Genomic DNA, 60948 nt, shown 5'->3' with positions numbered 1-60948 from the left:
GTTTTCTTTAATTAGCAGTAATCTTTTGATGTTCTGACTACCTCTTTGTTTATGTTTGTTTTTTTGCAAAAACTCCTCTATATCCTGGCACCTCCCTTACCTCTTTGCAACAGTCCCTCAGAGTTATCTGAGAGGCTGTATCCTGGACTTAAGTCCTCAGTAGGCCCACCAAATAAAACATGATTTTCAACTTTTAGGTTGTGTATTTTTTTTTCAGTCAACTTGTCTTTCCTTAGATTTGGGGATAATTGGTTGCCCTGCAACCTCAGGTCACTGATGGGTTAAAGAAAATTGTAAATTTTCAGATTATCTGAATTTTAAAAATTGTTGTTATGAAGATGGGAGCAAGACTTTTCCAGCTTTCTACATCCTAAATGGAAGATAGAAGTTTTATTCTGCTTTTTTCCCCTAAATTTTTCTTTCTGTGCTGTTCAGATATTTTCTGTTGACCACTCTTTGAGTTCACTCACCCTGTCTTCTGTTTTATCCAGTTCGTTAAACCATTTTAGTTAGTTCTTTTTATTTTATTTTATTTTTTATTTTTGGCTGTGTTTGGTCTTCATTGCTGCACGTGGCCTTTCTTTAGTTGCAGCGAGCGGGGGCTACTCTTCGTTGCGGTGCCCGGGCTTCTCATTGCAGTGGCTTCTCTTGTTGTGGAGCACGGGCTCTAGGCACGCGGGCTTCAGTAGTTGTGGCATGCAGGCTCAGTAGTTGTGGCTCACGGGCTCTAGAGCACAGGCTCAGTAGTTGTGGCGCACAGGCTTAGTTGCTCCGCGGCATGTGGGATCTTCCCAGACCAGGGCTCGAACCCTTGTCTCCTTCATTGGCAGGTGGATTCTTAACCACTGTGCCACCAGGGAAGCCCAGTTAGTTCTTAATTTTAATCCCTAGAATGTGCATTTATTTTTTACAAATTTTAATTGTCTTTTCTAAATCTCTATCTTTTCATCTATTTCTCCACCTTTCCCCTTATTTTCTTGAAAAGATTAATCATAGTTAGTTAAAGTCCCTGTTTGATATTTCTAATATCTGAGTCATTTACGGATTTGTTTCTATTATCTGCTGTTTTTTTTTTTTTTAAGAATGTCTTTTTCTTTTAAATTAGATGCTGGACATTGTAATTGAACATTTGTAGAAGCTCTGGATGATATGTTATATATGCTTAAAGAAGGTTAGCGTTTCTTTTGTCAGGAAGATAGGGTAGAAATAGACTGACTTACTTCTGTTGAGTCTTTGTTTTATGTTTGTTATTTCGGTTTTGTCTTTCCCCTAGGGCACAGTGTTTATTCTTAAAGCATGTTTCTTATTACTAGGCTATGGCCCCTTTAGGGTCTCAATAGAAAGCCTGATGTGTTTATCAAGGTCCAAAACACACATTTGTCTCTCCAGTACCACATGGTTGCTGAAATCTCTGCTCAGGTCTTTTTTTTTTAGTATATTTATTTTATTTATTTATCTTTGGCTGTGTTTGGTCTTCGTTGCTGTGCGTGGGCTTTCTCTAGTTGCAGCGAGCGGGGACTACTCTTTGTTGCGGTGCCCGGGCTTCTCATTGAGCTGGCTTCTGTTTGTTGGGGAGCATGGGCTCTAAGCTCACGGGCTTCAGTAGTTGTGGCACGTGGGCTCAGTAGTTGTGGCTTGTGGGCTTTAGAGCACAGGCTCAGTAGTGGTGGCGCATGGGCTTAGTTGCTCCACGGCATATGAGATCTTTCCTGACCAGGGCTCAAACTCGTGTCCCCTGCATTGGCAGGTGGATTCTTAACCACTGTGCCACCAGGGAAGTCCGTCTGCTCAGGTCTTTAAGCACTCCAAATACTGTTTTTCACTGAGTTTCTTGGTGGCTTGTTTTGAGCATCTAAAATTTTTGAGTTGGCCAATGACTTTGAAATTTGGTTGCAGGTTTTTAGGCTCCTTCTTCATTATTCTTTTCTTTTTATGATTTTTTTCCTTCAAAAAGACTACTTGAGCATTATTTCTCTGCATTGTGATTTGAAAAATAAAATGCCTTCAGGAAAAGAGCTAGGATGAATGTGGAACTCAACTGGTATGCTTCCCTTCTCTCAAGAATCAAAAACCTTCAGGTCCTGCTTCCATTGATTGCTCTGCAGTGCTTTCACCTGTTGATTTATATATTTGTCTAGCCTTTTTAGTTGTTCTCAGCAGGAGAGTCAGTTAAGTGTAAGTTACTTCATTAAGACCAAAACTGGAAATTTCTATATGCTCTCTAGTTCCCCTTGCTTGTACTAGTAATCAAGGAGAGGTCAAAGCAGGAAGGATAAAATCATTTATTGTTTATACCCTACTTATTTCCCAGATGGGTTTGTGGCAGGCCACCTGGTTTTCCAGGAGCAACCCCTAGACTTTAGGAGAGCTCTGAGGCCAAGCTTCCATGGAAATGACCATAGCTAGCCTCCAGTCCTGACTCTGCCCTAACCAGCTGTATGACTTTAGACAAATTGCTCATTTTCTTTGAATATAATTTTCTCTGTACCTAAAATAGGATTAGTAGTTGACTTGCTTACAGAAATATTATGAGGATGAGCAGTGAAAGTACAGGAAAATCTTTTGAAAAACTGTAAAAGGCTGCAGAGACAGAGCATCTCTTATGTTTCACCCTACAGCCCAGAAATAGCACAGAACCAGGAGTGAGGATCCCAGGATATTGGTTTGGCTTAGCCACTAACTAGCTGTTGACTCTGGGTAAATCATTTCATTCTTCCTGATCTTTACTTTGAGAGTTTATCAAACTGTAAATGATAAGAGAAAAAGAAAACATTTAAACAATGAAGCCCAAGCCTGTGAGCCAGCAGTTACTCAAGGGGAGATATCAGCCGGATTAATTCTCTTCCTCTCCGCAGTTGGGTGTTATCAATTGTACCTGCATTTAAAGGAAACTTGGATCTGCTGGACAAGTGAGATGAGTGCTGTAGCCTGCATTTAGAAGATGAACATGGATTTTTCACGCCTTCTAGAGGAAAAAGAAAGAGGGAAGAGGAAGGGCAAGAGAAGACAGATGTGATCACTGGCATCATTTCACCTGGACTGAACGCTAGGCTCTGTGCCTATAACTATACCTGGGCTTGACCCCAGAACTGGCAATTTTCTAAGGTAAAAATGAAAACAGAGATAAAGTGTGTGCTAGGATGAGTCAGAGACTTCACAGTCATACTGAGATTGTAATCAGATGTCAGCTTGAAAATATCTTTAATTTTCCTGAGTTTGTATAAGAATGTACAATAGTAGACTACAACTGCAAGTTTACCTACTGTTTTTCAAATTCTTTTTCTGTATTAAATTACTTAATTTTCCTAATCAGATGGCATTGGGCAATTAGGCGGGGCAGGAATAACAGAAGGGGCCCAGAGAGGCAAAATGAGTTGCTCTAGGCTGCAGAATATAACACACATTTACTCTGGTGGGGCTTTTATGTTTGTGTGTACGTGTGTGTGTGTGTGTGTGTGTGTGCACGCGTGCGTGTGCATGGAGCTAGGGAAGTAGAGATATGTTTTCCTATTTTGGTGATTGTTATCATCATCTACATACCCAATAATCTAAGCCAGAAATCTGTGTTTGTTTGTTTCACTTATTTTACAGATCTTTATTGATTGCCTAATATTGTGGCAGGCCTTGAGCCTGGGGATACAGTGGTGAACAAGATAAAGAGCCTGTGCTTGATGAGATCATGGTCTACTGGGAGACAAGTAAACATTTAGAGCGCTAAATGCTCTGTAGTCTTCTGCAAGAGCATGTTGCAGTAAGGGTGTGGGGAAAGGGGTCTTAAGTCTCATCTGCAGGGAATCATGGAAAGCTTCATTGAAGAGAGTAGCCTTGCAACAGAGACTTGAAGGTGGTGTGGGAATTTTCCAGGTAAGTAAATGGGAGCAGAGTGTTGGAGGCAGAAGGAACAGCATCCACAAACAGTCGCACAGGCACAAGGGAACATCAAGTGTTTAGGGAACAACATACAGCTCAGTATTACTGGCAGATAGGAGCAGGAAGAAAATAGATCATTTTGAACACTTTTGAAGAATTAACTTCCCCCTTTCATTTACTCCCTTATGCCCAATTAGTCACCACATCCTGTAGATTTGTTTCCTTCTCTCCATCTACTGCTTTGGTTAGAGCTTCACCATGTCTGACCTGGACTATTGCTTTTGTCTCCTGACTGGTCTCCCTGTCCCCAGTGTGCATCCTTCCAATCCATTCTCCTCTTGTCTCCGCAGCTGGTTCCAAATAAGCCCAAACTTCTAGCCTGGCTTACAGAGCCCATCTCCATCTGGCACTTGACTACATCTCCAGACTTATTTCTGGATAAACTACCACCGTCTCATTCCCATTTTCCCCCTCCATTCCTTAACTAATTTCTTACTTTATTTTGTCCCTCCTTCATTAGTTTCTCAAAAATTTGCCTCTGTTCTTTAGCTATTTTTTTAAACATCTTTATTGGAGTATAATTGCTTTACAATGGTGTGTTAGTTTCTGCCTTATAACAAAGTGAATCAGTTATACATATACATATATCCCCATATCTCCTCCCTCTTGCATCTCCCTCCCTCCCACCCTCCCTATCCCACCCCTCTAGGTGGTCACAAAGCACCAAGCTGATCTCCCTGTGCTATGCCGCTGCTTTCCACTAGCTATCTGTTTTACATTTGGTAGTGTATACATGTCCATGCCACTCTCTCACTTTGTCCCAGCTTACCCTTCCCCCTCCCCGTGTCCTCAAGTCCATTCTCTAGTAGGTCTGCGTCTCTAGCTATTTTTTACAGCCTCCTTAATGTGTCAGGGAAGTCTTCACCTCTGTGCCTTTGTTTCAGTTTCTCCCTGTGGTGGTATATCTTTCCCCTTCTCCATCAGTGATTCCCTACTTACCTTTCAAAACTTTCCAGACTCAGGGCCAATGTTACCAACTCGGTAAAGCCTTTCTTGACACATGTCTTTCCTCACTGATTTGTAATTCCTTCATGGCAGAGGCAATATCCCATTCATCTTTGTGTCCTCAGCACCCAAAACTGTGCCTGGGTGATGGTGAATACTTAACAAATATTTGTTAAATGGATTAGTAAAAGACTTCCTAGCAGTCATTTAGAATTGAATCATGTACAGTCCTTCATTCTGTTGTTTTCTAGCAACTGTCTTTCCCGTACAAAATGATGCTAAGTTTTCTGAGTACAGAGATCCTTCTCTTATTTTTCTTCTCCATACTACCCCGTGCCTAGTTCTGTGCTGGGCAGCGCTCCTGCTGATGTGCCTGTTAGGAATTCCTGCAGAATTCTTAGACCTGACCCTGCAAAATAGTCTTTAGAACATATAAATATTTAACTTGAGAGTTGCACTCCTCCTCTACAGAGAAGGGCAGGAACAGCAAAGGAGGGCCCAGGGCAAAATGGGCCAATCAGGAAATCCTTCTCTCTCATTTCCAGCCCATCCCTTCAGAGTCAAGGTCTCCTGGAGCTGAGTTTTTCTTTCTATCCTTCACTGAGGCACCAGAAGGAATCCTGCAAACTGGAGTAAGTAATGGTCTTGGAGGAGGGCAGAAACCTGATTTGCCAGATTTCTTAATTGATCATATTTAGACCAAATTCAAGTAGTTCTGTGCCTATACAGGAAAGCCCTGATTTAAAAAACAAAAGTTGTTTATGTATGTTGAATAAAATTATATTTAAATGGTTGAAGAGATCACAGTAAAAAACAAAAACAAAAAACAATTCCATAAAATTGAAGGAAAATTTCTACAAAGTAAAAAAAATATCAGATGAACCTATATTATAACTTTGAATGTTTATCTATTAAGGTTGCTTATAGTGAGGCTCAAGTATTTGTTTCTTTATTCTCTCATTTTGTTTTAAAACTTTCTTTACTGGGGATAATTAACATTCATACTGATTATTCTACGTGTAGGTTTCTTTTATTTATCTCATGAGGTACTCTCTTAGATGCTCCAAAAACAATTCTCATGCTACATTATAGTCAGGAACTGGAAAGTCTGTTAATCTTGGTTTCTCAGTAATATATTGGGGGCTGTGGTCTTCCCAGCCCTCTGCCTCCTTGTTTTCTTCTTACTCAGCACAGCTCAGTGGGGCCACCTGGAGGCTAACAGGAGTAGTTGCCCTCTAACCCTTCCTTAAGGGGACTGAAGAGGGTCCTTTTTAGTCCGGGTCCTGGAGCCCTGGGTGAGCCACTGATTCATTTCAGTTCCCTTGCCCTTCATTTCTCTTTTCCTATCTTATTTCCCTTTCCTTTGCTATTCACAATAGGAAGTAGAAGTCTATATTTCATTGTTTATTATTTTAGAATTATGTTTCCAATTTTCTCAATTCTTAAAGAAATCAACTAAATCTCTAAATATTTTTAGTTTTGTTTTCCTGTGGGTAACTGGCCCTAAAAGTTCTATCCGGCCCCATATTATAGAACAACTAATCTTTCAGCCTTGGCTCTGGATTTGTTTTTCAGGAGAGCAGGAGATGGAGAAAACAAATGGAAGAGAGGGCATTGCTCTGTCCACAGTGGAGACTGGCATGGAGAACCCAGGGCTGGAGCTCACGGTAACTCACCAGTTTAGTTCCTGCACATCTCTGTGGGCTGATGCATGGCCTCATGTAGGGTCTTTGATTGCTCGCAATCCCTATCACCCCTGGAAGGGCCTTATGACTGACCTCAACTCTACCTGTGCTTACAGGAAGAAGGAATAAATCCTGAGGGAACCAGGAAGACTGAAGAGCGAGGACACAACCTTGGGGATGGATTGGACCCCCCAACTCAACAGAGGTACAGGTGTTCTGGCATTGATTCAGTTAAGGGTTGGCTAGTATGGTTGGTGGACTCAGAAGAGGTCAAACTTGCCCTCTTCTCAGGAGCTTATGATCTTGTTGTCGAAATAAGACTCACAGCCACCTGCTGTTACCAAGTGCACATATACATTTTTATGTAATTAATTGTTACATAAACCTGTGCCATAAGTAATGAGTTCAGCGATATCAGTGTTGGTTGGACCGGCAACAAAAAGAACAGAAGTGAGAATAACAACAACTAACATTTATTGAGTACTTACTGTTGTGCAGAATGCTTTATGAAACTAATTTAATTTTCATGCCAACAGGTGGGTACTAATTTTAGTCCCCTTTTTCAATTAGAAAATTGAGGCTTCGATATTAACTTACCCATATAATTTTTTAAAAAGAGCTCTTTTGGAGTACTCAGATTTGGGGATGAGGAGAAAGAGAAATCAGAAATTTAAAAAGATGGAGAAGGACCCACCAAAAGAGATAATAGAGAAAGGTAAAAAGTACAGTCTTGAAAGTCAAAAGGGAAGAAAGTGTCAAGAATGAAGGTACAATCAATCCACAATGTTCTGTGTATCAGGAGACAAGGAAGGAGAAAAACCTCTGAATTTGGTCATGGTCATAATCGCAGAAGTAATGTCTATAGAAGTTGTTGGGGTAAAATAGGTCAGATGGAAGCCGTGTTCCACGGTGTGGAAAAGAGTCTGGGTATTTATAAAATAGTGCAGGGCTTTCCTGGTGGCGCAGTGGTTGAGGGTCCGCCTAACGATGCAGGGGATGCGGGTTTGTGCCCCGATCCGGGAGGATCCCACATGGCGCGGAGCGGCTGGGCCCGTGAGCCATGGCCGCTGAGCCTGCGCGTCCGGAGCCTGTGCTCCGCAACGGAGAGGCCGCAGCAGTGAGGGGCCCGCGTACCGCAAAAAAAAAAAAAAAAAAAAAAGTGCAGAAGTCATACGTTAAGAAGCTTAGAAGAGGATATTGGATAGTTTCTAAAGGGAATATATGGATATGTGTTTTTTCTTTTTCTTTTTTGGCTGTGTGGTGTCTTCATTGCTACACGTGGGCTTTCTCTAGTTGCAGCGAGTGGGGGCTACTCTTCACTGTGGTGCGCAGGCTTCCCATTGTGGTGGCTTCTCTTGTTGTGGAGCATGGGCTCTAGGTGCGTGGGCCTCAGTGGTTGTGGCATGTGGGCTTCAGTAGTTGTGGCACACGGGCTTAGTCGCTTCGCGGCATGTGGGATGTTCCCGGACCAGGGCTCAAACCTGTGTCCCCTGCATGGGTAGGCAGATTCTTAACCACTGTGCCACCAGGGAAGTCCTGGATATGTCTTTTCTTCTCTTTATTTTTAGGAATTAACTAAGTGACTTCATAGAGAAAACAAGCTTAACTTTTTTTTTTTTTTTTTTTTTGGAGGCGGGGTACGTGAGCCTCTTACTGTTGTGGCCTCTCCCGTTGCGGAACACAGGCTCTGGACGCGCAGGCTCAGAGGCCATGGCTCAAGGGCCTAGCCGCTCCGTGGCATGTGGGATCTTCCCAGACCGGGGCACAAACCCGTGTCCCCTGCATCGGCAGGCGGACTCTCAACAACTGTGCCACCAGGGAAGCCCAAGCTTAACTTTTTAAATTCTATTTTCTTCTCCAGAATTTCACATCTAGATACAAATTGATATATATCAATGTGGACATTACCACTTTGTATTTTTGTTTTTCCACTTATTTTATACATCACATTTCTATGAATTGACAGTAAGCTTTCTATAAATTTTCATGCTTACATAATATTTCATACTCTGTTTAGCAATATAGTGGTTAATGTGAATTCTAGAATCAGACTGCTTAGGTCTATATATGAACTCTACCCAGTGATGTGCTGGTATATGTTTAAGAAATGGCTCTCCAAGAGTAGTTTTTTTTTTGCGGTACGCGGGCCTCTCACTGTTGTGGCCTCTCCCGTTGTGGAACACAGGCTCCAGATGCACAGGCTCAGCGGCCATGGCTCACGGGCCCAGCCGCTCCGCGGCATGTGGGATCTTCCCGGACCGGGGCACGAACCCATGTCCCCTGCATTGGCAGGCGGACTCTCAACCACTGCGCCACCAGGGAAGCCCTCCAAGAGTAGTTTTGCCATGAATATTGGTTCATATTTTTGCTCGCCTTAGTGAGTAAGACCCTGGATTGGCAAACATTTTCTGTAAAGGGCCTGATAGTAAATATTTTAGGCTTTTCAGGCCATAGGGTCTCTGCCACAGCTACTCAACTGTACCATTTTAGTGGGAAAGCAGCCACAGATGTTACTAAACAAACGGGCATGGCTGTGTTCTTAAAACTTTATTTATAAAAACAAGGATGGACTGGCCCACAGACCATAGTTTGCCGCTTCTTGATCTAGACAAAATAATAAATCAACCTTTGATTTGTAGCATTTGCCTGTAGTATAAATACTCTCAACATGGCTTATTTCAACCTACCAATGGGATGTCATTGAATGAGGAGTTGGGAAGAGATGGACAATGGCATATCATTACATAAGATTTCCACCATACACACAGAAGAGAGAACCTTAAGAGTTTAGGTAACAGTAAAATGTAGCAAAATAATTAGGAGGTGTCCTGAGATTTATGACCTGTCTTGTTAAAAACCAGAAGCTTGGTGTCATAGTTATGGCATATTAGTCAGCCTCTGCCTCTTCCGGTAGCGTCAGGGCCTCCTGCTTTGCACCTGCCATGCTGTGGCTCAGCTTCCAGTGATGTGTCCTAGTGTGCCCAGTGGTTGTTGAGACAGTGGTCAAGCTACCTATAGATTAAAGCCTATTTAAACACAGGGCTGTGTCTTTCTCTATTAAACCTTCTAACTTCTGTGGAGCCTTTAGAAGATTGTTTGATAATTGGTTTATATTTAGCCCAGTGACTGTGCTGGGCATAGAAAAGACAGAGTATAGATCCACCTTAAAGTGCCCTGCCCAAGTTAGGGAGTAGGTTCCATGAAGCTGTTGATCAGCTCTTGACTCTTCTAATACTGGGCTTAACTTTTTTTAAAATTTCATTTTAAAAAATTGAAGTGTAGTTGATTTACAATGTTGGGCTTGAATTCTTATTCTATTTTATTTTTTTCTGGCTGCATTGCACAGCATGCTGGATCTTAGTTCCCCAACCAGGGATGGAAGCCGTGTCCCCTGTAGTGGAAGGGTGGAGTCTTAACCACTGGACCACTAGGGAAGTCTCTGCACCTGCCTACATTTTGTCAGATTGCTGTTGGTGTCTTAAACTGCTCTGATGTATAATTGTGTCCAGTTCCCTCAAATCTCATCAACTTTATATTTTCTCAGATGAAAAATTTGTTACACAGATGTTAAATCATGCTTTAAAGTTATAACTTGCATTTCTTTGAATCCTAGTAAAGCTATACATTTTCCCCATTTAGTTTTTCTTTCTGTATTTCTGTGGGTGGTTTGCTTTCCTTCTTTTACCACCTATAGTAGAATCCGGATTTTGAAACTCATTTCATTTCTGCTGAACTATTCAAATAGCACCCATACAGATTCTTGTTTCCAGTCCTTCCCACTTGCTACACACCTATCTTATATAGATTCTACCAGAACTGCCTAAAGCATGACTCTGAACTGCCTTGTTCAAAAACCTCTATCATTCCCCACTGGTTGGCATTCCCCACTGGTTGGCATTCAAGTCTTCCCCACTCCTCCTGCTCTCCAGCCATGATTTGTACCTAACTTGACTTTCCAAAATTAACTCTTACAATTCCCTTTCTAATGCTACTCTATGCATTAGAATTAACCCTCAATTGTTCCTTAAATATAACTTTTCATTTCCTGCCTCTGTGTCATGTTTTCCATCATTCCCTCTGCGTGAAATGTCTTTTCATTTTACATCTTTCTGCCCAGATACAACATATCTTTTAAGGCCCAACTCAAGAGCAATCATGTCCATGATATTATCACAAATGGTCTTCCTCCTCCTCAACCTCACTGGCCGCAGTCCAAAGAGGCCCCTTCTTCCTCAAAACTCCCATAACATTTTTATTTGATCTTCTGTAATAACACTTAAAAGTTTTGACACTGTGTTACAGATTTATATGTATATTGCATCCCCTAAACTGGACTGTAAATACATTGAGGGCAGGATCCATGTCTACTTCATCCTTTTATCTCCTATAGCACCTGGTACAATGCTTTACCCATAGTATATACTCAAAAATTCAAAAATATTCAGAGTTCAATAGATACACTTTTGAAGTAGAATTGACAAGATTTGATGACTGATTAAGGCCAGCCATTCTCAGGACACATACTCAGACCCCTGTCTTTATCCTTTCTTCTGTTCTTGGTTCCTCAGGATATCCTTAATCTGATCCTTCAGTGCAAACTATTTTAACTTCTCTTTCTTTTCATTACTCTTTCTGAATTTAGACATTTCTATAAAGCAATTTAGCAAAACATAAACATTTTAAAGAGGGTTCTTTCTGTTGTTGTTAGAATTCAAAAATGTTTGGTGGTGGTGAGGGGTGTTTGTTTTAAAGAACTAGTGAACTTGAGCACATCTGATGGCTGAAAGAAGGAGCCAGAAGAGTCAAAGAAAGAAAAGGAATGGACAATAGAAGAGGATGGAGATAGTGAGATAAATAATTGTCAGATAAGCCCTTAGGAGTTGCGAGGAGGTGGAATTGAGATCAAGAGTTGGAGGATTTGCTTTGGTAAGTGGGAAGGCCAGTTTTCCCTAAGATTTTAGAAAGGAGGCTCAGAAGCTATTGGGTCAGAGACGTGCTAAAGGATCTAGGTCAAGAGAGGCTGAATTTCTGTAAAACAGAGGGTATACCTGCTGAAAGCAAAGGAAACTAGGCTTCATAAGAGCATCCCTCTTGCCCTCAGTCCCACAGACCCTCAGCCATATGCCCTTATGACCCCCCACCACCCCCACAGTGATGCTAGGGTCTTGGGGCTGGCTTAGCAGGGAAGCATCCTGTCCTAAGTTTAGGTCTGGTTGACGGAAGGGCCAGTAGACCTGAGAAGGGCTCTCATGCCCTAGAGGAAAAGAGTCATGTACTTTTTCCTAGCTTATCTTCTAAATACCAGCTCTTCTGGTTCTTGATTCCAGAAATGAAGAGTTGGATCATTAAAATTTTCTTTTACATGTATGGTTTTTCATTCAAGTCAATTACCAGGAAAAAAAGGATAATGATCATGTACCAAATTAATATTGCTTTAAATCTTGCTGAATTTCAGCTATAAATTCTGTTCAGACACGCCTAGTCTTCACGTGGAGCCCAGTAAAGTCATTACAACTTAAAACAATTAAGTGGAACTTTGGCACCAAACTGGACTGCCTGAGCCATCTTCAGTGGTTTGGCACTTCACTTTGTTACATGTGGACTCACCTGCTTATTTACCTTTAGTAGTTGTTTTAAAACTTCCATCCTGGGCTTCCCTGGTGGCGCAGTGGTTGAGAGTCCGCCTGCCGATGCAGGGAACACGGGTTCGTGCCCCGGTCTGGGAGGATCCCACATGCCGCGGAGCGGCTGGGCCCGTGAGCCATGGCCGCTGAGCCTGCGCGTCCGGAGCCTGTCCTCCGCAACGGGAGAGGCCACAACAGTGAGAGGCCCGCGTAACGCATAAAAAAAAAAAAAAAAAAAAAGTAACGCATAAAAAAAAAAAAAAAAAAAAAAACTTCCATCCTTTTCAAATTCTCAACCCCATTTTTTCTTACCCATCCCCATCTCCACTGCTATATAATAGCTATACAATCTCCACTGTATATAATCCAATATCATTCCTTTCTAAGAAGACTAAGTATTTTTGTTACTAAGACCCCATTCATTACTTATAATTTTCTTTGTCTTTGTCCTCTTTTTTTTTCCATTCTCTCAGAAAAAGAGCAGTCTCCCTCTTGCTTTTTTTTTTTTTTTTTTTTTTGTGGTATGTGGGCCTTTCACTGTTGTGGCCTCTCCCGTTGTGGAGCACAGGCTCCGGACATGCAGGCTCAGCAGCCATGGCTCATGAACCTAGGCGCTCCGCGGCATGTGGGATCTTACCGGACTGGGGTACGAACCCGCATCCCCTGCATCAGCAGGCGGACTCTCAACCACTGTGCCACCAGGGAAGCCCCTCCCTCTTGCTTTTTAAAGCTAACCTGCCAGTCTCTGCTTTTTAATTGGCATTTTTAGGCCATTTACATTTAATGATTTAAATCTACCATCTTGCTATTTATGTGTGTGTGTGTGTGTGTGTGTGTGTGTGTGTGTGTGTGTGTGTGTGTTTGCTTTGTTTTGTTTTGCTGCACCGTGTGGCATGTAGATCTTAGTTCCCTGACCAGGGATTGAACCCATGCCCCCTACAGTGGAAGCATGGAGTCTTAACCGCTGGACTGCCAGGGACATCCCAGCTATTTATTTGTTTTTATTTGGCTCCACTGCTCTTTTCTTTTCTCAACATATCAAATTTATTTCTTCCACTGTTAATTTTCCCAGTCATCCACTAAGAATAGATTGTCTTTTCACTAGTTACCCAATATTACAGGTTGTCTTTTCACTAGTTACCCAGTATTGCATTCCTCTCATCAATTAAAGTCACCCCATGCCACTGATTTTATGAAAGTTTTCTTAATGATAAAATTTAGGATTTGGAAAGCATTTATAATTTCATTTGTCATTCTTGGCTCCACAAAACAAAACTAGACAAAATAAAAAGTAAAGGCCCAATTCACAATCAATGAGAATTTAGCTCAGCTGTTTACCCAGATCCTTCCTCTCATCTCTGGATTGCAACTAAATGTAATTTTAAAAATTGAAATATGTTTGACATATAACATTGTGCAAAGATAAGGTGTACAACATGTTAATTTGATATACTTATATTGGTAATATGATTGCCACTGTAGCAATAGCTAGCACCTTTATCATGTTACATAATGATCATTTCTTTTTAGTAGTTGGAATCAAGTTCTAGTCTCTTAGCAAGTTTGATGATTATAATACAATACTGTTATCTATATTCACTATACTGTGTGTCAGTTCTCTAGGGCTTATTTACTACTTGTTGAAAATTTGTACCCTTAACACCATCTGTCCTATCCCCTCACCACCCCATTCCTTGGTAACAACCATTTACTTTCTGTTTTTTAATGTTTGGCTTTTTAATTTTTAATTTATTTTATTATTTTATTTTTTTTGGCCATGCCACAAGGCTTGCAGGATCTTAGTTCCCCAACCAGGGATTGAACCAGAGCCCCGGCAGTGAAAGTGCTGAATCCTAACCACTGGACCACCAGGGAATTCCTGAGTTTGGCTTTTTTATAGATTCCACATATAAGTGAGATCATACAGTACTTGTCTTTCTTTCTCTGACTTACCTCATTTAGCATGATATTCTCAAGGTCCATCCATGTTGTCAAAAATAGCAGGATGTGGGCTTCCCTGGTGGCGCAGTGGTTGAGAGTCGGCCTGCCAATGCAGGGGACGTGGGTTCGTGCCCCGGTCCAGGAAGATCCCACATGCCGCAGAGCGGCTGGGCCCGTGAGCCATGGCCGCTGAGCCTGCGCATCCGGAGCCTGTGCTCCGTAACGGGAGAGGCCACAACAGTGAGAGGCCCGCGTACCGCAGAAAAAAAAAAAAAAAAAAAAAATAGCAGGATGTCCTTTTTTCTCATGGCTGAATAATATTCCATTGCATATATATATATACCACATCTTCTTTACATATTTATCCATTGATGGGCACTTAGATTGTTTCCATATCTTGGCTATTGTGAATAATGCAGTAAACATGGGAGTGCATATATCTCTTTGATACCCTGTTTTCTTTTCCTTTTGGCATATACCAGAAGTGGAAATACTGGGTCATATGGTAGATCTATTTTTAATTTTTTGAGGAAACACCATATTGTTTTCTATAGTGGTTGAACCAATTTATATTCCCACCAACAGTATATAAGTGTTTCCTTTTCGCCATATCCTGGCCTACACTTGTTATCTCTTGTCTCTTGATGATAGCTATTCAAACAGATGTGAGTTGATATCTCATTGTGGTTTTGGTTTTTATTTCCCTAATGATTAGTGATGTTGAGCATCTTTTCATGTACTCATTAGCCATTTGGATATCTTCTTTGGAAAAAATGTCTTTTCAGTTCCTCTGTCCATTTTTATTTTATTTAATTTTATCTATTTATTATTATTATTTTTTTGTGGTACATGGGCCTCTCACTATTGTGGCCTCTCCCGTTGCAGAGCACAGGCTCCAGACGTGCAGGCTCAGCAGCCATGGCTCATGGGCCCAGCTGCTCCGCAGCATGTGGGATCTTCCCGGACCGGGGCACGAACCCGTGTCCCCTGCATCAGCAGGCGGACTCTCAACCACTGCGCCACCAGGGAAGCCCCCTCTGTCCATTTTTAAATTGTATCTTTTGTTGTCATTGTTGTTATTAAGTTTTATGAGTTCTTTATATATTATGGATATTAACTCCTTATCCAGTATATGGTTTGCAAAAATTTTCTACCATTACATAGGTTGCCTTTTATTTCATTAATTGTTTCTTTTGTTGTACAGAAGCTTTTAAGTTTTTTAAAATAATTAATTAATTAATTATTTTATTTTTGGCTGCACTGTGTCTCTGTTGCTGTGCGCGGGCTAGTTGTGGTGAGCGGGGGCTACTCTTCGTTGGGGTACGCGGGCTTCTCATTGCAGTGGCTTCTCTTGTTGCGGAGCACAGGCTCTAGGTGCACAGGCTTCAGTAGTTGTGGCATGTGGGCTCACTAGTTGTGGCTCGCGGGCTCTAGAGCGCAGGCTCAGTAGTTGTGGCGCACAGGCTTAGTTGCTCTGTGGCATGTGGGATTTTCCCAGACCAGGGCTGGAACCCATGTCCCCTGCATTGACAGGCAGATTCTTAACCACTGCGCCACCAGGAAAGTCCCGCTTTTAGGTTTGATGTAGTCTCACTTGTTGACTTTTGCTTTTGTTGTTTCTTCTTTCAGTTTCCTAGCCATAAGAGTATTGCCAAGACCAATGTCAAGGAGCTTCCTCCCTGTGTTTTCTTCTAGGAGTTTTATGGTATCAGGTCTTATGTTTAAGTTTTTGATTCATTTTGAGTTAATTTTTGTGATTGGTATAAAATAGGGGTCCAGTTTCATTGTTCTTTATGTGTTTATCCAGTTTTCCCAACACCATTTGTTTAAAGAGACTATCTTTTCCCCACTGGGTGTTCTTGGCTCCCTTGTCAAATATTACCTGACTGTATATGTGGGACTTTAAGTCTGGGCTGTCTATTCTATTCCATTGGTCTATGTGTCTTTTTATGCCTGTACCATACTGTTTTTATTACTATAGCTTTGTAGTATAGTTTGAAATCAGGACATTTGATACCTCTGGATTTGTTCTTTTTCTTCAGGATTGCTTCAGCTATTTGAGGTCTTTTGTGATTCCATACAAATTTTTGGATTGTTTTTTTCTATTTCTGCGAAGAATGCCATTGGAGCTTTGCTGGGGATTGTATTGAATCTATAGATGGCTTTGGGTTGTATGGACATTTTAACAATATTAATTTTTCTGATGCATAAACACAGGTGTCTTCCTTTTTTTTAAAAAATGCCTTTCCTCTTTAATACCCTTTCCTCTTTTTATGCCTTCTTTCAGATTAATTGAAAAAAAATTTTTTTTGGCTGTGCCGCACAGCTTGCAGGATCTCAGTTCCCCAACCAGGAATTGAACCCGGGCTCTTGGCAGTAAAAGCATGGAGTCCTAACCACTGGACCACCAGGGAACTCCCTGAATATTTTTAAATGATTCCATTTTACCTCCTTTATTGGCTTATTAGGTATAACCCTTTGTTTTGCTATATTAGTGGTTGGTTTAGAGTTTTTAGTATATATTTTCTTTCTCTCTCTCTCTCTCTCTCTTTCCTTCCTTCCTTCCTTCTTTCTTTCTTTCCTATGTGGTATGTGGGATCTTAGTTCCCTCACCAGGGATGGAACTGGTGCCCCATGCAGTGGAAACATGGAGTCTTAACCACTGGAGCACCAGGCAAGTCCCCTGTAGTGTATATTTTCAACTTATCAAGTCTACCTTCAAGTGATATTATACCCCTTGGCATATAGTATAAGAAACTTATAATAGTATACTTCTGTATGTCCTCTTCCAGCCTTTATATTACTCTTGTTTATGTTTATATATTTTAGTTTCACATATGTTATAAACCCCATACTACAATATTATTATTTTTGTTTAAACATTAAGTTATCTTCCCATATGTTCCAACTTAAATATACCTGCACCTGCATGAATCCTTATCTTTTCCCCTCCTTATCAGAAGGCCTACTCTCCCTGAGTTTGAAGCCAACCTCTTTATCCATCTTCTTAATGCCACCCTTCTCTATCCCCTTCAACAGGGCCTCTTTCCCCTACCTCTTCAATTATTCCTTCCCTCAATCTATAAATATACTCAAGTTTCTTTCCTCAAAAATCAACCTTATCTCAAACTTGTGATATCCTTTTCCTTCATGGCCAAGTTTCTTGGAAACGTGGGATTTCCTTGCTATTTCCATTTTTCTCACCTCCCCATTCAATTTTCAGCCCAGTACAATCTAGTTTTCACCATCACTGCTCTGCTGAAAATCTTTTACTCAAGTGAGCAATGAAAACGTACATACCAAGTCCAATGTACACACACTTTCACTGGGCATCTGCAGCATGACTTCTGACCCTTTCTTTCTGGAAACTCATTTATTGATTTTAATGGCGCTATCCCCTCCTCATTCTTCTACCTCTCTGGATGTTCTTTCTTGTCTGTTGTTTTCCAGAGCCTGTCATTTGTCTTCTGTTCTCACTCCTACACTTAATGTCTTGATTCCTAAAGCCACATCTGAAGCCTGAATCTTTGTTCTAAGCTTCTGACCTATATACCTAACCACTTACCAAACACCTTCATCTAGGTGTTTCATATACACTTCAAATTAAACATTAAAACCAAGTTTCTGTCAGCATAGGTTTGATACTTTTCTACTCAGTCAGGCCCTAGTCAGGCTGGGCTCTCGGCACACAAAGATAAACTCACATTTCCTCCTCAGGTCTGTTCCTCCTCCTGTCTTTTGTATTTTGGTTTATGTTATCACCCTGACTGAGTCACTTAGGGAAGGAACCTCATTTGTCATCCCAGTTTCCCTCCCGTTGATGTTGATCCTCTTTCTCAAACACCTATGCCTTTGTTACAAAGTTTTAAAAGAAGAGATTTTTTAAATCTTTTAAAGTGGAAATGGAAAATAATTTAAAATAATTCAATGCCTTAATGAAAAGCTGATTAATGAATTAAAGTGGCCTAATGGAGATCATTCTGGAAAACAATTTATTGAGGAAAATTCAGCAAGGTTCATATAATTCTGAATAAAATGTTTATAATAAAAACATGAATTTCCTAATGAATTAAGAGATCCTGGCAGGGCTTCCCTAGTGGCGCAGTGGTTGAGAGTCTGCCTGCCGATGCAGGGGACACGGGTTCATGCCCTGGTCTGGGAAGATCCCACATGCCGCGGAGCGGCTGGGCCCGTGAGCCATGGCCGCTGAGCCTGCGCATCCGGAGCCTGTGCTCCACAACGGGAGAGGCCACAACAGTGAGAGGCCCGCATGCCGCAAAAAAAAAAAAAAAAAAAAAAAAAAGAGATCCTGGCAACAGTCGTCAATGCTAACATCTCAAAAATAGAGACAGCCTGTGCCTCCTGATAAAAGCACGCAACGTCTCTGACACAGTCCTGCACACCTGCCTCCCCTGCTGAAAATGGAATCTGATCAGGTCTCTAACTCTGCCTACAATTTATAGGAAATACAGGGGGAAGGAGTAACAGGTTCAATTGTACTGCAGGGATGCAATCATCAAAATGCAGCCTGGGGGAACCTACAGAACAAACAACCTACTTTTCTCAACAAAAAAAAGATGGCAGGACATTCAGATGGAAAGACACTTGAAAGAAGCTTCGTCCAACTGCAACATATGGACCTTAAAAAGATCCAGATTCAAAACCCAAACTGTAAGAACAAAACTAACAAAGGACACTTATGAGAAAATCAGGGAACTCTGAACTCTGACTAGATAACTGATATTAAGGAATTAGTGTCATACTGTGATTAAATTGAAAATTAACAAACAAACAAACAAACACCTATGCCATTCACCTCCTATGAGTCCTCCCCTGCACCTTCAGTTACTTCCATACTGGCCCCTAGCCCATCCCTCACCACCCGCCTCCAGAGTGATCTTTCTAAAAAATACATATATACTTATGTTATTATCTTGCTTAAATTCTTCAATGGGTCTCTGCTTTCTACAAGATAAAACTGAAATTCCTAAGCATGATATATAGTCTAAATGACCTGACTTCTGTCTTCTTTGCAAGCTTTCTTCCCACCATCCATCCACATGCTCCCTGCTTCTCAGTGACAGTAAATCATACTGTTGTTTCTTTTTTTTTTTTTTAAAGAAGATGTTGGGGGTAGGAGTTTATTAATTAATTAATTTATTTTTGCTGTGTTGGGTCTTCGTTTCTGTGCGAGGGCTTTCTCTAGTTGCGGCAAGCGGGGGCCACTCTTCATCGCGGTGCGCGGGCCTCTCATTATCGCGGCCTCTCTTGTTGCGGAGCGCAGGCTCCAGACGCGCAGGCTCAGCAGTTGTGGCTCACGGGCCCAGTTGCTCCGCGGCATGTGGGATCCTCCCAGACCAGGGCTCGAACCCGTGTCCCCTGCATTAGCAGGCAGACTCTCAACCACTGCACCACCAGGGAAGCCCCATACTCTTCTTTCAAAATGCTTGGCTCACTCAAGTATGCTTTTCCTCCTCTAGAGGTAGCCCAGCCCTCTCTTCTAACTCCCTGAAACACATCCCCTTGGCAAGCACCTTCCCCTTTACCTTTAGGATCAGTTCATCTGTCCTCTTCTTTGTGAAAGCTTCTTTGACATTCACAGGCATGGTTACCTGCTCCTCTCCTCTGCTCTCTTCACAATTATAACTTTGGAATTCTGGAATGTTCCCTCTGGAATTCCAGTCTTTCATGTCTAATTAGAAGCCACATGGAGTAATGGAAAGATCTGGGGTTTAAATCCTAACTTTGCCAGCAGGCTCACTTTCCTTGCCTGTGAATATAATATTAACCTTGTGGTTTTAGGGGAGGATGATTGAGGAGGTCTTGCAGTACCTGGTAAAAAGTGCTTACTAAATAGTATCTGGTTTTTCTTTCCTTTAGAGGCAAGTTTTTGAAAAAGTAGTCCATATATACTCACACTCACTCAATCCCCTGCAATTCCATTTTCATCCAGTCACTCTCCTGTAAATGGCTCTTTCAAACAGAACCAGTCACCTGTTCACAGCCATCTTCTCATTTGCTATGCTACCTGATCTTACACATCACTGAATGTTGTTGACCTCTCCTCCTTTTTTTAAAAAAATTATTATTATTATTTTAAAATTTACTTATTTTTGGCTGCATTGGGTCTTCGTTGCTGCACACAGGCTTTCTCTAGTTATGGCGAGCGGGGGCTACTCTTTGTTGCGGTGCGCGGGCTTCTCATTGTGGTGGCTTCTCTTGCTGCGGAGCATGGGATCTAGGCACGCGGGCTTCAGTAGTTGTGGCACACCGTCTTAGTTGCTCCGCGGCATGTGGGATCTTCCTGGACCAGGGTTCGAACCCGTGTCCCCTTTATTGGCAGGCGGACTCTCAACCACTGCGTTACCAGGGAAGCCCGGGATAAGAGTTCTGGAAGGAAGAAGTTGAGGCTGGGTAGAAGGGCCGGTTGGAAAACCCACTAACTAAGTCCCTCTTGTTTCTGTGGATCTTTGAATCTCTACTTTTAGTGTGAAGAAGATCTGACTTTTTATTGCACATCAAGCAGAGATTTGGGTCCTGTGTGGAGAGAGGGTCCTTTTCCAAGGCAACACATCCATCACAACTCAGCAGTTAAGCACCCGGCTGTGTTCTGGTTTAGGTTCCCTTCTCACTCTACCTGGGCTGATGGTTCTCAGAACTGGTCATCCCCCAGTGCACAGAGCCTCTGACTCCAATGTAGGTTTGCTGGCTTCCATCTGATAGACTTTTCTCTTGCCTTCCCTGGTGTTCCAACTCCTTTTTGCCTTTCCACTTTGATTTATTAATAAGCTTTTTGCTTCTCAATCACCATTCTCCCTTGGACACTTTTTGTAACTGTTCTTGAGCTCCTCTACCACACTATCCAGCAACCCTTGCCCATCCAGTTTTAAACCAGTTTTATACACATCTTTGAATCTGGCAAAGTGGTACCCAGTACAATACCCACTGACCAGTTCTTCTTATGCTATCACCAAATGAAAACTTTGGACACCTTGAAAACATTCTGATCCCTTCTACCTGGAGGTCTTGGCCTTTACTCAGATCGTCATTTGGTACTGGGTTGACTCATTTTCTTTCTTCTAGTTCTTACTTCAAGCCAGGGCAAGCAAGGATTCAGCCAGGGCCCCACTGTCAACAGTCACAGGAGATGGATTTTTTGAAAGCTATCTATGCCTTCCATTCTAACTGCTAAAAGATAGTACCCCAGACCTTGGGAATTTCCATAGCTTTGTCTCCCTTAGTTGGGGGAGTTTCCACAACTTGTGGAAAGGGTCACTGAGAAAATGCATGAACACCCTTGCTGCTAGGCCTGACCTATAGTGACCACTAATGCTGTGTTCAGCTAGCACAACCTATCATCCTTACCCTACTCTTTCCCATGCTGTCACTTGAGGCTGCAGACAGTAAGCATGTAAGTGAGAGCGTTATTATTAGTCCATATCTGGAAAGCCTTCCACATACATACCTGGAGAATTTATGAGGGGGTACAGACATCACAGCAAGTTATGGACAAGATATCAAGTGTCTCCATCTACCAGACAGATTTTTTTTCTCAATTAAGCTTCTGAGTATAACACAGTTACTAACTCTCAAACTGAGCCATTAGGTAAAGAGCTTGGTTGTATTAGCAAGATCCTAGGCCAAGCAGGATGCCAGGACCATGAACACCCATGCACAAACCTCTATGCACCGCTTCTCAGTCGGTTTAAAAGGGTCTGAGAACATATATTCTCTTTTCCTTGGAATGTCCTGTATGATTTTTTTTTAATTTTAATTTTTTAAAGTAGAGGTCCAGTTGTAAATTGATATGCTAGGATCAGGTTGTTCATGGGTTTTGCAGAAATGAGTGCTCTTCACTGACTTCTGGTAGTACCCACTGATCTTTAGTTCCCAGGGAACGGTTGAATGTGGTCATGAGGTAATGGCAGAAATCTTTTCTAGGTGTGTGGTTTATATTTATCCTGGACTAGTGAGTGTCCCCTCTCATTTTGCAATGGCTTTGCTGAACTGGCATATGGTTAGGTATGATTTAAAATCAGCTTCACCTAATAGATCAGTTTGGGTCCTAACAGGAACAGACGGAATACTTAAATTAGGATAATTAGAGAAGGGTTTATTTACAGAGGGGGTTTATTTACGGAGAGACCATTACAGGGGTGTGTGCAAGATGTAGTGGAATCACAAGAAACAATAGTACAAGAACCTGAGGCTAGAAGCAATGAACAGTTACTATTCCTAGGCAAGGGACAAGATATAAGAGAACCCAGAAGGAGAGTTAGATAAAGAAGACTTCAATATGCTGACCTCAGTCTTTTCATCCACTCTGATCTCCTTTTGGATCCTCTTGGTAGACCCCAACTAGATAATCCAGACGGTTATGTAATCCCACTGAGGCAGTCCACATGGGTTAGAATCCCAGGGCACAGAGCAAGATAGAGAGTGGATCTGGAGGGGCAAACCAAAGATATCTGGCACACATGGGAAGTCTAGGATTGAAATTACATTAGTTCCTTGATATACTTTGCAAATGATATTCCAAAGATATTGACATCCTTCAGGTACATTGACACCTCTCAGCAATGGTTTTTACTCACTACTTTCTCTATTAAGCATGGAAAGGTAGCAGAGTTCTTGAGATCCTAAAGCGTTCTCTTGAACTGATAAGTCAGGTGGTGATAAAGAATGTTTTCTCCTATCACCTATATCTGATAATACACACTCTACTCAACTAACACAAAGGGTTGGAGTCCTTGAAGAAAGAAGAAATAAGGAGAAGGAGAGAGGAGTGAAAAGGAAGGCTTTGTATAAAGAAGAGGAGGGAGTGTGCTAGATGGGAGAGGTAGCAATGGAGAAAGAGCCATGGAAATCTGTGAGCTAAGTCTCCAGGGCATTTGGAGCTAGTGGTTGCTCCCAGCCCTGGCTAAGCTGTCCTGCCTCAGCATGATGGGCTTCTTGCTGGGCTCACCTTCTTTGGAGCTTCTAAGAGTTTGGAAATTAGAGCTTTTTGTTCATATGACTTCAGTGTGCTGAGGACATTTAAAAGTGGCAGAGACAGGCGAGCCTGGGACCTGGGTAAGATGCAGCAAAGGAAGATGGTTAAGAGCTCAGATTCTGAAGCCAGACTGCCTGAGTTTACATTCTGTCTATGCTCCTTACAACTTCCATGACCTTGGGAAAGGTACTTCTCTGTTTTCCAGTTTCCACATCTGTAAAATGGGAATGATAATAGTAGCCACCTCAAGAGTTCTTATTAGGAGTCAATGCGTTAGTACTTTTAAACTTCTTAGAAAGAGTTCAGCACATAGAAAGCACTATATAAATGTTTGATAAATTAAACTTGAAAAGTTCTACTTGCTGGGCACCTTCTTTCAGGCCCTCTCACCCAGGGATTCTTGAGGGTGGTAGTGTTTTCCGTCCAGTCTGTCAATTCATATCTGATTGACTGTTCAGGGTTATGGGTTTATGTGATTTTTATTTTCTCTCAGAAGAATAGGCCCTTTTCTGAATCTGGAAGCTGAGCAATCCCTCGTCCCTAGGGAACAGGAAGGAGTAGGTCCCAGTAGTCTCTCCCTGATGTGACCAGTGTTCCCTTCTATGGTAGGAAATTACTGAGGATATTGCTAGTCCAGGTTGGGTAGGAGTGTTCTGACCTGCTGCCCATTGACAAGGTTGACCTGGCCTTTTTGGCATCGCTACACTACCTAACTTCCCCAGGATGAATTTCATTAAGAGAAAACTCTTCCTCAGGCCAGGCAATCTAAGTTCGGGGAATTGATATAAATGGGATGGAATAATTTTTGGTTCTTAACTTTTGGATTCTCATCAGGAGGAACCTACAGCCTTTCACCAGGGCAAGAAGTTTCTGTAAGACACATGCTGCCTTGTTCAAGAAGGTCCTGCTGAGCCTGTTGTGTTTGGGTAAGGTATTGAGGATACACGGAAGTGAGAGACACAGTTGTTTTAGAAATGTGACCTTGTGTCAAGACTATTACTAGATGGAAAGCAAATTTATTCACAAGTTGATCTAAAGAGCTATATGATGTATAGATCGTAATTACTTGTAGGTGAGCTGTAATTTATAGAATTGCACTTCTAGGAATAAGTAAATAAGCTGCACTTCTGAGGATAAGCTATTTTTCAAAATGTACTATTTGATAGACTTAAATATGTCAGAGAATCTGGGCTTGTCTCTTTTTTAGTATCTTGATTAGATGAGGGGCATGGTTCTTGAAGTCTGTGAAAGAAGCCTGTAGTATGTTACTTATTTGCTGGTTTACTGGCAAGATCAATGATATAAAATATTTTTAAAAGATAGCAAACCTCTTGGGAATTCCCTGGCGGTCCAGTGGTTAGGACTCAGTGCTTTCAGTGTTGGGGCCCGGATTCGATTCCCTGATTGGGGAACTAAGATCCTGCAAGCTGTGGGGCATGACCAAAAAAAAAAAAAAATAGATAGCAAACCTTTATTTAAAATATACCGTCAGTGACGTATGGGACTTTGATGTGAATATTAGAGGCAGCTGGGGCAGTGAGAACAAAAATTATATTTTGAGGTGAGTCAGGGGGCCATGGAATGAGAACCATATGGCTGTACCCCCTAGTACTAGCCTTGTTTACTAGAAGAATGGCTCTGCTGAAGAGAAAAGATTAAAATGACTGGGGTTGTAAAGTTTTGAGAAAAGATGACTTTTTAAGAGTATAAAGGTGGGTGCTGATCAAATCCACTTCCAGGGATAGAAAGAGAATATCAAGGGAATGAGATTTTATCAGGGTCAAGTGAAAATATGCAGCATTCAAACTAAGTTGGTTCCTCCTTGGGATACCCCAAGAAAACAGTTAGCCATCTATCCTGGCCTTGAGAATTGCATCTCAGTCTGACAGGGATGGGTGGTAAGGTCACTGGAGGGTTTTACCTGCCTTAAGTCCCAGACATTCATGACTAAATCTTCATTTGGTCCTAAGGGGCTCTGCCTTGCTGGTCCTTACTCTGTACTTTCTCTTTTTAGCTTATGCCGCCTACTTCCTGGCAGCTTGCATCTTGAATTTCCATAGGGCACTGGCCTTGTTCGTCCTCACCTGTTTGGTGCTTTTAGTCCTGGTTCACCGCTTTCTGAAGAGGTTCCTTGGTGAAAAATTAACGAGATGTCTGAAGCCCTTTGAAAACTCCTGCCTGAAGCTTTGGATGAAACGGTAAGATAAGAATCTCAATATCCCTCATCCCACAACTTGTCTTAAACCCCAATCCATTACCCTTTTCCTCCTTTGACGGTTCCTGGGCTGTCTCTCAGACCCTCCCCTATACTTTACAAAACCAAGGCTCATACGGTATTTGTTTTTCTCTTTCTGACTTACTTCACTGTGTATGACAGACTCTAGGTCCATCCACCTCACTACAAATAACTCAATTTCATTTCCTTTTATGGCTGGGTAATATTCCATTGTATATATGTGCCACATCTTCTTTATCCATTCATCTGTTGATGGACACTTAGGTTGCTTCCATGTCCTGGCTATTGTAAATAGAGTTGGAATCTAAAAAAAACAAAAACAAACAAAAAACCTAGGGGCAAGATGGGAATAAAGATGCAGACCTACTAGAGAATGGACTTGAGGACACGGGGAGGGGGAAGGGTAAGCTGGGACAAAGTGAGAGAGTGGCATGGACATATATACACTACCAAATATAAAATAGATAGCTAGTGGGAAGCAGCTGCATAGCACAGGAAGATCAGCTCGGTGCTCTGTGACCACCTAGAGGGGTGGGATAGGGAGGGTGGGAGGGAGGGAGACGCAAGAGGGAAGAGATATGTATATGTATAGCTGATTCACTTTGTTATAAAGCAGAAACTAACACACCATTGTAAAGAAATTATACTCCAATAAAGATGTTTAAAAAAAGACAAAAAAAACCAAGGCTCAGCGAGCAAATAGGAACAGGCCTCTGAACACTGAACTTAATCCAGTTTCTTATAGCCTCATGTCTCAATATTGCTAGGGGGCAGGAGGGGTTCCATTTCAGAGAAGAGTTTCAGTCTGTTTATTGTCAGGGCTGGTATCAGAAATGAGAAAAACCATACTCCTCTTCAATGAAGAAATCAAGGCAAAGAGGCTTATAGCAGCATTAAACTATCAAATTGATTTGGTGGTCATGTGTTTCTCCCTTAGTTCCCGGATACTTTTTGTGCTTTTTTTCCCTCTAGTCCTCCAGACTTCCTGCACCAACTGGTGTCTTATAATTCCCTAGAGTTTAAGGAGCAAACTCACTGTTCAGTGTATACTGAGCTGGATGCTACAGCAGCCGCACCTCATCTAACTAACTGTGGCATGCACGTGTCCTTTGATCACACGCCTGGGGTGAGAGGATAACTTTCAGACGCTCTATATGTTCCACTTTTATGCCTTTTGTCCAATGGATGCACAGAAAATAGCTGTTCAGGATGTTTGCAACAGTGATCATTTGGAGAAACACACCAGACTACAGCCTAAATTTTGGATCATTGATTTATTTGACACTGGAGGGATAGAGCGAAAGGACTTTCTTCATTAACAGGATGGATTCGGGAAGCCAGATTTATTTATTTATTATGTTACTTTATTTTTTTTATTTTATTTTTAAATTTTTTATGCAGCACGTTCTTATTAGTTATCCATGGAAGACAGATTTAATTCACTTTGAGTTCACAGTGAGAACAGCTCCAAAATTCAACCCTGACCTGTAATCCCTTCTGTCGTCGTCATCGTTGTTCCTATGGCATCTCAACGGACAATGTACTCTTTTTGTTTTCTTTTCTTTTCATATGTGATTCACCTTCTAATTCTTTTCCTTTGAACTGAAATGACTCCAACACTCAGACATGAGGAGACTAGTTTATGTATTGATCAAGCATGTTTGTTTGGTACATCAAGGGACCATAGGGCATTAAGTAGTTGATTTGTGGCTTAGCCTTTACTCTTGCCCTTGGAGTGGTTGGAAAGTGGGTGGAGATCCATGGGAGGACTTTTCCTCCTTCTTTTTTAAATATTTTGGTTATGCATTAGAACATTCTTAAAGAATAAGTCTTTATATCACATCTTACTGATATGATAACTTGAAGAAAAGGAGGTCATGAGATGTATGTCCTCAGATTGGACTCTTTCAGCTTCATTCTGTGAGTAAAAGAGTTGAGGGGAGGGGAGAGGTGTTAACTGGGAAACCACCAGATGAATGATTCTAAAGATATGTCTCTGTGTCTAATCTATTGGGTTGTTTCATTTATCCTTGTGGTGAATTTCTATTTTTTAGAGGTAAAGTTAATGATTTCTTATTCACTCACTGATTTGATGACATGGTCTTGAAATTCCCTCTCTAGTGTGTTCGCGGGAGTCTCCTTGGTTGGCCTTATCCTGTGGCTGGCTCTAGACACAGCCCAAAGGCCAGAGCAGCTGATCTCCTTCGCAGGAATCTGCATGTTCACCCTCATCCTCTTTGCCTGCTCCAAACACCACAGTGCAGTGAGTTTTGGGTATTGCAGGGTGGGCATAGTAATACCTAGCTAGCCAAGGACCATGTGTCACTAATTACAAAGTGCATGAGCCAAGTATTTATTACAAAGGCATAGAACTAAGTTCTTAACAATCTCTGGAATTGGCCCCTTTGACAATTTTGCCCCTAAGTGAAGTTTAAAGTTCTCACAGGCCCTAGACCATTTATTTTCAAACTGTAGGTTGTGATCCGTTAGTGAGCCTTGATAGCAATTTTGTGGATCCAGACCAGTGTTAAAGAAAAAACAAACAAAACAAAAAATAAAGAAGGAAAGAAAGGAAATAGAATACAATAGAGAATGAGCTTGCATTGCACATAGTAATATTAAAGTAGTGGTTTATAATGCTTTTATATGTATGTGTGCGTGTGTCTGTGTGTGAGGTCTAACCTGTAGGCATAGTTTTGAAAACCACATAGACGTATATGGCTCTTTATATACTACTGCCCTATATCCCCCTGCTCCCTGTTCCATCTTACCCCAGATTTACTGTTAACATGCTAAGGTGGTTCCAGAGTACACGTACCCATGTTTAAAACCCCAGCCAGGTAATGAACAAGTCGGGTTTAGAGCTCACATTAGAATAACGTTCTTATTGGTCCCAGGTGTCCTGGAGTTCAGTGCTTTGGGGCCTAGGTCTTCAGTTTGTCTTTGGGATCTTGGTCATCAGAGCTGATCCTGGATTTAATGCATTTCAATGGCTGGGAAACCAGATTCAGGTATGAGAAATTGAATATGAGAGCTCTTTTAGAACCCTAGAGAAAGGAGACTGGGGGAAAGCATGAGGAGATCAGGCTGTGTCTTGTTAGTGATGGTGGTGGGTGATCTGGTGGGAAAGGAGAGAGTATACTGGGGTACAACTATGCATACAAATAAAGAGAACGGAACAGCTGAGTCCTCTGTCATTCAATGAGTAGCTCATAGTGACTTAGGCCGCTTCCCATGCTGTCAAAGGGAGGCCAACCTCAGTAGCAGCACTAGGTCCTCATCATACATGAGGCTGATCCTATCTTCCCTGTGTCCTTTCTGGCTTCACTCTTGTTCTCTCTCTCTATTTTTCTTTCAGATTTTTCTCAACTATACTGTGGCTGGCTCCAGTTTTGTTTTTGGGGATATGCTGGTCAAGGATATCTTCGCTTTTCAGGTCACATGTTTCATGAGCAAGAATGAGGGTCAGTGGCAGTGAGGGTGAGGGGGATAAAGCGAGATGACGAAGATGTGTATCCAAGATATCAGCCAGTCTATATACCAGTTTGACCGTAAGAAGAGGATTTGATCTTATCCATATAGGAAGCAGCATTAATCTCTTGCCCTTTGATCATTGTCATACTGAAATTGGAATGAAATAGGGGTGGGAGAAGAAGGCTCAGAAAACATCTCCTTGTGGCTTAGTATTGACGGCATAATAGATTTGCAATACATTTAAAATTTATTCCTAGACTAGCTTGTGTTTAAATATCCAGAGTATCTATTACTGTATCAGCTGTGCTTGGGATGCTAAGAACTTAACTTAGAGACCTGAAACACAGTCTCCGTATGGCACACAGTTGCACATTCAGTGTAGTATCTCACTGGTTGCCCCATCATTCTCATTATAGGCCTTACCGATCATCCTTTTCTTTGGATGTGTGATGTCCATTCTTTACTACCTGGGCTTTGTGCAGTGGGTAGTTCAGAAGGTGAGTCATTCTCCTGCACAGTCAGGAGGTGGGGCTTTGTCTTGTGATCTATCAAGAGGTATGAAGATGGCACTTACTTTGGGAAAAAATGATCATATGTCAGATCTAGAGCATTAGAACGAGTGTGAAAAGCAAACTCTTTCAAGCGTGCCTGATATCAGGTGGTCAGGACCAGGCCCTAGGCAGGCTGAGGGGCAGAGCAGGGAGAAAAAATGGGCTGAACTGCCATTTCATACTAAGTTTTAATCTACTTTTTCTGGAAGCCAAGAGTCCTGAGTTCTGGTCCAGGCTCTGTTTGTAACTTGGTTTGTGGTCTCGGCCTTGTGCCTCTTCTTCTCTAGGCCTTAGTTTCCTTACCAACATAATGGAGGAGGAGTTTTGATGGATACACCCCAAGATTTCTGCTAATGTTAATGGTTTGGATCTTTGCATCCCTTTAGATTGCCTGGTTTTTGCAAATCACCATGGGCACCACTGCCCCAGAGACCCTGGCTGTGGCAGGAAACATCTTTGTGGGTATGGTAAGCACCCTGAGGCCTTCTGATCTTTTCTCTGGGGAACAGAGAGTATGGCAGAAAACAGTTTGAGAAATGTATGCTTTCCTTTTGAAAAGTCAAATAGATGAAGACTGTATGGGCAGCCAGTCACTCTGATGAAAGAAAACTTGGAACTCAGCTCATTGCTTTCACCTTTCTTACCTAATAATACTTATTTGGGTGTATGTAAGGGGGACATACTTAACCACAGATCCAACTTCTTACGCAGGAATTTAGGGAAATGGCCTGGTCCAAGTCATCCCCTTTCAGGGGCTATGAAAGATGTTTCCTCCATATTCTGGTTTCTTCCTGTGACCTTTGTTTTCCATGATCTCTGAGGAGACAATAGCTTGCCTTGCTCAGGGCTAACACCAAAGCTTGTCCCCGTAATACTTGTTCGATACATTTGTCTGTATGGAGTAAGTGTTCAGTATATGCTACTGACTGATCAACTCAATGTTAGGGACAATGGCTTGTCAAACTGACAAGGAATTAGTATTGAGGTCTTTCTCTCCTAAGACCCCAGGCTGATTAATGGTATTTGACATGTTCTCAGAATACTTCTGTACACTTCTACCATAGCATGCTGCATTTTGCTGGAATTCTCCATAATCAGCTTAGTTTCCTCTGCTAGACTATAAAGTCCTAAGCGTAGGAACTTTGCCTTATTCATAGGAATGTCCCTAGCATATCATATAGCACTAGGCACACAGTTGTCACTCATTCAATAATAAGAATTTCTTAGGTCAATGCTAGATATATTTTACCTAGTTGGGTCTTCATAATTTCATACCATTTTCACAAACATTATTTCTTTTGATTCTTTCATCAACATTGGGCTTCAGTAATCTATTTGCAGTTCATTTAATGAGTACCGTTTAAGCAATGAATGTGTACTCAGTAAGTACACTATACTAAATTCATTCACTAAGTATATAGTTTTTATTTGTTTGTTTGGGCCGCGCCACGTGGCTTGTGGGATCCTAGTTCCCCAACCAAGGACCGAATCCCGGACCTTGGCAGTGAAAGTGCGGAGTCCCAACAACTGGACCACCAGGGAATTCCCGAGTATATAGTTTAGACATTGAGAACATAAAAAAGAAATATACTGTTTGTCTTCTATAGCATTCTAAATTTTAAATAGATGAGACAAACTGATATGAAAACACATGAGAAGAGTGCTAGCCAGGATATGATTAGGTGCCAGAGGGGGTGAGCCAGACACTGGGAGAGCCTAAGAGCAGAGCTTAGTTTTGGAAGAGCACCCACACTGGAGGGATGTGTGTCTGGAGCTGGGGCGGGCACTCTGGGATGGGGAGCTGTACCTTCTTGAATCTGACTCTCTTCTCCTTTTTTATAGACAGAGGCACCTCTGCTCATCCGGCCATACCTTGTAGACATGACACTTTCAGAAGTCCATGCAGTGATGACTGGAGGGTTTGCCACCATCTCAGGCACTGTCTTGGGAGCCTTCATATCCTTTGGGGTAAGCATAGTCTGTTTGATCACTCCTGGGTGAGCCCAACTCTGGGTTCTGTAGATGCTCATTCCTAAGTCTGGCCTTACAGATTGACGCGTCATCCTTGATTTCTGCCTCTGTGATGGCTGCCCCTTCTGCTCTTGCTTTGTCAAAGCTGGTATATCCAGAAGTGGAGGAGTCCAAGTTCAAGAATAAGGAGGGGGTAAAATTGCCCCGTGGGTGAGTCCAATGAGGCATATAATTGGGAGATGGTGAGGTCAGGTGTAGAGTCAAGAGTGGTGCTATGGTGGTAGCGGCTTCAAGTCTCCTGGAGAAGGAATAATATGATTCCATATCTCCTCTTGTCTACCTCTGCCTTTAGCTAATCATGTTGATTTTTTTCTTTTGTTTAACCCTCCCACCTGCCTCTCTCTTCTGCATGCCATTATCCTCTGTCCTTTGTGTCAGTACCATTTCATGGCGATTAAATCTGATTCTGCTTCAGTGTTATTTCCACAAAAAGGGTCACTAGGAACCCCCATCATCTCTCAAGTTGTTCTTGCACTCTCCTGTTGCACTCCTGCACTGCTGGGACACTGGGACAGCTCTTCTCTGAGGAGCCGAGATTACTCTAGACACTGTATTCTTCCCCTATGCCCAATGACCACAGGAAGGAGAAGAATGTTCTGGAAGCTGCCAGCAATGGAGCCACAGATGCCATAGGCCTTGCTGCTAACGTAGCAGCCAACCTGATTGCTTTTTTGGCCGTGTTGGCCTTCATCAATGCTGCCCTCTCCTGGCTAGGGGAACTGGTAGACATACAGGGACTCACTTTTCAGGTAAAGGATTCCATTTGTTGGGCTGTCCCTCTAGGGTGTGTTTAAGTAGTCCTTGAATTGTGCATGTCCTCCTGACCCACAGTGCACTGAGGGAGCGTGGAGAGGAGAAGGGTGGAGGAGACTGAGTCAAGGCTCTAGAGAAGTCTTTGTCTCCTGACTGTCTCTCTCACCCAGGTCATCTGCTCCTATATCCTAAGGCCCGTGGTTTTCATGATGGGTGTCGAGTGGGCAGACTGTCCGATGGTGGCTGAGATGGTGGGGATCAAGTTCTTCACAAATGAGTTTGTGGCCTATCAGCAACTGTCTCAGTACAAAAACAAACGTCTCTCTGGAGTGGAAGAGTGGATTGGAGGCGAGAAACAGTGGATTTCTGTAAGTGACAATCTAGAAAAGCATAAACAGTCCAGGCAGACAAAAGGTGTTACACTAAAGTTTAACACCCACAGATCCCTTTCCAGGGTCCCAGGCCTGACCACAAAGCAAGAGTAACAGTATGCTTAGCTTCGGTGCCTGAGCTGCCCTGAGGTCTGTGTGCTAGTCCCCTACACTCTGACCCAACTTCTCTCTAGAATGTAATTACTGAGCCTTTACAGTTGGGACAGTCCAAGGAGGATACTATTTCTGATAGTCTAAGGTCTCCTTCATTTATAAGTTTAAATTGCTATAAACTGTGCTCCTTTTTTCTCTCCCTCTATCTCTTTTCTCTCAATCATCCTCATTCCTAGACCTCCTAATTCATAGGCTTCAACAAGAAGAGCATTGGGTAAAGAGGTCATGGTGGTTCCATATCATTATCCCTGTAATAACTCATGAAGCGATTATTTTCTGGGCATCCTTTCCATATTCCTTAGAGTAGCACACACAAGATTGGGGGTTCTAAGTACTCTGGAACGTCTATCATGATTATACGACTGCACATATAGGACTGAGTTTACTTATTTATTTTTGTTTTCCCTAGGTGAGAGCCGAAATCATTACAACATTTTCACTCTGTGGATTTGCCAATCTTAGTTCCATAGGAATCACACTGGGAGGCTTGAGTGAGTTAATTCATTTTCCCAGCTACCCAGTATGCCAGCCAGTTCCCAGCATCTGTAGTGGGCACTCCTGGTACTTCAGTATGAGTTGAGACCAGATAGAGAAGCTGATGTGAAATGGGCCTCTCAGGTGAAAGTTAATTTGGAGTTAAGGTAATCATGCTACCTGACTATTCATGAAGCCCAGGCTGGGTTTGCAATCTCAACTTCTGTCATTTTTTTCCCTTTCAAATGGAGGCCCAAAAGACCAATTTTATTTTTATTTTCCCTATGAGGAAGACTATAATGATATTATTTTTACTTTGCCATTAAATGGACATAGTGCATATATAGTAAAGATATTTTGTTTTTTATTCAGTAGTGAAGGTACTTTCTGAAATTGTGCTGCACACCAGTTGACTTCACAGAATTAAGCATTGCACAAGGAATCAAAGGACAAATAAAAGCAGCAGACACATAAGGCAGATAGATAATTAGAGCAAGTGGTGTGAAGTGTTGGATTAAGAGCTACAAGTCACCAGGTGTGGGAGGAGTGAATATGTGAAGCATACATAGATACAATTAGATTGCTGAAAATCTTGCTGAATGGTGATGGCTGGAGGAAATAATATGAGGAAAGTGGAATTGTCCTTGAAGGCAGGGGATTCCAAGAGTTTGGAAGATCCAAGTGAGAAATGAAGTGTAAGAAAAATACAGCTCAGTGTGTCCATTTTTTATGGCACTCATATTCTGGGCTAGAATCATTAAGTTGATTCACTTGGTTGCTGATCGAACAATTTAAAGGTAAAACAATTTCCTTTCAGTTTATCTTTTTCCCTTCTGTTAAACACTTGTCTGTATTCTAATTCTTTTTTTTATAAATGTATTCATTTATTTTATTATTTTTGTTTATTTATTTATTAGTTTTGGCTGTGTTGGGTCTTCGTTGCTGTGCGCGGGCTTTCTCTAGTTGCCGCGAGCAGGGGCTACTCTTCATTGCGGTGCGCGGGCTTCTCACTGTGGTAGCTTCTCTTGTTGCAGAGCACGGGTTCTAGAGTGCGCAAGCTTCAGTAGATGTGGCGTGTGGGCTCAGTAGTTGTGGCTCACGGGCTGTAGAGCGCAGGTTCAGTAGTTGTGGCACATGGGCTTAGTTGCTCCGCGGTGTGTGGGATCTTCCCGGACCAGGGCTTGAACCCGTGTCCCCTGCATTGGCAGGCGGATTCTTAACCACTGCGCCACCAGGGAAGCCCTCTAATTCTTTTTTAAAAAATATTTATTTATTTATTTTTGGCTGTGTTGGGTCTTCGTTGCCGTGCACGGGCTTTCTCTAGTTGCAGTGAGCGGGGGCTACTCTTCGTTGTGGTGCATGGGCTTCTCCTTTTGGTGGCTTCTCTTTGTTGCTGAGCATGGCTCTAGGTGTGCAGGCTTCAGTAGTTGTGGCTTGTGGGCTCTAGAGTGCAGGTTCAGTAGTTGTGGTGCACAGACTTAGTTGCTCCGTGGCATGTGGGATCTTCCCGGACCAGGGCTCGAACCTGTGTCCCCTGCATTGGCAGGCGGATTCTTAACCACTGTGCCCCCAGGAAAGTCCCTGTATTCTAATTCTGATGCCTGATTACAATCTGATTGTGAGCTTGTCATCCAGTAGTGGGATATGCATCATGTGACTAAGGCTTAGGTGAATGTTGCCCTCCTTATTTCTCTGGCTCAAAATAGTCTAATTCTGTCCAGGTTAAGAATGCAGATTTCAACTCGTGAACACCCAAGGCATTTTCACCTGTCTGGAGCAACCCAGGGCTTTGCTTAATTCAGATATATCTTGGGAATGTTCACAGAACCACTAAATAGTTAGGGTCAGACACACAATCCTTGACCTGGGGAATGTCTAAGTTAGTGACCCCTTAGGACTAATGAATGTACACACTTCTTACAGTACCACTGTCCAGCCTCTGGTGGTTGGTGGTAAGAATGCTGTTCATCTGCCGCATTTTGATCCTCAGCATTCTTCTACTGGGGTCTCATGGGGTATATGCCTAATTGCCTCGTGGGGAAGAGATTGAATTATTTTGTTGTGTTGTCCGCAGCATCAATGGTGCCCCACCGGAAGAGTGACTTGTCCAAGGTTGTGGTCAGTGCCCTCTTCACAGGGGCCTGTGTATCCCTTATCAGCGCCTGTGTGGCAGGTAAGTGTCTCAGCTTAGTCTCAGAATATTGTTTTAACTCTCCATCTCACATATGCATAGAAAAGGCACCAAATCTGCAGTGTTCTCAATTTATACCCAAAGAATTAAGAGCCTTAAGGAACATGTGTAAAAGCTTCCCCTTAGCATCTCTGTCTCCTTTACCCAGGAATCCTCTATGTCCCCAGGGGAGCTGAAACTGACTGTGTCTCCTTCCTAAACACAAGTTTCACCAATCGGACCTATGAGACCTATGTGTGCTGCAGAGAGCTCTTTCGGAGGTGAGTGAGCACTGGGATCCCTGCCCCCTCCTCCTCTATGCTCTCCTCCACTCAGGAATCTTCTGGGAGTGGGGAGAAGTAAGGTCTTGAGGGTAATCACATGGATGCTGAATAGAGCGTATAAGAAGGGAGACAGGTATTTGTGGTGGTCTAGATCTCCGTTTTTTTCTCTTATTAGATGCATACTCCCTGTTAGCTCTAGCATGGACAAGTGACAGATTTTACCTGTATTGCTGGGGCACTGAGAAGTGGAGGGTGAGGGGAAGTAAGGGAGGGTGGTTTCCCTGATCAGAAGTGATGTATTTATTGTGATTGGAACATAGATAAGTTGTAGGTGAAGACTTGGCAATGGTCCTAAGTGGCTAAAAACTTACAGCCTTCTTCAGACAGAAATGAAGACTGAGAGAGGATAAACTTGAATTGATAAAATCATGATGTATTCGGATAGTGTAAAAATGAACTTGTTTACCAATTTCTGGGATATTATTAGAATAGTTTTCTGGTTCGGCAAGTAAGGAGCTCAGAAGTCACCACTCCATCGTAACAACAAGAAAAAAAAACTGAACAGTCTGAAAAATCAATAACTCTTCTTGGATCTGTAAGAGACACAGGGCAAACTGCTGACCTGAAGATTGGAGAGACAGACAGGCAAACACACGGCTTACTGGAGAGACTCATGAGCGGAAACTGCCGCAGAATCCTGTGCTGGGGCAGGAAAACCGGAAATTAATTGCTGGAGCCTCAGTGAGGACAGGTCCGGATGTTAAAAACTCTGGGGGGACCCAGTTATATGGGGCAACCCTACACTTTAGGGAGTTTTACCTCTGGGAGCTAGACCAAGTTCTCACAGTAAATATCAGACAAAACCCCCCTCATTCTTCTGGCAGGGGGAGGGGAAAAGGAGCCATTTTGAAATACACCAGAGCACTCTGTTTTTTTAAACAAGGCCTGCCCTCAGGAGAAGCTAGTTAACCAGAACCTAACCAGCTGGAGTATTATCAGAGCCTACCAGACCTGGAAGAAGGGAAATACCCAACTAAAGCCCACTCTAGCCATCCTATCCCACTTAAAGGGGGAGGAAAAACTGAGAAACACTTGTGAAATTCACAGTGCAGAGGCACAGGCTCGCTAAAAGCCTGAGACCTAATCATAGGACTACAGAAGGCTTCCCCTTCCCCACACCTCACCACCACATTACTAAGGCCTATTTACAGCAGTTCCTTTTTTGGGTACATCATGTCCAGTTATCAAGAAGAAAGTACAAGGCCTGCTAAAAGGCAAAAAACACAATTTGAGGAGATAGAGCAAGCATCAAAACCAGACATGGCAGAGATTTTGATTTATCAGAGTGGGAATTTCAAACAACTATGATTTATGTGCTAAGGGCTCTAATGGATAAAGTAGACAGCAAGCAAGAACAGATGGGCAATGTAAGTACAGAGATATAGGAATCCCAAGAAAGAACCAAAAAGAAATGCTACAGATCAGAAAACACTGTAACAGAAATGAAGAATGTCTTTGATGGCTTACTAGTAGACTAAACACCTCTGAGGAAAGAACTCCTAGCTTGAAGATATATCAATAGAAGTCTTCAAAACTGAAAAGGAAAGAGAACAAAGACTGAAAAAAAAAAAAAAACAAAACAGAATGGAGCATCCAAGGATTGTGGGACAAATATAAAAGGTGTAACATACACATAATGTGTATACCAAGAGAAGAACATAATGTGTATACCAAGAGAAGAACAGAAGAAATATTTGAGACAATTATGACTGAGAATTTCTCCGAATTAATGTCAGACACCAAACCACAGATCCAGGAAGCTCAGAAAACACCAAGCAGCATAAATGCCAAGAAAACTATACTTAAGCATATTTTGAAATTATAGAAAATCAAAGATAAAGAAAAAATACTGAAAGAAGTCAGTTGAAAAAAAAAAGAGTATATCATTAAACTGAAAGAACTAGTTACAGGACACACAAAATGAAAGATTTGAGGAACTAGAATGTTTGGTTCTTCAAAAGCAAAAGATGTGTGTATTAGTAGTGATATATGGGCGAATGAAGAGAGTTCTGAGAGATGAGGCTGAAAGATCTTATAAGGCCTTGTGTGAAATGGTAAGGAATTTAGACTTTGACTTATAGAATTCTTAACACTGGTATGTTTTTTCAAAAGATCATGCTGGTAGCCATTTGGATGTCAGGGAGATCAATAAACACATTGCTGTAATACTCCCAAGTAAGAGATGATGAGAGCTGATACTAAGTAGTTGTGAGGATGAAGATGCACTAGAACAAGGAGAATCAATAGGATTGGTTATTGAAGTGAAGGGCAGGATAAGGATGACTGTACCCTTTCCAGCTTGGGCAAGTGGGTCTGAGGGATGCCATTCATTCACTGACAGGAAGAGGACTAGTTCCAGGAATGAGAGTAAAGGGGAGAGATTATGGCTTAATTCAGGTGGATATGTTGACTTGGAGGTACCTGTGGGACCATCAAGTTAAGCAACTCACAAACCAACTTGGGTCTGAAGTTCAGGAGAGAAAAAAGAACTGGAGATAGATTTGGAAGTTGTCATTAAGTAAATGATCTGTTCAGTATATAGGTAGATGTTTGGGTACCAGCTCCTTAACAGGTTACTGTGGCAAGCTAACAGACATTACCCTCCTGTGTTTGGAGGTTTTCACCAGAGAAAGCAACCAACATCCTATGAAAAAAAGAATCCTTTTGCTGTACTATTAAAGATGAATTATAAACTGGATAGATCATTGATCTGGCATAGTTATGACTCCTATGTTCTTGGGGAAGTTCAGTGGATGTCATTATAAGCATAGTCTAAAGTAAATGAATGAAGTGAAAATTGCTAATTTGTGTTTAATGATGCGTTGTCTTTACATCACTGAACTTCACTAAAAAATTAGTAGAATACTCTTTCCTGGTCATTTCTGCCTTCAAAACAGAAACTGACTTTTTGCCTAAAGCCACATACTAAGCATCATTAGTGTCTAAAATCTGAAAGAGATAATGTTTTTGTCCAGTTCATTCATGCTAAATATATTTGGAGTGACTCCAGACCAAGATAACAACAAAGGAGGCTTAAATTTCCCTCTTCCTATGGATGCACCAAATGTACAGCTACACATGGAGTAATTCCCTCTAAGCAAAATCCAGAAGCTAGCTGAATGACTCCTACAACTGAGAAAATACCCACATTGAATTGGGTAGGAAAGGCTGAGAAACAGTCTCATCATAAAACCCACCCCTGGCACAGCACCATATAATGGAAGGAAACTCCCAACTCTAAGCTTATCCCTAAGCAGTGAAGGGTTTAGACTGAACATCTAGTGCTCCAATTTTTAAGACTGTACTATGCCTACCTCCCCACCAACCCCCGCCTGCCCCACAAGGCTCAGTGTAGAGGAGGCAGTCAAAAATGTCCATCTCCCACTCTTTCCCTGAAAGGGGTTTGACTGCATACTTTCCAGCTGGTGCCTGAGGGTCCAGCTTCTAATCAGCCTGCATCTAGATGCTGGCTGCAATTCTCCTCTTTGGGACACTAAAGAGACCCACACTGAGACACATTATAATTAAACTGTCAAAACTAAGACAAAGAAAGCATAGGTAAAGGCAGCAAGAGAAAAGCAACTTGTTATATACAAGGGAGCTCCCGTAAGACTATCAGCAGATTTTTCTGCAGAAAGCTTACAGTCCAGAAAAAAAGTGGGATGATATACTAAAAAGAAAAAAACTACCAACCAATGCTTGGTAATGCTTTACCTGGCAAAGTTGTCCTTCAGACTTGAAGGAGAGAGAGTTTTTCAGACAAGCAGAGGTAGCTATACTTATATCACACAAAATAGACTTTAAGCCAAAACAGTAATGAGAAGCAAAGAAGGTCATTATATAGTAATAAAGGGGTCAATTCATCAAGAGGATGTAACAACTGTAAATTTTTATGCACCCAACATGGAGCACCTAAATATATAAAGCAAATATTAACAGATCTGAAGAGGCAAAAATACAATAATAGTAGAGGACTTCAGCATTCCACTTTCAACAACAGATAGATCATCCAGGCAGAAAATCAACAAGGAAACATCGGACTTAAACTACATGTTAGACCAGATGGACCTGACAATATTTACAGAACAGTCCATCCAACAACAGCAGAATACACATTCTTCTCAAGTACACATGGAAATTATGTTAGGCTACAAAGCAAGTCTTAATATATTTAAGAAGACTGAAATTATATCAAATGTCTTTTCTGACCACAATAGTATTAAACTAGAAATGAGTAACAAGAAAAAACCTGGTAAATTCACATATATGTGGACATTAAACAACATGCTCCTGAACAATGGGTCAAAAATGAAATCAAAAGAGAAATAAAATATCTTTACTCACCACAAGGAAAAATCTGTAACTGTGTGAGTTGATGGATGTTAACTAAACTTATTGTGGTAATCATCTCACAATATATACCTATATCAAATCATTATATTGCACACCTTATACAATGTTATATGTCAATAATATCTCAATAAAACTGGGGGAAAAAACTTGAAAAAATATTTTGAGACAAATGAAAATGGAAACACAATATACCAAAACTTATGAGATGCAGCAAAAGCAGTTCAAAGAGGGGAGTTTATATTGATAAACACCTACGTTAAGAAAAAAAGAAAGATCTCAAACAACCTAATTTAACACCTCAAGAAAAAGAAAAACAAATTAAGTCCAAAGTTATAGAAGAAGGGAAATAACAAAGATCAGAGCAGAAACTAATGAAATAGAGGCAAAAACAGACAAAGAAAAGTTCAAGGAAACTAAGAGCCATTTGTCTTAAAAGACAGACAAAATAGACACACGTTTAGCTAAGCTAAGAAAAAGAGAGAGAAGACTCAAAGTCAGAAATGAAAAAGGAGGTATTACAATTAATAAGGCAGAAATACTAAGGATTTTGAGAAACTACGATGGAAAATTATATCCCAACAAATTAGATAACATAGAAGAATTGGATAAATTCTTAGAAATATACAACTGACTGAGACTGAATCATAAAAAAATAGAAAATCTGAACAGAATGATTACTAGTAAGGAGATTGAATCAGTAATCAAAAACCTCCCAACAAAAAAAGCCCAGGACTAGACAGTTCACTGGTGAATTCTTCCAAACAGTTAAAGAATAATTAATACCAATCTTCTCAAACTTTTCAAGAAAACATAAAAGGAGTGAACACTTCCAAATTCATTTTATGAGGCCAGAATTACCTGTTGCCAAAGCCAGACAGGGACACTATAAGAAAAAATTACAGGCCAGTATTCTTGATGAACATAGATGCAAAAATCCTCAACAAAAAATTAGCAAACCAAATTCAACAGTACATTAAAAAGGTCATACACCATGATCAAGTGAGATTTATTCCTGGGATGCAAGGATGGCTCAACATACACAAATCAATAAATGTGATATACCACTGTAACAAAATGAAAGATAAAAACCATATAATCATTTCAATAGATGCAGACAAAGCATTTGACAAAATTCAACATCCTTACATGATAAAACTCTCAACAAATTGGATGTAGAAGGAATGTATCTCAACATAATAAAGGCCATATATGACAAGCTCACAGCTAACATCATACTGAATTGTGAAAAGCTGAACACTTTTCCTCTAAGATCAGGAATAAGACAAGAATTACCACACTCACCACTTTTAATCAACATAGTGTTGGAAATCATAGCCAGAGCAATTAGTCAAGGAAAAGAAATAAAAGGCACCCAAATCAGAAAAGAAGTAAAACTGTCTCTTTCTGCAGATGACATGATCTTATACATAGAAAATCCTAAAGGCTCCACCAAGAAATTGTTAGTACTGATAAACAAATTCAGTAAGTTGCAGGATACAAAATAAACATACAAAAATCATTTGTGTTTCTATACAATAACAATGAACTATTGGAAAGAGAAATTAATGAAACAATCCCATTTACAATAGCATCAAGAAGAATAAAATACTTAGGAATAAATGTAATCAAGGAGAGGAAAGATCTGTACACTGAAAACTATAAAAAAAATTGATGAAAAGTGGAAGGGATAAATAAATGGAAATATACTCCATGTTTATGGATTAGAAGAATTAATATTATTAAAGTGTTCATACTACCTAAGGTGATCTACAGATTCAATGCAATCCCTATTAAAATTCCAATGGCATTTTTCATAGAAATAGAAAAAACAATTCTAAAATTCATATGGAACCACAAAAGACCCCAAATAGCCAAATCAATCTTGAGAAAGAAGAACAAAGCTAAAGGCATCACACGTCTTGATTTTAAACTATATTACAAAGCTGTAGTAATCAAAACACTATGGTACTGACTTAAAAATAAACACACAGGGCTTCCCTGGTGGTGCAGTGGTTGAGAGTCCACCTGCTGATGCAGGGGACACGGGTTCGTGCCTCAGTCTGGGAAGATCCCACATGCCGTGGAGCAGCTGGGCCCGTGAGCCATGGCCACTGAGCCTGCGTGTCCGGAGCCTGTGCTCCACAACGGGAGAGGCCATAACAGTGAGAGGCCTGCATACCGCAAAAAATAAAATAAAATAAACACACAGATCAATCAGACAGAATAGAGAGCGCAGAAATAAACCCATGTTTTCAACAAAGGAGCCAAGAATATACAATGGGGGAAAGGGTAGTCTTTTCAATAAATGGCATTAGCAAAACTGTATATCCACCTGTAGGAGAATGAAACTGGACTCCTGTCTTACACCATATACAAAAATCAACTCAAAACGGATTAAAGACTTTAACATAAGACCTGAAACCTTGAAAATCCTTGAAGAAAATGTAGGGAGTAAGCTCCTTGACATTGGTCTTGGCAGTGATTTTTTGGACTTGAAACCGAAAGCAAAGGCAACAAAACCAAAAATAAACAATTGGGGGACTTCTCTGGTGGCACAGTGATTAAGAATCCTCCTGCCAATGCAGGGGACATGGGTTTGATCCCTGGTCCAGGAAGATCCCACATGCTGTGGAGCAACTAAGCCTGTGAGCCACAACTACTGAGCCTGCACTCTAGAGCCCTTGAGCCGCAACTACTGAGCCCACACGTCGCAACTGCTGAAGCCCACGTGCCTAGAGCCCATGTTCCACAGCAGGAGAAGCCACTGCAGTGAGAAGCCCATGTGCCACAATAAAGAGTAGCCCCTGCTTGCTGCAGCTAGAGAAAGCCTGCACACAGCAACAAAGAACGAACACAGCCAAAAACTAATAAAAATTTTAAAAAGCAAAAAACAAAAAACAATTGGGACTTCATCAAACTAAAAAGCTTCTGCACAGCAAAAGAAACCATCAACAAAATTAAAAGTCAACCTACAGAATGGGAGAAAATATTTGCAAACCATATATCCAGTAAGGAATTAATATCCAAAATATACAAAGAACTTATACAGCTCAATAGCAAAAAATCCAAGTAATCCAATTTAAAAATGAGCAGAAGGTTTGAATAGACATTTTTCCAAAGAACTCAACCAAATGGCCAACAGGTACATGAAAAGGTGCTCAATATCACTAACTAGCAAGGAAATACAAATAAAAACCTCAATGAGATATCACCTTACACCGGTTAGGATGGCTGTCATAAAAAAGACAAGTGATAGCAAATGCTGGCAATGATGTGCAGAAAAGGAAACCTTTATACACTCTTAGTGGAAATGGAAAATGGTACAGTCACTATGGAGGTTCCTGAAGAAATTAAAAGTAGAACGACTACCATATGATCCAGCAATCTTTCTTCTGGGTATATATCCAAAGGAAACAAAGTCACTACCTGTACTCCCATGTTCACTGCAGCATTATTAACAGTAGCCATGGTATGCAAACAACCTATGTGTCCACTAGCAGATGAATGGATAAAGAAAATATTGTGTATGTATACAATGGAATGTTAGTCATCCTTACAAGAGAAGGAAATCCTGCTATTTGCAACAATGTGGATGAACAATTACAGTAAGTGAAATAAGCCAGACAAAGGCAGATACTGCATGGTCTCACTTATATGCAGAATCCAAAAAAAAAAACAACAACAAAAAAGAACTCATAGAATGGTGGTTGCCTAGGGCTGGGACATAGGGGAATAGGGAGAAGCTGGTATAATAGTACAAACTTTCAGATATAAGATCAATAGGTTTGAGGACCTAATGTATAACATGGTGGCTATAGTTGATAATACTGTATTATATAGTTGAGATTTGCTAAGAGAATAGAACTTAAGTGTTCTCACCAAAAAAAAAAAAAAGTAAGTATGTGAGGTGATGGATGTGTTAACTCAATGTTGGGAATCCTTTCACAGTATATGCACATGTCAAATCATCACGTTGTACACTTTCTATATATTACAATTTTATTTGTCAATTATACCTCCATAAAACTGAAACACATATACATATATACATACACACCAAGCCTGAGCTGTTTTCCTTTCTCAAGAGGAAAGTGGCTTTGGAGTACCATCTCACTATTTAGAATAAATTCAATTCTAAATCATTACAAGGCATAAATGTTGCTTCAGTGATGTTTGGACAGGAAATTCCCCAAAAGACTATGGTTATGAACTGGACAGAGAAGCAGACACATTGTATAGGATTTCTTGCTAGTACTATCTTGGGCATGAATGAGAAAATACGCTTAATTCTGTCCTATTTATTGGTTGGCCAAAAAGTTCCTTCAGTTTTGAAGTAAAAATAAAAGACACATTTTCCATTTTCACCAAGAACTTTATTTGAACAATGTATTCACTGTTTTGTTCCACTGCCTTCTGCCATTTTTCAGGCAGCTTCATAATTCCGTCTTCCCAAAACTTTTTATCTTTTTGAGCAAAAAACGGTCCCAGGTACCTTTTATAGTCTTCCGGGGAATTGAAATTTTTTCCATTAAGAGAATTTTGTAAAGACTGAAATGAATGGAAATCCAAAGGTGCAATTGTCTGGTGAATACGGCGGATGAACCAGAACTTCCCAGCCAAGCTGTAACAGTTTTTTCCTGGTCATCAAAGAAACGTGGTCTTGCCGTACCCTAATGGAAGATTATGCATTTTCTGCTGACTAATTCTGGATGCTTTTCTTCGAGTGCTGCTTTCAGTTGGTCTAATTGGGAGCAGTACTTGTTGCAATTAATTGTTTGGTTTTCTGGAAGGAGCTCATAATAGAGGACTCCCTTCCAATCCCACCATATACACAACATCACCTTCTTTGGATGAAGACCAGCCTTTGATGTGGTTGGTGGTGGTTCATTTCGCTTGCCCCACAATCTCTTCCATTCCACATTACTGTACAGTATCCACTTTTCATCACCCGTTACAATTAGTTTTAAAAACAGAATGTTTTCATTACATTTGAGAATCGCATGCAGAAATACGGTAAAGAAGGTTTTTTTTCGCTTAACTTATGTGGAACCAAAACATCAAAGCAATTAACATAACCAAGCTGGGGCAAATGATTTTCAATGCTTGATTTGGATATTTTGAGTGTGTCAGCTATCTACTACGTGGTATAACGTTGATTGTTCTCAATATCTCGATTTCATCACTGTCAACTTCAACTGGTCTACCCAACCGTGGAGCATCGTCCAGCGAGAAATCTCCAGCATGGAACTTCGCCGACCACTTTTGACACGTTTGATCAGTCACAGCACCTTCTCCATACACTGCACAAATCGTTTTTGTTTTATTTTTTTGCATTTCAGTTGCATTTACCTTTCTTGAACTAATAAAGCATAATATGCTGAAATGTTGCTTTTTTCTTCCATCTTCAATATTAAAATGGCTACACAAAAATTCACCAATTTTGATAAGTTCTTTTTTTTAATTGCATGCTGATATGACAGCTGTCACAATACAATCTAATACAATTGTTTCGAATGAAGTTAAAGACAACTAAGTGCTACTAGAGCCATCTTATGGAAAAAACTGAAAGAACATTTAGGCCAGCCCAATATTTGGTTATCGTGATTGGATTCATTAATAAGTTTCTGTTTTTGTTTTCACCTGCTTGGTAGAACTTATTGATACATCTTGTTGCATTGTTTTTATCTGACCCACTATGTATCTCTCTGGCTTTTCATTTCAGTACCTCTCTGAATGGCACCAACCCTCCTTCTTTTCCTGGTCCCTGGGAAGATAAAGAGTTCAGTCCCATAGCCCTTGCTAAATGCTGTGACCTCTACACCAATGCTGTCTGTGCCTAAAGCTGGTCCATTTCTGTAACAATCCTGATCTGGATGGCTTTTTGATGGCAAAGTTATTTTCGTACTCAGAGTTCTCATTCTACAGCTAATTCACCTTGATCTTTAATAGTAAATGTAAAATATTCATTTTGGTTCACTGTATGTCAGTAATGAAAATTAGCACTCGTTTTTCCATTATTTGGATGAACCAAATGAGAAATTCCTTATGGGCTCTGTCTGAGCTTAGAGTTGAAATAATAAATATTACGATGTCAAAAAATGTCTTTCAAACCTTGCCTTTAGTTGCCATCTTAAAAATTATGTGATGTGTGCCAGAACTCTTCTATATATGTTTTGGTAAAACAAATATGGGAGGCAGGCACAGTCTGCCTTGGAGTTTGATGAGTGTCATTCCTCTCTGCCCCTTACTGAAAGAAGACGTATGCAGGCAAGTTATTCAAAATCTTGTACCAGTTTTCTTATTGTAAAGTGGGAAGAATGATGTTTGCCCTGTTCATTTCAAGATTATAATAATCAAAGCAGTGTGTGGAAGTTCTTGGAAGATGTAAAAAGTGTTTCATGACTCTGTCCTAAAGATGCTACCAGAAAACTACTGGAGCTAATCGATGGATTTGGTAAAGTAGCAGGATACAAAATTAATGCACAGAAATCTCTTGCATTCCTATACACTAATGATGAAAAATCTGAAAGTGAAATTAAGAAAACACTCCCATTTACCACTGCAACAACAACAAAAAAATATCTAGGAATAAACCTACCTAAGGAGACAAAAGATCTGTATGCAGAAAATCATAAGACACTGATGAAAGAAATTAAAGATGATACAAATAGATGGAGAGATATACCATGTTCTTGGATTGGAAGAATCAACATTGTGAAAATGACTCTACTACCCAAAGCAATCTACAGATTCAATGCCATACCTATCAAACTACCACTGGCATTTTTCACAGAACTAGAACAAAAAATGTCACAATTTGTATGGAAACACAAAAGACCCCGAATAGCCAAAGCAATCTTGAGAAAGAAAAATGGAGCTGGAGGAATCAGGCTCCCTGACTTCAGACTATACTACAAAGCTACAGTTATCAAGACAGTATGGTACTAGCACAGAGACAGAAACATAGGTCAATGGGACAGGATAGAAAGCCCAGAGATAAACCCACGCACATATGGTCACCTTATCTTTGATAAAGGAGGCAAGAATATATGGTGGAGAAAAGACAGCCTCTTCAATAGGTGGTGCTGGGAAAACTGGGCAGCTGCATATAAAAGAATGAAATTAGAACACTTCCTAACACCATACACAAAAATAAACTCAAAATGGGTTAAAGACCTAAATGTAAGGCCAGACACCATCAAACTCTTAGAGGAAAACATAGGCAGAACACTCTATGACATAAATCACAGCAAGATGCTTTTTGACCCACCTCCTAGAGAAATGGAAATAAAAACAAAAATAAACAAATGAGACCTAATGAAACTTCAAAGGTTTTGCACAGCAAAGGAAACCATAAACAAGATGAAAAGACAACCCTCAGAATGGGAGAAAATATTTGCAAATGAAGCAACTGACAAAGGATTAATCTCCAAAATGTATAAGCAGCTCATACAGCTCAATATGAAAAAAACAAACAACCCAATCCAAAAATGGGCAGAAGACCTAAATAGACATTTCTCCAAAGAAGATATACAGACTGCCAACAGACACATGAAAGAATGCTCAACATCATTAATCATTAGAGAAATGCAAATCAAAACTACAATGAGATAATCATCGCACACCAGTCAGAATGGCCATCATCAAAATATCTAGAAACAATAAATGCTGGAGAGGGTCTGGAGAAAAGGGAACCTTCTTGCACTGTTGGTGGGAATGTAAATTGATACAGCCACTATGGAGAACAGTATGGAGATTCCTTAAAAAACTACAAATAGAACTACCATACGACCCAGCAATCCCACTACTGGGCATATACCCTGAGAAAACCATAATTCAAAAAGAGTCATGTACCACAATGTTCATTGCAGCTCTATTTACAATAGCCAGGACATGGAAGCAACCTAAGTGTCCATCAATAGATGAATGGATAAAGAAGATGTGGGCACATATATACAATGGAATATTACTCAGCCATAAAAAGGAACAAAACTGAGTTATTTGTAGTGAGGTGGATGGATCTAGAGACTGTCATACAGAGTGAAGTAAGTCAGAAAGAGAAAAACAAATACTGTATGCTAACACATATATATGGAATCTAAAAAAAAAAAAAAGAAATGGTCATGAAGAACCTAGGGGTAAGACGGGAATAAAGATGCAGCCCTACTAGAGAATGGACTTGAGGATACGGGGAGGGGGAAGGGTAAGCTGTGACAAAGTGAGAGAGTGGCATGGACATATATACACTACCAAACATAAAATAAATAGCTAGTGGGAAGCAGCCGCATAGCACAGGAAGATCAACTCGGTGCTTTGTGACCACCTAGAGGGGTGGAATAGGGAGGGTGGGAGAGAGGGAGATGCAAGAGGGAAGAGGTATGGGGATATATGTATATGTATAACTGATTCACTTTGTTATAAAGCAGAAACTAACACATCATTGTAAAGCAATTATACTCCAATAAAGATGTTAAAAATAAATAAATAAATACAAAGAAAAACAAGTATTTCATGACTTTGTATGTGGAATCATTGCTATAAAATGTATTGTAATATATAATTAACATATAATTGACAAATGCTTCACTTTGTGTTGGCTGGAGTTGCCCTGAAGCAGACCTTGGATGTTATCTGAATACTTTGGGAAGGATGCTGTTAGAGGTACCCATTTGAGTATGAAAGTTGCAGTTTAATGCCCTTTACTTATAGCTTACTGGGTTTCATTTCATTTTTCTTTCTGTATCAAAACAGTGTATCACAATGGGCATTTGGACAATTTAAACATTTGGATAAAATATATAATTGACAAAATTTAAAAGAAATTATGTGATGTGGGTGTGCTATAAATGTGATTTGGTATGTAATGTGTACTGAGGTGAAAAGCTGTATTTCTTGGAGTTCTGTGGATGAGCTGGGTTTATGGTACTAAAGGTACATATGAAAGTTCCATGAATATTTTTTTCTTTGCGGTACGCGGGCCTCTCACTGTTGTGGCCTCTCCTGTTGTGGAGCACAGGCTCCGGACGCACAGGCTCAGCAGCCATGGCTCACGGGCCCAGCCGCTCCACGGCATGTGGGATCTTCCCGGACTGGGGCACGAACCCGTGTCCCCTGCGTCGGCAGGTGGACTCTCAACCACTGCGCCACCAGGGAAGCCCTTCCATGAATATTTAATGATAAGATTTTTCTGGTTGCCACACATTCATAAACCTGAAAACTCTTTAACATCATTACACAGTAAACGGTTTTTCCTATATGCAAACTTATAAGGAATATCTGTTTTTTAGGGGCCCTTACTTCATTTTAGTATTCTGCTTTAGTGCCATATTTGCTTCAAGTTTACAATGACTCTTTTAAAAAAGTGACTTTCGGCAGGGAGGGGGGACAGTTTTTCCTCCCAGAGGACATTTGGCAATGTCCTGAGATATAATTAGTTGTCACAACTGGGGGAATGCTACTGACATCTTCGACGGAGTAGAGGCCAGAACTGCTGCTGAACATTCTACAGTGCACGAGTTAGCCTCCACAACAAAGAATTCTCTGGCCCCAAATGTCAGTGGTGCTAAGGCTGAGATACTCTGATTGAAAATATTTAGCATATTTCTTATATCTAATATTATTTATAGTATTAATAATATTATAGCCTTAAGGAAGAGTTTCAAAAGGATGTAGGAGTTCCTCAAAAAGTTAAAATTACCCCCTGGCCCCACAGTTCTATTCCTTGGTATACCCAAAAGAACTGAAAACAGGTACGCCAACAAGTACATGTACATGCATGACCATGGCAGCACTATTCACGATAGTCAGAAGTTGGAAACAGTCCAAATGTTCATCAATGGCTGAACGGATAAACAAACTGTGTTATGTGCATACAATAGAATTCTATCCAGCCATGAAAAGCATGAAGTACTGATATATCCTACACAGAAGAACCTAGAAAACATTATGCTAAGTCAAAAAGCCAGACACAAAGGCTTATTATTGTATGATTCTATTTTGTATGATTCCCTTTATATGAAATATTCAGCATAGATAAATCCATAAAGACAGAATACAGATTGGTCGTTGCCAAGGTTGGGGGGGAGGGGGAATAGGGAATGACTACTTAATGAGTATGCAGTTTTACTGTAGGATGATGGAAATGTTTTGGAACTAGATAGAAATGGTGGTTACACAACATTGTGAATGTACTAAATGTCACTGATTTGTTCACTTTCAAATGGTTAGTTTTATGTTATGTGAATTTCACCTCAGTAAATTTTATATATATGTAAAATTTATATATATAGATAAATATATATATAATTATATATAGAGAGACTATTTGTATGTTCCCTTAGCTAATCAACCTTCTTCCATTTCACAATTATCTGAACTCAGAACCTCTTGGTCTGGGCTTCCCTGGTGGCGCAGTGGTTAAGAATCTGCCTGCCAATGCAGGGGACATGGGTTTGATCCCTGGTCCGGGAAAATCCCACATGCCGCAGAGCAACCAAGCCCGTGCGCCACAACTACTGAGCCTGCGCTCTAGAGCCCACGAGCCACAACTACTGCAGCCCATGTGCCACAACTACTGAAGCCTGTGCACCTAGAGCCTGTGCTCTGCAACAAGAGAAGCCACTGCAATGAGAAGCCTACGCACCACAGAGAAGAGTAGCCCCTGCTCGCCACAACTAGAGAAAGCCGTGCACAGCAATGAGGACCCAACGCAGCCAAAGATAAATAAATATCTTTATTTTTTTTTTTTTTTTTTTTTTTTTTTTTTTTGCGGTACGCGGGCCTCTCACTGTTGTGGCCTCTCCCATTGCGGGGCACAGGCTCCAGACGCACAGACTCAGCGGCCATGGCTCACGGTCCCAGCCGCTCCGCGGCATGTGGGATCTTCCCGGACCGGGGCCCGAACCTGCGTCCCCTGCATTGGCAGGTAGACGCTCAACCACTGCGCCACCAGGGAAGCCCCAATAAATATCTTTATACTTTAATAAATAAATACATACCTTAAAATAAAGTTTATTAAATAAATAAATGTATAACTTTAAGTGGCGAGGGGGTGATGGTGTGATGAATTGGGAGATTGGGATTGACTATCCATATAGTTATGGATAACTAATAAGAACCTGCTGTATAAAAAAATTAAATAAATAAATAACTTTATAAAAAAAAAAACCCTCTTGGTCTTCCTTCCAGTCTCCTGTCCCAACTTCTCTCCCTTATTTTCCAAACTTGAGGTAAAAGAAAACAAAGCTTCAATAAAGAAGCATGCTTCTTGTCCTGCACGCAGATTTTCACCCTAGCCTGGTTTCTTTCCGAGAGGCAGCTGAATGCAGTGGTTGGTGGTACTGGACAGCAGGCCAGATTACTTGGGTTCTGCTTTGAGCTCTGCCACTTATCCCAGAGGATCATGGGCAAGTTCCTTACCGTCTCTGTGCCTTGGCATCCTTGTCTGTAAAATGGGGTTAATGGGACCTACCATACAGTTAACGGTTGTGAGGTTGTAAAGGGATCAAGAGTGTCCGCTCACTGTAAGCCCAATGTAAGGGTTAGCTACTATTATTACCATTTAAAGAGCTGAGTTCACAACCATCAATTTATTGAGTTATGTATGAAATTGAGTTCACACGAGGAAGGGTATGGGGCGGAGGGATCTTCTTATCTCCTTTCAGGCAAATGGGCTGGCTTTCTAACTCTGTCTCCTATTTCAAGCAAATCTGGTCTAAACTCTCACACTTAGAGGGCTGCCCTGTAACAGCCGGAAGCGTGACAATGCCACCACCAGCAGAACAGCCTCACAAGCGGGAGGAACGAACAGGAAAAGCTGAGCGTGATATGGGCAAACACAATGCTACCTCCTGGGGCCAAGGGGCACGCGCAGGTGAGCACAGCAGAGACCAGGGTGGAAGTGGGCTGGGCGGGCGCGGGTTGAGTTCGAAGTGCCCGGTCAACTCGGAGGGGAGGCGCAAGACGGGGACCATTGGCCCTCGGGCTCCGTCCTGTGGGCGGGGCAAACATGCAGCTTCCCAGTTCTTGGAGACTCCATGGCGCATGCACTTGACTTCCACAAACAAGTCTCCCTGTTTCCATCCCTGATAAAGGAGTCTTCGGCAGAGGGAAGAGAGGATCCTGAGGAAGAGCGGCCAAGAGAAAAGACTGGAGGACTAGGAAGGGGGCTGTGTTGGGATGTGGGAGCCGTAGTGGGAAATGTTGCAGGAAGGGGGGCCCCTTCCAGGGCCCGAGAGTGGGCTCTTGTCTAACACTTGGAAATGAATTGTTGGAGGAGACACACGTGCTGACAAAGCGAGAGACTTTATTGGGAAGGGGCACCCAGGTGGAGAGCAGGAGGGTAAGGGAACCCAGGAAGGACTGCGAGCCACGTGGATCACAGTCTCGGGTTTTATGGTTATGGGATTCGTTTCCGGGTTGTCTCTGGCCAATCATTCTGACTCAGGGTCCTTCTTGGTGGCGCACAACCACTCAGCCATGATGGATTCCGGCGAGGATTCTGGGAGGTTGGTAGGACCTGTGGACTGGCGTCTCCTCTCTCCTTTTGACCTTTCCCGTATTCTTCTGGTTGGTGGTGGCTTGTTAGTTCCGTGGTTCTTACCAGGATCTCCTGTCATAAAATAACTCATGCAAATTGTTACTGTCTTTGCCTGGCCAGGGCAGGCGGTTTCAGTCAGTGTTTCCCCTAACGGAAGGGAGACTGTGATGAAGAAAGGAGAGTGGCCGACTGGATAACTGAATGGGTAAAGTCTGTTCTTGCAAACATTACACCATAAAGCCTCTTTTGTGTATATTATTCCACAGCCTGCAATTTTTGCTTATGTGTGTGGACATCTTTCTAGACCGGTACATGTAAACAGTTTGTGTTTGACTCCCACTTCTGACTCTTCTTTAGATGCCTGAACTACTCTTGGTGAAATTCTTTGGCTAAGCTATTGGTTGTCAGACATTTAAAAGGTTATCCCATCTGTGGGAATAATTGACTTTCAAGATAGGAATAAAAAGATTAGGAGGGCTTCCCTGGTGGCGCAGTTGTTGAGAGTCCGCCTGCCAATGCAGGGGACACGGGTTCGTGCCCCGGTCCGGGAGGATCCCACATGCTGCGGAGCGGCTGGGCCCGTGAGGCATGACCGCTGAGCCTGCGCGTCCAGAGCCTGTGCTCCACAACGGAAGAGGCCACAACAGTGAGAAGCCCGCGTACCGCAAAAAAAAAAAAAAAAAAAAAAAGATTAGGAGCCGGAAGATCTGGATTCAAAGTCCTGTCCTGAGTCCCTTTCAAGCCACGTGAAAGTTCTTAATAATTCGAAAGCTCAATTTCCACTTCTGCTGATAATTATAATAATGAAGGTGATGATAATAATATCTACCTTATAAGTTGCTAGAAATTTTGAATTAATAATATATATGAAAAAAGTACATTATGTAAATGGTAAGGTGTGCCAAAGCTATTCTTTTCACAAGTAGTTAAAGTGTACGGATTTTGTTTTTTCCCTTTGGGCTGTGTTGTGCAGCACGCAGAGTCTTAGTTCCCCGACTAGTGATCCAACCCAGTCCCCCTGCATTAGGAGCATGGAGTCTTAACTACTGGACCACCAGGGAAGTCCCAGGGTGTAAGGATCTTAAACAGAGAGCATTTGTTCCTTTATACATGAACATTTGCTTGGCACTTACCAAGTTCCTTGCGTTGCTTAATGAGATGTGCGTGTCCCCTGCCCCAATTTAATCTGTACAACAATCCTTTAAGAAAGGTACTATTATTATCCCAGTTTTCCAAAGGAGGAAAGATAGGTTTAGAGAGATTAAGTTGATCCCTAGAGTCACATAGTAAGTACAGAACCATGATTTGAGCCCAGGGAGTGTCTAACTCCAAAAGCCTCTTAACCACTATGTCCGTTCTCCTTCTATCGCAGCCCTCCCTGCCTTCTTTCCTTCTCTAATCCAGTGCCTCAAGGCCGACCAGTTTAACCCAAGTGATCTCATCAGCTTCTAAAGTATTTATTATTTCTGAACGACTTGTGTGCCAATCATGTCCTGCTGTGTGACATCTTTCGTATTTTTGTCTTATTTTGCAGTTTGTCTTATTGTTGTCTTCTATTGCAGTAAGTAGAAAAATGATTGTTATAAAAACTGGCAAGTACCTCAAAGACAGAATTGTCTTTATTTAGCAAGTTACTTTTATCAGGTCTTTGAATATGGAGCTCCATGAGGGCAGAAACCAAGTCTGTTTTATTTATTACCAAAGCTCTAGGAGCTAGCACTGTGCCTAGCAAAACAAAACAAACGTGCAAGCAAAAAATGCATTTAATATTGTTGAGAAACAAAAAAGAGGAAACTCCAAGGGTTTTGGCCTAGACACCTGGGGGCAAAACAAAGAGAGGGAAAATGTCTGCTACATGGAAGAACATACGGCCTAGTACAAAGTAAGCTTTTATAATCAGTATTAGTTATTATTGCTACATATGTATAATAGGTTTGGGGAGGGTATGGGTAGCAGGTAGAAAATGGGAAGGCAAAAGAAAGAAAAAATAGAGCAAAATGATGCTGGGCTAGTTTGTGAATAGATGGCCAGTGAGGACTTTTCAGACAGAAATGGGTAAAGAGCAGTTAAGAATAGGGATATTTAGGGCTTCCCTGGTGGTGCAGTGGTTGCGAGTCCGCCTGCCGATGCAGGGGACACGGGTTCGTGCCCCGGTCCAGGAGGAACCCGTATGCCGCGGAGCAGCTGGGCCCATGAGCCATGGCCGCTGAGCCTGCGCGTTCGGAGCCTGTGCTCCGCAACGGGAGAGGCCACAGCAGTGAGAGGCCCGCGTACCGCAAAAAAAAAAAAAAAAAAAAAAAAGAATAGGGATACTTAATATTTACACCCACCAACTTTGCCCTCAAATCTTCAGTGATCTGGTGCCAGTGGTATTTTGATGAATTCAAGAATCCAGGTGGTATCCAGTACAGATAGTATGGTATAGGCACTCCAGTCAACAGGAGTAAAATAGAGCCATAAATTATAAGGAGAGAGGTAAGGTGTCCAAGAAACCTCAGAAACATTGGGAACAATGCTGGTTTTTCTCATTTTATGTAGGACGGGGGCTCAAAACCATTTCCATTAAATTGTAAAGGATGGGGAATTCTCCAGTAGGCAGGAGGACTTTTGAGATAATCAAGACAGCTAAACCTTGAGTTACACTGCTGTGGTTATTCTCTGTAAGTTATGTTTATGTCATGTCCTCCCAGCTGGATTGTAAAATTTTGCAACTTGAAATGATGAGAAATGAGTTGAGTTTGTATGGCATTTTTCTATGTATGAATTTCTTTTTTTTTACATGAGTTCATTGAAACTAACAAAACCGTTTGTGGTATGTATGATGTCATCACTTTTCTCCCCTCTGTTTTAAAAACAAGGCAATTCATGCACAGAGAGTTTAAGTACACCTGCCCTCGATTACAGAGCTAGCAAGGACCTAAGCCAGCGTGATATAGTGAAAAGGATATAGTTTAATAAGGCTTTTCACTATATGGGTGAAATCTAGCTTTCCAATCTCTTTGTTTTATTTTTTCCTCTCTTTTTTAAAAATTGAGATATAGTTGATTTACAATATTGTATTAGTTTCAGGTGTACAACATAGTGATTCAAAAGTTTTACACTTTATACTCCATTTATAGTTATTATAAAATATTGGCTATATTCCTTGTGCTGTACAATACATCCTTGTAGCTTATTCACTTTATACATAGTAGTTTGTACCTCCTAATCCACTATCCCTATCTTGCCTCTCCCCCTCTCTCTCCCCGACTAGTTTATTCTCTGTATCTGTGAGTCTTTTTCTTCTTGTTATATTCACTAGTTTGTTTTATTTTTTAGATTCCATATGTAAGTGATAATATACAGTATTTGTCTTTCTGTGTCTGACTTATTTCACTAAGCATGATACCCTCCAGGTCCAGCCATGTTGTTGCACATGGCAAAATTTCATTCTTTTTTTTTTTTTTTATAGCTGAGTAGTAGTTCATCCAGTCTCTTTCTTACCACTATCTCATGCTACCCATCCATGTACACAATCACCACAGAGATCTACCAACTTTCCCTAAGAAATCTACACCTCAGTGACTTTGAAAAAGTACCTAACCTCCGAGAGCCTCTATTCTCACAGTTATACTAACGAAGATAATAGTGGCTTCATTAAAGGGTTGTTGTGGGGGTTAAATATTTTAACTCTAAGGCACTTGGAACACAGAAATGCTTAAGGAATGTTCTCTCCTTGATTCCTTGGCTTTCTTTCTTTTTCATATCTTTCAACTTAAAGTTCAATACTTTCTGCATAACGCTACCAAATATTTCTTATATTTCTCTGCAACTTCGATGACACCTGGCTTCATGTCCTGTGCATGTCCCAACTCCTCCCGTGGGGCCAAAGGTAGTCTCAGAAGAACGGGGCAAAGGGCTGGGTTGGGTCTGGCTGGTAGTTGCTGAGGGTGGCCTGAGGCAGTCCAACAGGAACCCCATGCCACGCTTAAGTCACAAGACCAAAGATCAGATTTGATGGAGCCAAATCTTTTCTCAGGGAATGGAGGTGATGTAGATCTGGGAACAGGGGCGACTAGGTCATCAAAGGGTTTCAAACAAGTACCAGATACTCATGACAAACACTTGTCATCAACAAGAAAAGCATGATTTAGGAAATTTATTGGAAACCACCCATGTTAACAGCTTACATTTTTCATTAGATAATAACTTTTACAAGTTTTTATTTTTAAAAACTCAACTCTTACATCCAGAAAAGAAAAGCATATTTTTTGAAAACCCCAAATGTACTTTTCAGTTTCAAGGCTCATGTCTATCACATTTATCACATAGATTTACCTTGACTATAAAAATCCTTTCTGTATATTTTAAGCAAGAATCAAAACAGAATATTGAGGCCATTTTTAACACATAGAGCAGCAATTTCTTTGCTGAAATCATATTTCCACTTGTCAAGAGCTGTTGTACCCTCAAGGGAAGTACACATTATGTCTGTGGCACTGAGTGTCTCATACAGAAAAAATGGAGGAGGGACCCCTCTTTTCCATGGTGGCAAGACTAAGGTTTGAATTATTCATTAAGTGAAGGATATTTATTTGTGATTAAGCAAACTCAGAGGATGATGTAGGAAATTTCCCAAAGAAAATATTATCCTTCAGGTATTTGACATTTGAGGGCTCCTGTGTTCATGGTTTCAGAAGCAAATCTATGACTCTGTGAAAGGGCAAATTATCCTTCAGCTACATGGCTATGATTTATAGAACAAAAAACAATACCAATTTACTTCCTTAGTGGATTTCAGAGACAAGTTAAATGTTTAAAAGATTTTTTTTTTTTTTTTGCGGTACGCGGGCCTCTCACTGCTGTGGCCCCTCCCGCCGCGGAGCACAGGCTCCGGACGCGCAGGCCCAGCAGCCACGGCCCACGGGCCCAGACGCTCCGCAGCATGTGGGATCCTCCCGGACCGGGACGTGAACCCGCGTCCCCTGCATCAGCAGGCGGACTCCCAACCACCGCGCCACCAGGGAAGTCCTAAAAGAATTTTTTAAGGTGGCTAAACAATGAAAGGCAGTATCACTAGTCATATTTTATAAAGGGAAGATACTCAGCTCCATCGCACAGCTGTATGCTGCCTGGCCAGTGGCCACCACTCTTGTGAATTTGTTGCAAATCCATTTGGCTGCTTGGCTCTCCCCCGCTGTTGTGGACCACTGCCTGTGGCATTACTGAACCACTCAGATGAGTCTGGCTCTGTATCAGAGTGACGATTGGGTCCAGTGGTGCCTAACAAAGGCTTGGGGGGGGAGGGGGGAGGAGGATGCTCATAACAGTCATATCACATAACAATCACACACAAAAGTTTCACTTAATTACTATTAATAATAATAGCTAACATTTGCTGAGTGCATACTAAATGCCAGGCACTGGGTATTACTTAACCGAGTCCTCACAAAAACACTATGAGGTATCCTATAGTCATGAAGTTATGGCCCCTGGTGCTATCTGGCCCCCACAAACTGAGGGTCCTCCACAGGTAGTACTGACTGGGAGGAAGAACTGAAGCACCTGAAAATTGGCCAGAATGAACTGCCGAGGCTTTAGCTTCCCAAGAAGCTACCTGGGTGGGGAGGGGTAGGGCTGGGTAAAACAATCCAGAAGTGTAGGGGAGTTATGTCTGCGGGTAGATAAAACTTAACCCGTGAGAGACAGGAGACAGAAAGAAGCCAGCATTGCTCACTCTTTCTCCTGTGTGAAGGGCAGTTCTGAGAAGTAGCAGCTTCGTAAGTACTTCCTGGAGATGCCCTGGAAAATCAAGCAGCCAGCTTTGTTTGCAGTGAAGCTATGGCCATCTTGCTAACACATCTGTTATGTTCGTTTTCACTTTTTCCCTACCTCACTTCCTTTTTCTCTCACACTTTCTTCCCTGGAATTTCACCCATCAACAAATCATTAGTACGTTATCTTCTGCTTCAAGTTTTGTTTTCTTAAGACTCTCTATTAAAAAGCACTGGTACAGGCTTCCCTGGTGGCGCAGTGGTTGAGAGTCCGCCTGCCGATGCAGCGGACACGGGTTCATGCCCCGGTCCGGGAGGATCCCACATGCCGCGGAGCGGCTGGGCCCGTGAGCCATGGCTGCTGAGCCTGCGCGTCCGGAGCCTGTGCTCCGCAAGGGGAGAGGCCACAACAGTGAGAGGCCCGCATACCGTAAAAAAAAAAAAAAAAAAAAAAAAAGCACTGGTACCAGGGGTGGTCTTTAAGAACAGACCCTCAAAATGGGATTTTGGAGTTGAATAGCCCACCTAACTGAAGGCAATAGGAATGGTTTTCCTGATAGTAAGTGGGATAATAATTCCTGCTATGAAGTAGCATGGCATCACAGCTACTAAAGCTTTCATCTATAGTTAAATGGGGTGAGGTGCAGGTGGAAGTAAAGCACTGGGATACCAAGTGGATGCTGTACTTGACTGGTATGGGAGAAACGATAATGATAAGGATTGGGGAAGAGATTGGCTCCTTTTTTTTTGAAGTATAGTTGATTTACAACGTTGTGCCAGTCTCTGCTGTACAGCAAAATGACTCAGTTATACACATAGAGACATTCTTTTTGTACATATATACTCTTTTCTACTATGGTTTATCCCAGGAGATTAGGTATAGTTCCCTGTGCTCTACAGTAGGACCTTGTTGTTTATCCATTCTAAATGTAATAGTTTGCATCTGCCAACCCCAAACTCCCAAGACTGGCTGCTTTTGACAGCACTGGAAGCCTTGCAAAAAGAAAACAATAGTTTGAAGCAGCTAATTGCCGATGTAGGAACACTATGGAAGCCAGAGGACTTCTCTGGCAGCCATAAAGGAGACTCTGATCTCTTGCAGAGCAAGTGAGGCACTGTAGAAAATTCGGTTCAGGATCCAGAGTGGCAGAGTTGCAGAAGAGATTGAATGCATAGCTTCAACAGGTCAAAGACTTTTCCAGATAGGAAAAATGTTAAGACCTTAAGACCTGGACAAGAAATATTTGGGTGGATGAGAGCCTCAGAACCTTGACCTCCCAATTGTCCCTAAATCTTCTTGGCCTGAAGAGGCAGTCCATTTCCTCTTGACTGAAGAAAACAGTCTCCCTTTACCTGGAGACTGTACATGAATGAAATAGTAATAGATTCATTGCAAGATGACTCTTGTTTTCCTCCATTGCCCTTTTTTGCTCCCAGTCTGATAACCAGTGTCAGAGCTCTGCACACCCTAACCAGGGAAGTACAGGTCCTGCTCCAGAAGGAATTCACCTACATTCTGAAAGAATTATAGGACCTGAGAATATGTGAGGATCAGAATAATGTAGGAAGGAACTTGACAAAAGTCATGCAGAGCCAAATTTGAAAAGACTTTAGTTCCAGGTAGAATAAAAGATCAAGATAATCTCTGATGTCATTTTCTGTTGGAAAATGAAGGTTGTAGGAAAGTAACCCAAGAGTGAATCCCCACCTCAACTGTGTTTAAACCTGTAACATTTCATTAATTCCATCATTCTATAGACAGGTGTCTTAACTGACCTCCAAATGTATTCAGAAGTTGGCAGTTTACAGGACCACTTTGGTGAGCCTCATGCATCAATAGAGGCATTAGATAGCCAAGCCTCTAAACAAGGTAGATGGAGCAAGAGAACTCAAGACACAACTACTCTGAAGTTCTGCTTCTATTTCTCTAATCCCAGGCAGTGTGGAGTACCAGGCAATAAGACCAGACTTTAGTCAGGTAGCCTGGGACTTTAAAACCTGGCTCTGCCACCTACTGGTGACATCGATTTTGCTCATTAGAAAACTGCGGTAATCATACATACCGGCAGGGTGGCTGTGAGGATGAGTAACATCCCATCTGTGCAGAACCTGGGAGGAGGTGATGAAGAAGAGGTAACTTATTTTTCCTGTTTTAAAATTCACTTACAAATACACGTGTCACCTCAAAGTCTGTTTTTCTTTCCAAAGCAATTACTCCCCCAGACCTGTCTTTTCTTTAGTAGCTCTGTCATTCTTCCAGCCAGCCAGGCTGAAAACCTGTCATACTGGATTTCTCCTCATTCTTTATCTGCCTATTTTTAACCAGCCACAAGATCCTGCCCTTTTTCTTTCCTTCTTCTAGCATCCTTGCCTTATACTTCGGAATTCCCTACCTGGACAGTTGCCGTTGTCTTCTGGCTGGTCTCAGATACCACTTCACCAATGTCACTCCTTTGTGCCAAAATCTTCCATGGATCCTTATTAGCTATGGAATAAAGTCTCAGTTCCTTAGTGTATATGAAAACCTTCCATAATCTGGCCATATGGTCGCCAGATTTAGCAAATAAAAATACATGGAGCCCAGTTAATTTTGAATTGTAGATAAACAA

General features: G+C 41.4%; 1 protein-coding gene across 1 annotated transcript; it reads left to right on the top strand.

The window, feature by feature from the left end:
- The first annotated feature begins 3843 nt into the window (after positions 1 to 3843).
- On the top strand, positions 3844 to 46062 carry SLC28A2 (solute carrier family 28 member 2). Its single transcript, XM_032623102.1, has 19 exons — positions 3844 to 3864; positions 5421 to 5507; positions 6451 to 6542; positions 6677 to 6765; positions 23952 to 24043; positions 25132 to 25315; positions 27475 to 27616; positions 28251 to 28364; positions 28712 to 28789; positions 29244 to 29324; positions 29765 to 29845; positions 31221 to 31346; positions 31429 to 31559; positions 31990 to 32158; positions 32333 to 32530; positions 33117 to 33198; positions 35256 to 35354; positions 35521 to 35632; positions 45771 to 46062. Exons 3-19 carry the CDS (start codon positions 6462 to 6464, stop codon positions 45886 to 45888), a joined length of 1977 nt encoding a protein of 658 aa, XP_032478993.1. The 5' UTR covers positions 3844 to 3864; positions 5421 to 5507; positions 6451 to 6461; the 3' UTR covers positions 45889 to 46062.
- The last annotated feature ends 14886 nt before the right edge of the window (positions 46063 to 60948 follow it).

This window comes from Phocoena sinus, chromosome 2 (assembly GCF_008692025.1).
Source record: "Phocoena sinus isolate mPhoSin1 chromosome 2, mPhoSin1.pri, whole genome shotgun sequence".
NCBI lineage: Eukaryota > Metazoa > Chordata > Mammalia > Artiodactyla > Phocoenidae > Phocoena > Phocoena sinus.
The sequence above is the reverse complement of the archived record's forward strand: the minus strand, read 5'-3'. Positions and strand labels throughout refer to the sequence as shown.

Coding starts and splice junctions, on each gene's coding strand:
- SLC28A2 (XM_032623102.1), top strand. CDS start 6,462: ATGGAGAAAACAAATGGAAGAGAGGGCATTGCTCTGTCCACAGTGGAG. Junction 28,365..28,711: donor GGCTGGGAAACCAGATTCAG/GTATGAGAAATT, acceptor TTTTTCTTTCAG/ATTTTTCTCAACTATACTGT. Junction 32,159..32,332: donor TACAGGGACTCACTTTTCAG/GTAAAGGATTCC, acceptor TCTCTCACCCAG/GTCATCTGCTCCTATATCCT.